Below are 67,408 nucleotides of genomic sequence, written 5' to 3'. Positions count from 1 at the left end.
CCTCCTATATTAAACCATGATTCTCTTTATATTACACCTTACGCTTTCTGACATTAGCTAATCAATTGAGCTGAGGGAAGTGTCCAGTAAACCAGGAATTTAAATTACATTCAATGCTGTCAGACTTGCTTGGCCACGTCATCTACAGTACATGTTGTGTACACATCTAAAAAGGGATGTGTTATCAACAAAGAAGTATTTGCTTGAACAAATAAGTGGGAGCTGTTCTAATATACTGTGAATATGTCACAGCTAATAATGCCTCATTGATTTATTATACAGTTTCATAATCTTTCACTAAATCCATATTCATATGCTATGAATATATGGTCACAATTTATTTTGGATAGTCAGAATTGTTCATCTGTATATGATCTGCAGATGGTCATACCCTCTGTTGATAAGGAACTGCTTGCTAAGGTTAGGTTAGGGAAAGAGCTTAGGGTAAGAGTTAATGTTAGGGTTAGTAGATAGTTGAAATGCCACTGATAGTCCTTCTGTAGATGCTCTTCAGACTATCCAAATAAAGTGTTACTGAATATGTTTATCAGGTAATATAACATTTCATAAGAGCCCACTTCCAGTTAAGTGCTACCAAAGACTACTTGTCAAGCATAGAACCAGATCCAGACTAGCTGATTTACTGTTTTCAATTCATAAATGGAAATCACAGAGGTAAAGTCAATCCAGACCACTGACGATAAACTGTAAAACACCGATTTCCATTCATCTCCATAAAAGATGTTAAACTCATGAGTTCATACATAGTAATGGCCATTCCTCATTCCTGTCTGTCTGTGATAGGAGGTGGTCAACCATTCATACAAGTCAATCTCATCATGTGCCACATCATCCATCTAGACTGAAGGCCTGTTTTGATTCTGAGTCAGCCGAGGCAGGGAAACAATGTTTACCAGACAGGGGAATCTATCTTAAACGCAACCCTGACCCAGACGGAAGAAACACAGGGGCCAGAAACCAAGAAATTGGCTGGATGTTCATGACTTTATGATGAATTGTGATACATTTTAGTGCCAATTGTTGGATTTATCATCAAACTCAACTCAGATTTATCGAAAGGTCAGGCAGTGTGGCAAGCTGAGGTATTGGGACAAAAAGTTAATGAGTTTGAGAGTTGTACACTGAAACCACTGTAATATCCATTAGAAAGTCAATTCATCAAACCTGACTGAATGATTTCACAGAGGGACATCACCCACGTAAAGAGACCTGGGTTGATGTCACTGAAACAATATGTAAATCCAATCACAGCTCTTCTTTAGAGGACTTTCAGTCCGCGGTCGAAGCCGCTCCGGTCAGTCAGGTATGTATGAGGGTATAAACCACTCTGGGATCATCTGGAGCAGTTTGAGTGACATTCCCACATCCTTTCTAAAATTTCTGTCTAGCCTCAATCGTTAACCTTAATATCGACTATTAAGGACTGATGTCCTGTGGCCTTTATGAACAAAACCAGTCCAATGTTCTCTCCTTGGCCAGATAGGAGCTCGAGACGTCTAGCCGTGTAGTTGTGTCTGCATCATACCATTGATGCATCATACCACGCTCCTGTTGTGGTTAATGGCTGTATGGCTCATCAACATCTGCCTTTGTGTGTGTGTGTGTGTGTGCTCGCGGGTGTGCATGTCTGTGTGTGTGCTTGTGTGGGCTTGCATGCGTGAGAGACTGCACGTATCACCAGATGTCTAAGACCTGCTATATTTATTGCTGCTACAAACCTTGACTAGCTTCTTCTCCAATCTCTGACAAAGGCCATAACACACCAGTCTTGGTATACTAGAACAGATCCCAGGTGAGATGTCACCATCTGTGAGTGAGAAGAGCAGAGCACTGAACGGACTTCAAAGAAACAGCAGCATTCTTCTGCCCTTTCGTTTTTCCCCAGGCTAACTCCCGGGCCAGGAGCACCGTCTCTGTGCGGCCAAACCTGAGACGCACACAAACTCCATTTGGTGTTTAGTTTATTACCAACAGCACTGACATCCCAGGCCTGGCTCTTGTTAAATCATTTCAGGGAGATATTTAACGTCTGTAATATAAAAATATGTCTCTCAAAGGATTCAATAACGCAGTTTATTTCCTCTAGTCCATTTCACGTTTCTATTTCTGCTCTGGTCTCTGGCGAAGTATCCGGACAGGCACTGAACCCATTACAGAGCAGGTCAGCTGTAACAGTGGAACTTTACCAAATTCAAGACCAAAGTGACTTCATAGTAGTTTGTCACTATGATGCATTGAGAATGGGATTCAACTCAAATAATACATTATGTATCACATTATGTGGGTTGGAGATTGTTATCATGCAGTACTCAGCCATCGGACCACTTACCTAACCTGTTTGTTCTTCCACCAAGGAAGCCTAACAGTAAAAACCGAAGACATCAATAGATACCAATCAATAGTGTATGTTCTTTAAACATGTTCATCTCAGAGAGTAAACCCTATGACTCTGGTGCAACAGGCATAGGTTTAATGTACTCTACTGCTACCATTATCCACAGCTTACTCATAAGCTCCAGGACATTAAAGACCCAGTATTCCAACAGACACAGAGGCTCTGCAATGAATCAACGTATAGCCCCAACTGTCTGCAACAATCTATCTCAATATGGGGCTATGTAAATAACGTCAGAGTTATGACATTGGTGTGGTAGTTGGTATATTTATGCTGGTCTCCCTGGTTCTGCGTGCCTATTCTCTCCATGGCCCATGCCCCTCACTATGGCTTTGTCTGGGTGGTGTTTATTTAAAAGATGCCACTGTGTTTTGTTTTATGGGCAGTAGACTTGTAAACACTCCCAGGCATCCTCTCAGTGATAATCTGTGAGGACTTTTTTTCCTCCTCTCATGGTGCCAGGGAGCATGGGGGAATGATAGCGGGACGGGGAGGACAGATCAGGGGAAAGGGGTAGAGGTCTTAGCTTGTCTTTATTGCAGGCCCCGCTTACATGTTTGATAAGAGAATATAGCTGACATGATGGAAATGCTTCACATCAAATATTTTGGTACAGTCTTGTTGCTACGACAAAGGTACTGAGTGTGTTTGAGTATTTCAAAGTGCATGCCATATTGTATTGTTTCACAGCATCTTTTTGGCCTGTACCTCAAGTGAAAGGGGCCAGCCCATTCAAATGACAAACCGTTAGCTGCATGAAGGGACGTAGGTTAAAGAAACAAACTCTTACCGCAACCCAACAACCATTGGCTGAAAAATGTGTCTACCATTCATTGCATTCAATGCGTCCAGAAAATGACTGCTTAAAAGGTGAAAGCTAAACAGAATGCTGCAGAGGCAAAACAGAGCTACCCAAGTGTTATTACTAATTTGGCAGCGATGTTGGGTTATGTTTGACTGGAGCATTCCGCAATGGAAAAGCACTCACTATGGAGAACGGGAGCAGGTGCACTTAGTGTGAAGCTGCTGCTGATTTTTTCGATTTTTCCAGATAATTACATATGGGCATATACATATTTTATAATGAGAGCCTGTAACAAGCCTCGATAGGCAAATAGGCCGCCAGGCAGACTGATCATTCCTGGAGAGTGTGTGTGTATCCTACTGTTGGCAACATCATGTATCAGATGTTGTTAAAAATTAGCTCTGTGGGACAAACTAGTGCCTCCAGGTGCACATGAGACAGATGTGATGAATCAGAGTAATGTTTTAATCAAACGGGTGGAGGAGGTGAAACTCAAATCTCCCGTCTGTAATAAGAACCACAATCTAACACACACACACACACACACACACACACACACACACACACACACACACACACACACACACACACACACACACACACACACACACACACACACACACACACACTCGACCACATACACATGCAGGCACCTGGAAGTGAGTCAGGCCAATAAAGACATCTCCAAACTCTCCACGTAACATCTGTTAACATCTGCTGAGTACAATTCCTACTGGTACTGCTCAATGAAAACACCTTGACTCAACAGAAAAGACACGTTACACGCCAAGGAAACCATTTCTCTGACAGCCCTAGTTAGATTTTCTCTGCGCCAAATCAAATCACATTAAGGCACATTTAACATTGGAGGTAAAATTAAATCCAACGGCCTTGCTCACACCACCACACTGTTATAAGTGATGGCACTATGATCTGTAACACCTGGGTAGTGTCTAGAATACCAGCACACATCCATCGTCATTACAGACCAGTGTCACGGGGGATGTTTGGAATGGGTCATCTGGACAAAGGAGAGCAGAGAAGAGTGTGGAGGCTGTGGCTCATTTCTGCCAGGAAGCTTTACAGCTTGAATGAATCTTCTTACTCCGCATCTCTGTGATGGGTACATGAAAACCAGTACGCACATAAGTGCGGACGCGCACACACACACACACACGAGTGACAAATTAGCAGTGGTTTACACAGGCATTAACACCAGGGAACATGTTTGACTGGCCATTAGGAGGGCAAATGCCCTGTTAAAACTGCTACTCTGCACAGGGTCTGCTCTCTCTCTCTTGCTTTCCCTCAATCTGTGAATAATAATGATGGCAGGTATTTCTACCGGTTGAGACAGTGCACCCTTGGGTATCTACGTTTTTGTAAAGCGCTGGTAGAACATTCCAGTGTCATAGCCTAGGGCAAACTGTAGGTCGAACAAACACATGCAAAATTCTATAAATCAATACTGGTAAGGTCAGATACAGCGCATTCGGAAAGTATTCAGACCCCTTGACTTTTTCCACATTTGGTTACGTTACAGCCTTATTCTAAAATGGATGAAATCGTTTTCCCCTGCATCAATGTACACACAATACCCCATGATGACAAAGCAAAAACAGGTTTTTAGAAATTTTAGCAAATGTATTAATTATAAAAAACTATCACATTTACAGAAGTATTCAGACCCTTTACTCAGTACTTTGTTGAAGCACCTTTGGCAACGATTACAGCCTCAAGTCTTCTTGGGTACACCTGTATTTGGGGAGTTTCTCCCATTCTTTTTTTATTTAATCCATTTTAGAATAAAGCTGTAACGTAACAAAATGTGGAAAAAGTCACAACAATGACAGCTGACAGTATTGCATTCTAATATCTTTTTCAGTATGAGGTCTGGGACATAAGCCATGGGATTTTCTTTGCCATATTACTTTTTCAGCAGCTTTTCTCTTTCCATCTCCCTGTTTCTTTTCGTTAAAGTTCCTTGCCACCTCGTCTAGGTGGGCTTTCACCCTTATTCTTCCTGACTTCTTCCTTACTAGCTGCTTTTCTAGCTCTGAGCAGCTCTTTCACTTTGTTCTTTTCCAACATTTCTCTTTCTTTCCTCTCCATTTTCTCCTGCTTTGCCCTGACTATCTGGGCAATTTTAATTTCCATCTGAAAGAGAAAGTCCATATATGTTACACAGTGATCTGAGATATTATTGTTACTACTTCTCTAGCATGCAGACAACTTAATCCATGGAATCTGATAGTGTAACCATTAGGAGGTGGGTTGTGACCTCCCTGAACTGTGACTGATTAAATTGAGTACTGTATCTGCGCCTGCTCTTGCTCTCTGAACCTCAGGACAGTCTGCATCTGGGACAGCTTTACAGTACGTGTGAGCCTCCTTCATCCTCTCCACCATATCTATCTTCTCTATTGCCCATCTGTCTTTCTCCATTTGCATTTTTTTAATTTCACTATTCTTTCTCTCCCACTCCCCCGTAAGCTCCAACCTCTCCTTGTCCATCTGTCATCCCTTCTTTTCTTGTCCATGCAGGTTCAGAATCCTTCTCTTTTCTCATTCCAGAGCCTCTATCGCGCTCTCCTTTTCTCTCAGCTCAATCATCCACACCTCTGCTGCCTGCGTGTTCCTCCTCTTAATCTCCTCCTCCTCCTCCTCATCCTCCTTCATCCATCTTTACCCCCGTTGATCCCAGAGGCTTCATAGGCCAGCCTTGGCCCGTCTCCAAACTTTCCTCCTTCCAGCCTACTAGTGTCTGATTCCACTCCTGGTCTGCTGAGGCCAAAGCTGTTTTCAAACCATTTATTCTGAGGTTCCATCCATTCCTCTCTCTCACCCTTTCCTTCTCCACCATTTCCTTCTCCACCATTTCCTTCTCCACCATTTCCTTCTCCACCATTTCCTTCTCCACCATTTCCTTCTCCACCCTTTCATTCTCAGCTAACAGTATGTTGTTCTCCACTGTCACCTTCCATAACTTGACTTGGACAAGGACATCTTCACCTATGCTAACTTGTCCACCAACGTTTATGTGTCGGCTGCTGCTTGTCCAACACCTTTTTCACCCTTTCATTCTCAGCTAACAGCCTCGTGTTTTCCACGGGCAACTTCCCTATCTTGGCCAAGTGCAGTATCTTCTCCATCGTCACCTTTGTCATCTTGACTTCTATCTTTTCTTTGTCTGCCATTTAAGCTTTCTCTCTGTTTCTCCAACATCTCTCCCTTTCATTCTCAGCTAAAAGCTTGGTACTCTCCACTGTCACCTCTCCTAACTTGGCCAAGTTCAGTATGTTCTGAACCTTCAGCTTTGCCATCTTAAGCTCCGTATTTTTTCTGTCTGACACTTCACTTTGTCTCTGTTTCTCAAACAACTCTCTCTCTAGCTTCCATTGGTAGTGGTGTACCTCAATAGAAGCCTCATTCTCCCTGATCTGTCTAAGCAACTCTTTAATTAGCCTTTCTCTTTCTTGCCCTGGTTCCACCCTCACCTTGTTGACTTTCTCCAACACCTCTCTATCCAGCTTCCATCGATTGTGTTCTACCTTGTGTCATGGACGAATCAGAATTAGTTGGGTAACATAGATAATTAAGATGTTTTATTAGTATAATATGCTTATTTGAGGTACTTGTCATTAGAAAGTGTCCATTGGACTCTGGTGTCTTTTCAGTTGCACGTCTCCCTTAGCTGAGGCTCAGACACTTGTGGCCCAGAGAGGGGAGAGGTCAGACTTGTCGTCATGGGAATGTGTCTTTACCTATGCTTAAACCATGTGAAGGGATGGCGTGATTACTGGGGAACCAATGACTTGTCTCCACAATGTCTGTGAGCAAGTCACACCCTCCTTTTCCTTATTGTGGGGAGGTTTATGGCAGTGTCTGGGACCATGGTCTCTTAGATCTCACACTTATCCTGTGATAATATATGGCCTAGAGGCTCACTCCCTCCAGTGAGCCTGTCCAGGAGTGGGGTCAAGAGGGGGTTTGCTTGAGATGGGAGTATCTAGAGGTGACAATTGATATATGCCATTGGATGAAATAGTTCTGTTCAATACCGTACCAGGGAGGGACAGTTCTAAGGGGACCAGATACTGGGCTATACAATGAACCCTGTTGACATAGCAGTTACTGTCTGATGTGTTTTATGGATATCTGTCATACAAAACGTAACCTTTGTGAACTGTTACTAAGTATCTGTGGTTTGTCAATGTACGTTGAAGGGGCTGTATTGTTGCTATAAAAGATCCCTGTAGCCATTCTGCAATCACCTCATTAAATGATTCATTCGAGAGAATGCATTATTGGGGGTCAAGAACTTTTGCAAAAGTATCTTAAGTATTAAAGATGTAGTTTTAACTCGGACTGGTGTGTTTGTAAATCCTCATTTGGTAATGCGGAAATTAGCCACCACACTTGTTACAAGTCTCAATCTCCTTTCTCATTCTCAGCAGCCCATCCATGTCTTTCTTTCTCTCATTACTGCCTCATCTTGTTGCCTTTCTCCATCTCTTCACTTTCAGTAAATTATTTATCCAGCTCACAGACCCCTCTCTGCATGGAGAAACATGTATTCGTTTTATTTATTTGATTTGTTCCTATCATTTTCTTAAAACTGACCATGCCAGATTTTTGACTTGAGTTACCCTAAGGATAATTGGTATTACCCAGTAAATGCTAGTGAGTTAGGCAATTTTTTTCTGACCAGCGTTGGCCAGATTCAGTCTCACCTCCGCGAATTCCGTCCAATTACAGAGTTAAAAAAGTAGACACTTGAAGTTATAGTTTAGTGAATGGATAGATTTTTTTTTCGTCGGTTCTTCTGGTTCTTGTAACATTCTAGGGTTCTAATATTTAGCCAAGGAATGTAGCCTAATTGTTCCATCATAATGAGATTGGAATTGTGGTTTGTATTCTGGCCAAAAATCTCTGAATTCTAAAGATATTAGAATGATATTTAAAACAATCTTACTGACCTTAAACATAGAATTACACAATTCTAGCTCATGGATGAGGTATCAAATTAATAAATCATTAATTCTCAGGCAAATAAATTAGGTTTATTTCAAATAGATTCAAAATAAAGATGACTTTGTAAGTAATTAAATGTCGCATATTTTTTTTAGAAAAAAAAATAGTCATGTAGGCTATATAGTACGGTATGGTTCGCCACTGGGCTTCTTGAAGGTGGTTAGAGAAAATGAAAGAGGAAAAATATTTTTGCCATATGCAAATTATTTGAAAACCTACCAAAATCACCTCGAAAAGCAGATAGTCTTTGAAACATGTAGCATTTCTAATAAGTTATATGACCTAAAGCAGTACACTTAACAGTCTTGGGGACTGAGAGCGAGAGAGAATGAAAGTCAGAGAGAGAGAGTAGGCAACGTGTGGGCGAGAGAGTGCGAGAGAGAGAGAGAGAGAGAGCGGAAAGTGACACATGCTCTACCCGCTCTTTATCATTAGCTGTCAGACAGATGCTTGCGACAGTCGGAGAGTTAGAGTTTCGGAGGAAGGACAACGGGGACTATAGAACAGACCGATCAAAAGATATGGAGTGGCAGTCGATTTTTGTCGCCAACTGAGAGCCGTCTGGTGAGAGTTGAGCTTGTTTCGTTCCTATACACAGTGTTATTTATTACTCAGATATCGTTTGAACAGCTCTTGCGCAATGGAGCCCTAAATAGTTGCATGTTTTCTTTAAAAAAGAGAACCGTTTTATACTTTGGAGACGTTGGAAACTTTACAGATGAGCAACAAGAGAAATGGAAACAATTTGGGGGAAATCCACTGAATAACAATGATTCAACAATGTCAGCCCATTGGTCACAGACTTCAGTTCAATGTTTAGTTTTGATTTATATTTGGTTGAGTTGTTAACGAACGTGAATTCAACCTGAAATCAACAAAACATGTCACCATGTCATTGGATTTAGGTCAAAAGTTGTGTGAAAAAAAAATGTTTTCCAGGTTGACTCAAGGTCATCAAATTGACATTTTTGCTTGAAATGAGTGGAAAGAACATTGATTCAACCGGTTTTTGCCCAGTGGAACGGGTCTTAACACTTACCATAGCCCTTTCTGCTGTCAAAAAAGGGTGACTTTAAGAGCTTGAGGGGGCACACCACAACACTGACAGCCTGACACACAACACACACACACACACACACACACACACACTGAACCTCGAGACATGCTGTCGAACGAGAGCTGCGAGAACAGCACCCATATCCACACGGACGGGAACCCGGTAGTGAGCACGGTGATGTTCATCCTGGGGGTGATGGGGAACTTCATTGCCCTGGCCATCCTGGGGGTCCACCAGAAGGAGCGGCGCACCAAGTCCTCCGTCTTCTGCATCCTGGTGACGGGACTGGCCCTGACTGACCTGCTGGGAACCTGCTTCCTCAGCCCCTTGGTGTTTGTGTGCTACGCCCGCCAGCGATCCCTGCTGGGGCTCACTGGAGACAAGGGACTCTGTGGCCTCTTCGCCTTTGCCATGACCTTCTTCGGCCTGGCCTCCATGCTCATCCTCTGTGCCATGGCCGTGGAGCGCTGCCTGGCCATCAGCCACCCTTATTTTTACTCCAAGTGCGTCCGACGCAGCTTCGCTAAGGTGGCCCTCCTGCTTATCTACGTCTTCACCTGCGCCTTCTGTGTTTTGCCATTCTTCGGCTACGGCCGCCACAAGCAGTACTGCCCGGGCACGTGGTGCTTCATCAAGATGGAGGCGGCGGGCGAGGGGGCGGACGAAGAGAGGAAGGTTCTGGCGTTCTCGCTGTCCTACGCCTCGGTCATGGCGCTGCTGATTGTGGCGGTGTTTGTGTGCAACGGCTCGGTGATCGTCAGCCTGTGCCGGATGCACCGAAGCCAGATGACACGGCGTGGTTCGGTGGTGAACGGAGGGAGGAAGAGGAAGATGAGTCTGGGCTGGTTCGGACAGGGGGAGGAGGAGATGGACCACCTGATGCTGCTGGCCTCCATGACGGTCATCTTCGTTGTCTGCTCCTTGCCGCTCACTGTGAGTTGACCTCTGACCTCTCTCTCTCTCTGACCCATATCCCTATGTGTTTGTTGTTGTGTGTGTTCGTTTATGAGTGTGCATGTTTGCGTGCATACGTGTGGCCCCAAGCTATGACTGACACACGTTCTGTGACTTATCTGCGACTCAAACTCTGTGTGACTCACTGTATTTACTCACTTTTCCTGTGACCGAGTGACCTCTCTCTTTTGTGTCTCTTCAATTGTCTTATCCTCTCTGTCTGGATCTCTCTGTATGTGATTCTGTCTGATACCTAAGTCATGACCCTGCAGTACACTGTCATACTGTGGCTATTAGACATTCAAAACCACTTCGCTCAGCTCCTGATCTCTCTCTATACACACGTTCTGTGTAAACAATGGCATGCTGTGCCATCTCACTCACTGTTAGATCGCTTCAGTGTCTTGATATTGAAGTGAAATTAAGAACCACAGTGCTTTTGAGGAAGTAACAGATTTGGGAGAAACCTTTGTTCCAAGAAAGAAACTGTTTAAAAAAAATATGCGGGCCTGTCTCTTTTCCTCTACTCCCATGGGGCCGTTCCTTAGGACATATCCAATGCCCAGAGAGGTTTGGTTGCGTGGTTGCATAACCAGACCGTCATTTGGATTGTAAATAAACCCGACCGTTGATGTTTGGCTACTCTAATTGAGAGGGGTGTGCTAAACCTGCCAGCCCTGGAGGACTGGATCTGGCCCCTCCCTTCCCAGAGGGCTGTGGGGCGGGTCTCTGCTTGTGGGTGCTGTTCAGTGGGTTTGACACTGAGCTGGGGAGGCACCCTCCTGTCCCTGTCACTTCTGGCTGTTACCACACACACACACAGACACACACACAGACACACACACAGACACACACACACACACAGACACACACACACACACACACACACACCACACACACACACACACTGTACATATAGACATTTGTTGAAATACTGATAAAGTGAGGGTTGAAACCAAAACAATCTATGTTTTGCTGAAAGTCACTGTTTGAGTGTAAAGATATAAGCCTGCTATCCTTGATTACACACGAAATAAGCTTGCCAGTTTCCTGTGATTTAAGTTCAATCATTGATTTGTGCTACTAAGTACAGTTGAGTAATGACATTCCAGTTGCAAACTAGTTAAAGAGTAACTCCAAGGAATGAGGATAATTGACTGTAATGTCAACTGTTGCCCTTTTTCTTTGAGTCATTCCATACCAATCTTCACCCCGAGGTCTCTCTGCTGCCTGTGGGTAATACTCCATGATGAGACAGAAAGATGACAGAGCGGTTTTTAAGGTACTGTCTTGTTGCAGTCTGTCAGGATCTGTGGTTGATACCTTAGGGAAATATGCCGTCCCGTCCTGACTCCTGAGTCACTTCTTGGACCAGACGGTATCTGTGGGGGTAGAATTTCCTCCAATCTCCAGCAATGATTTGGCATACTTGTTGAAATTCAAATCTAACCAAATACTACTAAATGTGTAGATAGAGTCACTTTGATTCATATGCAGATGGTAAGAAAGATTACCCTGCAGGTTGGGCCTGTGATACCCGCTAAGCCCCCCCCCCCCCCCCCCCCCCCCCCAAAAAAAAAGATATATAAAAGGGAACTCAGTCTGGGTCTCAACTTACTGTTGAGACTTACACGGAACCCAAACCGGCTGCGCACGTGTGCCGTCGTGCGCCATCGTGCATACATTTATTTTATCCCCCTACACCAAACGCGATCACGACACGCAGGTTAAAATATCAAAACAAACTCTGAACCAATGACATTAATTTGGGGACAGGTCGAAAAGCATTAAACATTTATGGCAATTTAGCTTGCACTTGCTAGCTAATTTGTCCTATAAAATCTAGCTTGCTGTTGCTAGATAATTTGGCCTGGGATATAAACATTAGGTTGTTAATTTACCTGAAATGCACAAGGTCCTCTAATCCGACAATTAATCCACACATAAAACGATCAACCGAATAGTTTCTAGTCATCTCTCCTCCTTCCAGGCTTTTTCATTGTTTAACTTATATGGTGATTGGCATCTAAACTTTCATAGTATTACCACGACAACCGGCAACAATTCGTCTTTCAATCACCCACGTGGGTATAACCAATGAGGAGATGGCATGTGGGTACCTGCTTCTATAAACCAATGAGGAGATGGGAGAGGCAGGACTTGCAGCGCGATCTGCGTCAGAAATAAGAATGACTTCCATTTTAGCCCTTGGCAATGCAGACGCTCGTTGACGTGCGTGTGCAGTGTGGGTGCAATAATTGAATAACATAGATTCCTAAATTTATTTTGCAACGAGAGCAGTGTAGTCAGGGTATTAGAATAGTAGAATATTCAAGGTGCAAATTTACTTGTGCATCAGCAGTTTCTCTCTTGTTTCTCTTGACAGTCATTCAATTAGGTGTCAGCTAACAATTTTTAGATTGGTAAGTTAGTCTAACCAGCTATCTAAACTTGTAGTAATCAAGGCCAAATACCGACCAGGCACGCAGGGCACGTTAAGGCCGTTAATCTGGTGAATAATTGAATAGCCTGTTATTAAGGAATCACCCAACTGACTGACTCACACACCACCTCAAACATGCCACACTGCGTGTGTGTGTGTGCTGTGTGAACGTGACTATGAGTGGATTAGAGAGAGGTCATAGAGGAGTGTGTATAGGATGAGATCAGTGCAGTTCAGCACAGTGCATGTCAACGCAGCAGTCTCTCTCTCCTCCCAGCTAAGCCCTGCTGCTTTGCCTACAGACCTGTAGTTAAGACACGGGTTTAGAGTGTAAGACTGCTGGAACATGATGGAAACCTGAGCAAGAGGAGATGCAGGATGGAGGAAAGAAACTACTCTAGTTTCTATAATTCCCTCTTTAATATGGTCAAGTGGCAATGGGATAGAGAGTCTAATTTATGTAATAGACTTACCACTCCTGTCAATACTGAGCACACGTACATACAGTACAGTCCACACACACACACACACACACACACACACACACACACACACACACACACACACACACACACACACACACACACACACACACACACACTGTCCAATTCTTATTAATGGAACGCAAACACGTTGATGTAACACGATACAGCAGAGTACAATGCCAGGCACTGAAGAATAGATGCTTTTTCTCACAGCAGTCTACTTTCAGCACCGCCATAAAGCTCTAGTGAGGCTGGCTGGAACAAGTGAATGTGAGGGAGATGGAAAGAAGTGATAAATGTGGTGCATTGGAGCTGATAAGAGGAGGATGTGTTAGCTTTCAATCTGCCTACTCTGGAAGGAATGGATGGGGTGAGGGAGGGAGAGGGAGGGAGAGGGAGGCAGAGGGAGGGAGAGGGAGATTGAAAACCAGAAAAAGTAGAGAAGAGATGAGTAACCAGCTGGACTGATGCTGATGGATACAGTGTAGGTAGGTCATATTCATGGAGAAGAGATGAGTAACCAGCTGGACTGATGCTGATTGATACAGTGTAGGTAGGTCATATTCATGGAGAAGAGATGAGTAACCAGCTGGACTGATGCTGATTGATACAGTGTAGGTAGGTCATATTCATGGAGAAGAGATGAGTAACCAGCTGGACTGATGCTGATTGATACAGTGTAGGTAGGTCATATTCATGGAGAAGAGATGAGTAACCAGCTGGACTGATGCTGATTGATACAGTGTAGGTAGGTCATATTCATGGAGAAGAGATGAGTAACCAGCTGGACTGATGCTGATGGATACAGTGTAGGTAGGTCATATTCATGGAGAAGAGATGAGTAACCAGCTGGACTGATGCTGATGGATACAGTGTAGGTAGGTCATATTCATGGAGAAGAGATGAGTAACCAGCTGGACTGATGCTGATTGATACAGTGTAGGTAGGTCATATTCATGGAGAAGAGATGAGTAACCAGCTGGACTGATGCTGATGGATACAGTGTAGGTAGGTCATATTCATGGAGAAGAGATGAGTAACCAGCTGGACTGATGCTGATGGATACAGTGTAGGTAGGTCATATTCATGGAGAAGAGATGAGTAACCAGCTGGACTGATGCTGATGGATACAGTGTAGGTAGGTCATATTCATGGAGAAGAGATGAGTAACCAGCTGGACTGATGCTGATGGATACAGTGTAGGTAGGTCATATTCATGGAGAAGAGATGAGTAACCAGCTGGATTGATGCTGATTGATACAGTGTAGGTAGGTCATATTCATGGAGAAGAGATGAGTAACCAGCTGGACTGATGCTGATTGATACAGTGTAGGTAGGTCATATTCATGGAGAAGAGATGAGTAACCAGCTGGACTGATGCTGATGGATACAGTGTAGGTAGGTCATATTCATGGAGAAGAGATGAGTAACCAGCTGGACTGATGCTGATGGATACAGTGTAGGTAGGTCATATTCATGGAGAAGAGATGAGTAACCAGCTGGACTGATGCTGATTGATACAGTGTAGGTAGGTCATATTCATGGAGAAGAGATGAGTAACCAGCTGGACTGATGCTGATTGATACAGTGTAGGTAGGTCATATTCATGGAAAACGCTCCGTGACAACTAACGTGAAGTTTGTAGGAGCATATCAAATTTGGTGGAAAATGAAAGCTAAGAGTCAATTATATATATATATTTTTCTATGAAGGCATATATCAATTCTTTAAACATTTTCCATCCTAAAAATTAGGAATAGGAAAAGTCTTTCTGGTCAACCGGATGGAAAAGGGGTATTTGCCTTCTGTAAGTTTAAGAAATGCTGCCTAGTGTCTTGTCATTCTGTCACCAAAAATATTTAAAGTTTACAGAAGTAGCAATTAAAGCTAGACCTACCGATTAGTTAGTGTTTTAACTGAAACCAATTTGGTTTATGATTTATTAAGTGATTAAAATGTGTCATTCGGTTACCAAATCGGTAACAGAATGACCAGAAAATCTGTAACAAAATGACTGCAACTGAATTGGCTACAATGGGAATTCATAGTAGTCACCAAGTCACAAGGTACAGTACAGTATAAAAAAGTAGAGTATAGGACAGTACAGTACAGTAAAGCACACTAGAGTAGAGTACAGTATTTTTTAGTGTACTGTACTCTACTGAACAATACAGTACTCTACATGGCTGTGCTGGGTTCTGCTGTGCTGTACTCTACTCTACTGTGCTAGTCTGTGATGTCCAAACGTGTCTATGATTATAGTCTAGGTGTCTATGATTGGTACAAATTTGGTCTTGTTTGGGGCTCATTAGAACAATAGCCAATGTGTAGAATAATACCCAAGCATGAGGATATTACATTTTTCTACCTTCGTGTACCTATTCAGGATATCACCATGAAGAGAATGACATTCATAATTATGCATTTCTGTATAGTACAGATCAGGGACCCATGATGTCGTTCTGTTACCATCATTCTGTTATTGCAGAGGTGTTAAACTCATGCCATGGGGGGCCTAGTGTCTGCAGGTTTTTCCTTTCAAGACCTAGACAACCAGGTGAGGGGAGTTCTTTACTAATTAGTGACCTTAATTCATCAATTAAGTACAGTCGTGACCAAAAGTTTTGAGAATGACACAAATATTAATTTCCACAAACTTTGCTGCTTCAGTGTCTTTAGATATTTTTGTCAGATGTTACTATGGAATACTGAAGTATAATTACAAGCATTTCATAAGTGTCAAAGGCTTTTATTGACAATTACATGAAGTTGATACAAAGAGTCAATATTTGCAGTGTTGACCCTTCTTTTTCAAGACCTCTGCAATCTGCCCTGGCATAGTGTCAATTCACTTCTGGGCCACATCCTGACTGATGGCAGCCCATTCTTGCATAATCAATGCTTGGAGTTTGTCAGAATGTGTGGGTTTTTGTTTGTCCACCCGCCTCTTGAGGATTCACCACAAGTTCTCAATGGGATTAAGGTCTGGGGAGTTTCCTTGCCATGGACCCAAAATATCGATGTTTTGTTCCCCTTAGTTATCACTTTTGCCTTATGGCAAGGTGCTCCATCATGGTGGAAAAGGCATTGTTTGTCACCAAACTGTTCCTGGATGGTTGGGAGAAGTTGCTCTCGGAGGATGTGTTGGTACCATTCTTTATTCATGGCTGTGTTCTTAGGCAAAATTGTGAGTGAGCCCACTCCCTTGGCTGAGAAGCAACCCCACACATGAATGGTCTCAGGATGCTTTACTGTTGGCATGACACATGACTGATGGTAGCGCTCACCTTGTCTTCTCCGGACAAGCTTTTTTTCCGGATGCCCCAAGCAATCGGAAAGGGGATTCATCAGAGAAAATGACTTTACCCCAGTCCTCAGCAGTCCAATCCCTGTACCTTTTGCAGAATATCAGTCTGTCCCTGATGTTTTTCCTGGAGAGAAGTGGCTTCTTTGCTGCCCTTCTTGACACCTCCAACAGTCTTCACCTCACTGTGCGTGCAGATGCACTCACACCTGCCTGCTGCCATTCCTGAGCAAGCTCTGTACTGGTGGTGCCCCGATCCCACAGCTGAATCAACTTTAGGAGACGGTCCTGGTGCTTGCAGGACTTTCTTGGGTGCCCTGAAGCCTTCTTCACAACAATTTAACCGCTCTCCTTGAAGTTGTTGAAGATCCAATAAATGGTTGATTTCGGTGCAATCTTACTGGCAGCAATATCCTTGCCTGTGAAGCCCTTTTTGTGCAAAGCAATGATGACGGAACGTGTTTCCTTGCAGGTAACCATGGTTAACAGAGGAAGAACAATGATTCCAAGCACCACCCTCCTTTTGAAGCTTCCAGTCTGTTATTCGAACTCAATCAGCATGACAGAGTGATCTCCAGCCTTGTCCTCGTCAACACTCACACCTGTGTTAATGAGAGAATCACCGACATGATGTCAGCTGGTCCTTTTGTGGCAGGGCTGAAATGCTGTGGAAATGTTTTTTGGGGATTCAGTTCATTTGCATGGAAAAGAGGGACTTTGCAATTAATTGCAATTCATCTGATCACTCTTCATAACATTCTCGAGTATATGCCAATTGCCATCATACAAACTGAGGTAGCAGACTTTGTGAAAATTAATATTTGTGTCATTTTCAAAACTTTTGGCCACGACTGTGCAAGGATGGAGCGGAAACCCGCAGACACTTGGTCCTCCTTGGAATGAGTTTGACAGGTTTTATCGGATGTTAATCCACTTCACTTACTGTAGTTCATTAACCAAAATAGATTTTTTCGAACTCAAGGTGTCATATCATAGCTGACACCCCAGACATCTTTGAATCTTGATTCGGAGTAAATATAGATATTTACAGAATTTTTGGAAAACGTGGTCACATAAAAAACTGAGGGAGATTTTAGTGTCATTCTGTAACCAAAATTTACATCTGTACAGTGCAATTGTGGTTAGAATAAGTCTTGTTCCCCAACACTAAATTTAATCCAGAATGAAAATGTGGTTGTTTAATTAACATTGTAGGCTCAGACCAGTGTTTGATGATGGAGTCTGTAAGTATTTATAATATCTGCTTTGTGGTTTATTGAGGAGGGAATTTTTCAGGTGTGAAAAGGTGAAATGTACAACAATGTGTAACGTAACAGGACTGCAGACATTGCACCAGCTGACAAAGTTCCCTTTTAGTCTTCTTTTCATGTTGCAATCTGGAGTCTACTTCTCAAATCCGACTCAAGGTCAGCAGCTATGTGCAGTATTGTAATTTGTTGGTCACTGCCAGACTGTATTTACCTAGGCCTCTCAGCTCTGTCCATATGGCCTTCAATTCCCTTTCACCCTGCTTTGATTTACATCCTGCATGTGGTTGCATAAAGTGTTTGTGACACGGAGCAGAATAGATTGGTATCGTTAAACGATCGCCCTTGACGCTCTGAGGGCTATTGTGAGTCACTGTGGCTGATCTATCACACCGAGATGTGACTGTGTTTTGGGATAAGGTTGTGTGTGTGTATGTAATACTTCTTGTCTGATGTGTATAAGAGCTGAAGTCCTTTTCTCTGGTGAACATTCAATGGTCTGATGCTTTTATAGATTTGATTGTAAATGTCATTGGTTATTTATAGTGCCTTGCAAAAGTATTCAGACCCCTTTCATTTCTTCTCATTTTGTTGTGTTACAAAGTGGGATTCAAATGGATTTAATTGTCATTTTGGTCAACAAAATACTCATGTTAAAGTGGAATATTATTAATATTTTTTAAAGATTAATATAAAATGAAATAAATAAAATATAGTCGTTGTGTAAGTATTCAGGCCCTTTGTTTAAGCAAGCCTAAGTTAGTTGAGGTGTAAAATTTGGCTTAACAAATCACATAAAAAGCTACATGGACTCACTCTGGGATGGCAGGGTAGCCTAATGGTTAGAGTGTTGGGCTACTAACCGAAAGGTTGCAAGTTCAAATCCCTGAGCTGACAAGGTGCAAATCTGTTGTTCTGCCTCTGAACAAGGCAGTTAACCCACTGTTCCTAGGCTGTTGTTGAAAATAAGAATTTGTTCTTAACTGACTTGCCTAGTTAAATAAAGGAAGAATCAAAAAACTCTGTTTTTTAAATGCTATGTGGATTTTTTAAAAGAAGTACCAAGGATCATTTCATTGATTTTTGAATTTTAAAATACAAAATACAGAGAATGCCAAAAGCTGTCATGAAGGCAAAGGGTGGCTACTTTGAAGAATCTCAAGTATATAATATATTAATTTATATTTATATTTAATATATTATTTCATAGTTTTGATGTCTTCACTATTATTCTACAATGTAGAAAATAGTACAAATAAAGAAACTGGTACCGGGGGACATTCAGACGAGTATTGTGAGGCCTGTGGGCATCCTAGAGCAAAACAACATATTAGTGTGTAGCCCAAAAGGTTCGGACACTACAGACAGAAGTTGGGAGATTGGCTGTACCGACTTCAGATGAATCCCATCTTTCCATAGAGGGGTCATAATAGTTTGTAGGCCAAAACGTTCGGACGCTATGGATGATTTTGTGAGAAGACTGATTTTTAGGGATGTCTCATGGTCTGACAAACACCGTTCTAGCTCTGTCCCCTTTCAATGCAGATGCGGAAGTGCGACATCGGCGGATACGGTGGATTGAGACGCATCCAATGCAAAAAAACATATCTGTAGCTTACAGTGCATTCGGAAAGTATTCAGACCCCTTCCCCTTTTCCACATTTTGTTATGTTACATTGGCAGCAAATACCGCCTTCAGTCTTTTGGGCATGGCGCTACAAGCTTGGTGCACCTGTATTTGGTGAGTTTCTCCCATTCTTCTCTGCAGATCCTCTCAACCTCTGTCAGGTTGGATGGGGAGCGTCGCTGCACAGCTATTTTCAGATCTCTCCAGAGATGTTCGATCAGGTTCAAGTCCCGGCTCTGGCTGGGCCACTCAAGGACATTCAGAGACTTGTCCCGAAGCCACCCCTGTGTTGTCTTGGCTGTGTGCTTCGAGTCGTTGTCCTGTTGAAAGGTGAACCTTCGCCCTCAGTCTGAGGTCCTTAGCGCTCTGGAGCAGGTTTTCATCAAGGATCTCTATACCTTGCTCCGTTCATCTTTCCCTCGAGTCCCTGCCTCTGAAAAGCATCCCCACAGCATGATGCTGCCACCACCATGCTTCACCGTAGGGATGGTGCCAGGTTTCCTCCAGATGTGACACTTGGCATTCAGGCCAAAGAGTTCAATATTGGTTTCATCAGTTCAGAGAATCTTGTTTCTCATGGTCTGTGAGACCTTTAGGTGCCTTTGGCAAACTCCAGGCGGGCTGTCATGTCCCTTTTACTGATGAGTGGCTTCTGTCTGGCCGCTACCATAAAGGTCTGATTGGTGGAGTGCTGTAGAGATGGTTGTCCTTCTGGAATGTTCTCCCATCTCCACAGAGGAACGCTGGAGCTCTGTCAGTGACCATCGGCCCTTCTCCCCCGATTGCTAAGTTTGGCCATGCGGCCAGCTCTAGGAAGAGTCTTGGTGGTTCCAAAATTCTTCCATTTACAAACAATGAAGGCCACTGTGTTCTTGGGAACACAGACATTTTTTTGTACCCTTCCTCAGATCTGAGCCTTGACACAATCCTGTCTCAGAGCTCTGCGGACAATTCCTTCAACCTCATGGCTTGGTTTTTGCTCTGACATGCACTGTCAACTGTGGGATCTTACATAGACAGGTGTGGGCCTTTCCAAATCATGTCCAATCAATTGAATTTACCACAGGTGGACTCCAATCAAGCTGTAGAACCATCTCAAGGATGATCAATGGAAACTGGATTCACCTGAGCTCAATTTCGAGTCTAATAGCAATGGGTCTGAATACTTATGTGAATAAGGTATTTCTGTTTTCTATTTTTAATACATTTGCCATTGACACAAAACATGTAAAACAAAATGTCAGGAAGACCTGGGAGATGCTATTGATGACGATGAATGGATAAAGATATGTTAGAATGCCAATAATCTCAGACATAAATTTATGCAGTTCAAGACCATCCATAGAGGGTAGAATATGCCAGTGAAACTGAATATCGTGCACTCAGAAATTGTATTATTCTGCTGGAGGTGTAAAGCACAAAAGGGGACATATTTTTTCATTTTTTTTATTAAAACTTTATTTAACTAGCCATGTCAGTTAAGAACAAATTCTTATTTACAATGACAGCCTACCTGATGCCATATGTTGTGGTCTTGTGAAGTCTGGCTGAATTCTGGCAAAGAGTATGTCCTTTTATCTCAGCAGATCTATGGGTTCTCCCTTCTCCCTGTTTTTGTTTGCTTTGAAATGTTGATACTGGAGACTGTTATCAGAAGAAACTGTGTAACCAAGCATTTAAAGTGGCTAATAAATGCATTGCCATTCATTGGAAGGTTGGTTATCCTCCCACAATCTATGGAAGAAATGTCAAGTTATGTACAGTATCACTAGATTTGTTTTAAGATTGAGGGTATACTGTGCAACTTTCATAAGGTCTGGAAGCCTTATGTGGAATACTGTACGACAAAAGGAGTCTGTATTGAAAACATGCCCATGTCAGGGGAGATTTAAGCAATCCCTAGCTGCTGGGCTGCTCATTCCTGGCCCTGGGAGTCTGCTGTACTGTTGTCACTCTGAAACACTCTGAAACACCTGAAACCAATAATGAATGTTTCACTAAGATCCTAAAGCTGAGTGGGGTGTGTTGGGTTGGGCGCTGCAGGGCCATGGACCTCTAGGGGCAGGACGGGTGACTCAGCTATATTGTGTGCAAGTAAAAAGAGCTCTACAGTACTATTAGACCTATGATATGAATTATATGGAGGGTGTAATGTTTGTGTGTTAATGTGTAGGTGTATGTTCAACTTTTGTTTTCCAAACCTTTCCCTTGAGACATAAAAATAAACCATGGGTAGGAAGTTATGTAGGGGGCTCGGGTTGGCTGGGCAGTCTGACTGAAATTTGATATAGAGCAGGTATTCCCAAACTGGGGGGTACGCACAATGCCATCGGGGGAACCCCAAATAAAAATGTGATTCACATTTTTAAAAAATATATATATTTAAAAAAATAAATAATAATTCTTCACATTTTCAAACAGTCCATTTATATTTTCCAACGGGGCTATACATTTGGGCGAGTTTTTTTCTCGCCTGAGTAGCCTCGTTTCACTGCCAAATATAAAATGAAACCAAATAACCACACAATGTCAAATACAGGTAGCCTAGTCGAATAATTAACATCCAGTCACATTAACCGTTACTCTCTCGCGGGAATTCCACTAACTGTCCGTATGTAGCCAAACGTAGCTGCTGCTGATGGCGCAAAAGCCATGACAGGGAGACATAGTGGAGTGGTAACGCAAGTGCAAGCAGTTGTTCCCAACGCCACTTGGGTACACTGCAGCATCCACCGAGAGGCTCTTGCTGCCAAGGGAATGTCTGACAGCTTAAAGATGTTTTGGACACTACGGTGAAAATGGTTAACTTTGTTAAAGCAAGGCCAGTGAACTCTCATGTATTTTCTGCGCTATGCAATGATATGGGCAGCGACCATGTAATGCTTTTACAACATACAGAGGTGTGCTGGTTATCAAGGGGCAAAGTATTGACACGTTTTTTTTTTAATTGAGAGACGAGCTTAAAGTTTTCTTTACGGACCATAATTTTCACTTGTCTGACCGCTTGCATGATGACGAGTTTCTCACACGACTGGCCTTTCTGGGTGATGTTTTTTCTCGCCTGAATGATCTGAATCTAGGATTACAGGGACTTTCTGCAACTATATTCAATGTGGGGGACAAAATTGAGGCTATGATTAAGAAGTTGGAGCTCTTAATCACACAGGTCTTTCCATCATTGTATGATTTTTTTGTGTGCAAATGAACTCAAGCTTACGGACAATGTTAAATGTGATATAGCGAAGCACCTGAGTGAGTTGGGTGTGCAATTACAGAGGTACTTTCCTGAAATGAATGACACAAACAACTGGATTCGTTATCCCTTTCATGCCCTGCCTCCAGTCCACTTACCGATATCTGAACAAGAGAGCCTCATCAAAATTGCAACAAGTGGTTCTGTGAAAATGTGAATTTAATCAGAAGCCACTGCCAGATTTCTGGATTGGGCTGCGCTCAGAGTATCCTGCCTTGGCCAAACACTCTGTTAAGACACTGATGCCCTTTGCAACCATGTACCTATGTGAGAGTGGATTCTCGGCCCTCACTAGCATTTAAACTAAATACATGCACAGACTGTGTGTGGAAAATGATTTAAGACTGAGACTGTCTCCAATACAACCCAACATTACAGAGTTATGTGCATCCTTTCAAGCAGACCCTTCTCATTAACCTGTATTGAGTTATTCACAATTTTCGATGAACAAATAAGGTTTTGTATGTAAGATGGTTAAATAAAGAGCAAAATGATTGATTATTATTATTTGTGCCCTGGTCCTATAAGAGCTCTTTGTCACTTCCCACGAGCCGGGTTGTGACAAACTCACACTCATTCTTATGTTTTAATAAATGTATCGTATAGTGTGTGTGTGGCAGGCTTACAATGATGGCAAAAAACAACATTTGAGAGCGCGCTGACCCTGGTGCTAGAGGGGGTACGCAGCTGGAGGTTGAACGTTTGAAGGATTACGGGACTATTAAAAGTTTGGGAACCATTGGTGTAAAGAACAGTGGTAATACATTGAGTATTCAACAAACTTTTGGCTGCCTTTTTGAGTGGGTAGAAATAGGTTCTAATCAACTTATCAACCAAGTATTACCCAATTCTCCACGTTGAAATGACATGGTGAGCCCAGTGGGATACAATCAAGACATCTTCATGTTGTTATTTGTAATTAATTAGGACAAGTGTCTATAATATTTATTTCACTTTGAAAATATGGAGTAGGTTGTGTAGATCGGTAGGAAAAGTGTAATCCTTTTGAGATTTAATTTTAAGGCAGCAAAATGTGATTATTGTGCAAGGGGTGTGTAAACATTCACTAGCGACTGTATCATCTCGAGGTAGTGTGTGTGTGCGTGCTTGTGTGTGTGTGTGTGTGCGTGCATGCATTGCTGCATGCATGTTCACCCTCTAGTTAGTCAAATTGTGATGAGTGTAATTGACCCACATGAAAAAATACTGTCGTGTACTATGGTAGAAATACTATAGTATTCACTGTAGTGTTTTTGTGGACTTTACTGTAGTATTCACTGTAGTGTTTTTGAAAAGTTAAGTCTGCAAATGACATGACTGTAGTGTACTGTAGTATTTACAGTTTACTATAGTATAAATACTTACTGTAGTTTTTTTTGAGAACTGTAGTATGCTGTAGTATTTACTGTATTGTTTCTGAGGAGTGTAGCAAATTCTCCATAACCTGTAGAACTGAGGTCTGCATGGATAGGTCAGAGCTTCTGCTCTTTTCTTTTAGCTAAGATAACCTCTTATCACACTGACTGAGGGATAAGAGGTTAAGAACCATGCAAGTTGATCAAAACAAACCACATTTAATTGTGAAAGATGTGGGACTGCAGCACTGCATGGTCCATTGTTTTGGTCTGTGTGTTATTGCTCAAGGGCACATTAACAGATTTTTCACCTAGTCGGCTTGGCGACCTTTCGGTTACTGGCCCAACGCTGTTAACCACTAGGCTACATGCTTCCCCTGCTGCGTACCTTATCCTGCTGTTGTCACAGTTCCGCATGTCTAGTTTGGAGTCTTCCAGAGAGTAGATGTGCTCTGTGAAAGAGATAACAAACCCACTTCCATGACCTCTCCACCTGTTATTTCCTTACTATATATGGTTAACACACGCCCATTCATCTGACAAGGCCAGACTAATAGCCTGCCTGTAGCGTGCCTTTCACCTCATTGACCCTCACCCCTATCCCTCCCCCGTACGTCCCTTAACCACCCTCTAGGGAACTACCCACATGTAGTGGGTAGGGAGCCTTCCCTGTAGCTCAGTTGGTAGAGCATGGTGTTTGCAACACCAGGGTTGTGGTTTCGATTCCCACGGGGGGCCAGCACAGGAAAAAGAAAATGTATGAAATTGTATGAAATGTATGCATTCACTACTGTAAGTCGCTCTGGATAAGAGCGTCTGCTAAATGACTAAAATGTAAATGTAAAAAACACTATAGAATACTACAGTATTTACTATAGAATTCTATAGTAAACTGCAGTATACTGTAGAATACTAAACTACACTGTAGTATCCATCGATCATGTGTAGTACTTACTATAGCATGTTATAGTATACTATAGAGTACTACAGTAAATACTACAGTGTTATCTGGAGAGAAAAAAACACTAATAAATACTACAGTAATGTCTGCAAAAATACTACACTTTTTTAATTATAGTAAATACTACAGTATTTGATTTGCATATACCCTGCCCATTCCCCTCCACCATAAGTGAGAAACCTACATGCCAAGTGTAGACCATATTGTTTTCCCTACAGGTTATTGAAAATGTGGTATTTAACTATTTCTCCAGTAGGTTTCCTGAAGGAGAAAGCCTCCACAAAAAGACTATAGTGTATACTACGATCTGCAAAAACACTACATTAATTACTGTAGTATAAACTAGTTTTCTTTTACTACAGTATTTATACTATAGTTAACTATAAGTACAGTAAACTATAATCTACAAAGACACTACATTCATTACTACAGTTTTTATACTAGAGTTAACTGTATATTTTTTTATTTTTTTATTTAACCAGGCAAGTCATTTAAGAACAAATTCTTATTTACAATGACGGCCTAGGAACAGTGGGTTAACTGCCTTGTTCAGGGGCAGAACGACAGACTTTTACCTTGTCAGCTCAGGGATTCGATCTAGCAACCTTTCGGTTACTGGCCCAACGCTCTAACCACTAGGCTTCCTGCCGCCCCTAAATATACTACAGTCAATACCACAGTAAAGTCAGCAAAAACACTACAGTGAATACTATAGTATTTATACCATAGTATACTGTAGTATTTTTTTTGTGCGGGTGAAGCATCAGTCAGGGCACTTCAGGTTACTCATCAATACAGAGATCAAAAGAGGGCAGGGTTGAAATTAGGAAAGAGGGATATGGGATCAGTGATTCTACAAGGCATTTCCATAACACTTTAGTGTATAGTAAGCACAAACGTGTTGAAATGTTAACATTGGCACCTAGATACGCAAAACCGCTATCAACATCGGTCCAAACCACTATTTAGGGCCCGGCCAAAAGATGCTTTGGTTGAATGACTCAGGTTCTAGATTGACATTTCGTACTTTGCCTTGCTCAGCAGTATAATATTGACCTGTTTTTCTGCAATTATATGTCTGTGACCTCCGTAACGTTCAAAGGATAATTTGTTAATGGCTTTTGTAATGTCCCAATGAATGTTCCAGTGATTGTACAGCCATTGACCATATGTTGACCAGCCGTTGAGGCTGACGTGCCTTGGTCATGGGTGCCAGCCTGAGAAATGTCCTTCTCTTTCAGTCTGGAAATTCCAATGTAATCACATGAACTAAGCAGATCCCGACTGTGGGATCTGTCACGCCTGCTCCCGCTCCCCGTCCCTGGCGCTCGAGGGCACCAAGCTACCCGTCTTTACACGCACCTGGCACCATCATTACGCGCAGCAGTGCTCGTTGGATTCACCTGGACTCCTTCACGTGGCTGATTGCCCCTGTATATCTGTCTGTTCCTCGGTGGTGTTCCCTGTGTCCGCGTTAATTCTTGTTACGTGTTCCTGTCCAGACGCTGTTCCTGTTCCGTTTCATGTCCGTCAGCTATTAAAACTTCACTCCCTGTACCTGCTTCTCGTCTCCTGCGTCGATCCTTTCAGAATCTGAGTGGGAAAGAAGACAAAATCTCAGAGTGACGCTGAGGCTACTTTAAGCAGAGATTAGCTTGTAAGGTAAGGAGAGCTGTTTGCTGTTCTCTGGTAATGTAATACCAACTGGCCTGAGAAAGGCATTCATCGCTCAATAATAGCTAGTGTTGCATGTGTGGGGAGAAGTCATCCAATCATCGATCCATATGAAAGTTCAGCCCTTACTGGATGGAGAGAATCCTGTAAAGGGGAGAGTGAGTGAAACACTTAGACAAGCCAGAGCCTCCATTTAGTCCCAGGTGCTCTAGGCAGGGTTTAAAGAAATCGAGAACCCCGTTGTCAGGCTCATCCAGGTCTCTGGTGGAAAGGTCACCACTGTGTTGTGATAAAAAGCCAGCCTTTGTGACCTGAACAAAAAGAATTCCATCTCTGAAGGAATTAGGACTCACACACACCAGTGCAGCAGGGTCTCTGTGTATGTCTCCACCCTCTAGATCTAGTAGTAATTGCTGTGTCCAAAGGCTCCCAGGCACAGCTTTAAATGCTGTTATGTTATGTCTCAGTGAAACACAATGTTCTGTTTAGTCTAAATAACTAACTGCTAACAGACAACTGGTTCAGAAGGGGTTTGGCAGTACCCAGACTCAGCCACCACAGATGGGGTGACGTTTGGTGCGTCACACTTTCCACCTGCCCCTGTACCCACACGTCCAATGTGTGGCACAGAGAGGGATTAACGTAAACGTATCACAGGAGCAGGAAGGATATATCCTGCAGCATAAATGTCCACCCACCCAGACTTTGTCGTTGGCATAAAGAGAATGATTGACAGTGGTGAGCTGGTGTAGATAGATCTCGAGCAGATATGGCACAGAGAGAGAAAGAGAGGGAAACTGAGGTTTGGGGAGGGAGAAGAAGAGCCAGAGGGAGAGAGAGAGAGACTATTATTGCTATTGAGAAAGGCCGCTGTAGGCAGACCTGGCTCTCAAGAGAAGACAGGCTATGTGCACACTGCCCACAAAATGAGGTGGAAACTGAGCTGCACTTCCTAACCTCCTGCCAAATGGATGACAATATTAGAGAGCTATTTCCCTCAGATTACACAGATCCACAAAAAATGTGTTAACAAACCCAATTTTGATAAACGTCACCACGAGCCTTCCTCTCATAATAGCTGGCAGCATGATGCCACCCTGTTCGTCCTATTGACCTCTGGTAGCTTCTTCACTAAGAGGTGGAGCAATCGGCTGAAGTCCTGCATGCTGATCAATGGATGGCTCGGGACTCGTTTGCTCATTTATTTACTAACAGGAGGTCCTTACCATCTGGTGGTTTGTTTGGGGTATCGATTGATTTGTTGGTCTGGTGGACGATGGAGTGGTAGATACATTGCTGTTTTTACAGAGGTTGTAGTGGGCAGTAATATTTGATATGCGAATATACAGTATATTGTATTTACATTACATGTGACTCGTAATAAAACGAAGCAGTTAGCCTATTAAAATGCTTATCTAACTCCATAAAGATAATTAGCAATACGCAAGAGACTATGGTTGTGTTACAGTAATACGCAATAAATAAATGTCTGAGAATGGAATTCTAAATACAAGCGTATTTAATGACTTTGTAAAATGAATGGACTCACATACAAGGCATAAAGCTTGAGTTACAAAGCATTACAAGGCGTTATTCCAAACATAGTCAGCGAGAGAGAGAGAGAAATCATAGCCTGAAAGGCCATGGGGTGGAGAGAGAAAGAAAGGAGAGCATCAACACAGCAGTTCAGGACCAAAAAAGAGCTAGAACAATGAATCTAAGACCCTTAAGTGTCTGAGTTTTCTGGATTCAAAATCGGAGTTGTTGTGCAATAGTATTGGTTTAAAGTTAACCTCCGATCAGCTGTCAGATCTACGTGACGTGAACTCTCCTTCTCAGAGGTGAGACAATGGGAGATCAACACAGAGAATGCTGAATTCCTAAGAGGAACTTCTTGCATACAGTTCATAAGAGTCGGGCTGCGCTATAAGGTTAAGCATAGAGAGAGGAGTGATGCACTGACATTAACCTTTACAGACCTCATTTCAAAATGTACATTCACGAAAAATAATTCCCAATGTAGTTGGTCCATTTCTTTTCCATTAGCCTTTACCTTGTAAAGGAAGAAGGATTAAGCCTCTCTCTCTCTCCTCTCTCCTCTCTCTCTCTCTCTCTCTCTCTCTCTCTCTCTCTCTCTCTCTCTCTCTCTCTCTCTATCTTCCTCCTCCTCCTCCTCCTCCAAAGCCTCTGTTTCCCTCTCGTTTCAATTCAATTCAAGGGCTTTATTGGCGTGGGAAACATATGTTAACATTGCCAAACCAAGTGAAGTAGATAAACAAATGTGAAATAAACATTTACAGTAAACATTACTCACCCAAAAGTATACAAACAGTGTTGTAACGATGTGCAAAAAGTACAAAAGGGACAATAAATAAACATGGGTTGTATTTACAATGGTGTTTGTTCTTCACTGGTTGCCCTTTTCTTGTGGCAACAGGTCACAAATCTTGCTGCTGTGATGGCACACTGCCTTAAGTTTGGGTCAGTCATAGGGGTCAGGTATTCTGCCACTGTGTACTCTCTGTTTAGGGCCAAAGAGCATTCTAGTTTGCTTTGTATTTTTGTTAATTACTTGACAGATTAGAAATAATATTTTTGTTTTCTCATGATTTGGTTGGGTCTAATTGTGTTGCTGTCCTGGGGCTCTGTTTGTGTTTGTGAACAGAGCCCCAGGACCAGCTTGCTTAGGGGACTCTTCTCCAGGTTCATTTCACTGTAGGTGATGGCTTTGTTATGGACGGTTTGGGAATTGATTCCTTTTAGGTGGTTGTAGAATTTAACGTCTCTTTTCTGGATTTTGATCATTAGCGGGTATAGGCCTATTTCTCTCTCACTCCCTGTAACGCGGTTCGTATAAAGGGGACCAAGGCGCAGCGTGTATAGTGCTCATATTCACTTTTATTATGAAGACACTAGAACAAAACGACCGACAACAGTTCCGTCAGGTGAACATACACTAAACAGAAAACAACTACCCACAAAACCCAGAAAGAAAAACCCCTACTTAAATATGATCTCTAATTAAAGGCAACGAGGTTCAGCTGCCTCCAATTAGAGATCAAACCAAACAATCCCAACATAGAAATAGAAAAACTAGAACATAAACATAGAAATATAAAACATAGAAAACCCCAAAACACCCCCTGTCACGCCCTGACCAACTCTACTATAGAAAATGACATCTTACTAGGGTCAGGACGTGACACTCCCTCTGAGCCATATCTGTTCAGGATCTGCCTACACCTTCTCACCACTGGCAATCATTATCTTGATGCCAATGACAATGGGAGGGTGGGTGGATATTTGTTTCCCATTACCCTCTACCTTTGTGTGTGTGTGTGTGTGTGTGTGTGTGTGTGTGTGTGTGTGTGTGTGTGTGTGTGTGTGTGTACACACAGTCAGGTCCCAAATGATTGGCACCCTTGATAAAAGACTGCATAAAATGTATAATACAAATATTGAGCAATATTGTATGCACATGTTTTTTTTGTACTAATACATTTGCACAGATAAAGAGATTTTGATTAACAAGTCATACAAAAAAACATGTAAAAAAGATAGCTGTCGAAATGTTTGCCACCCCTGTTTTCAATAGTCTGGCAGCCTCCCCTTGTAAGGATAAGACCTATTGGAAAACACATTGGGAGGGATCTTAGACCAGAGTTCTCAAACTTTTTGTGACCGGTGATGCCTATTGTGATAGTACATTCATCAGCGACCCCCTCATAATCAGAACACCACTCGAGTGAGATCAAAATAGCATACAAGGAGTTTTACTATTACTTTGGCAGTACATGGCCGGAACAAACCAAGTCTCGGGACCTAGGAAGAAAATGTTGTTTGCGATTTTCAAGCTAATTTCCTGCAATTCTACATATTTTGTCATGGGGCAAAGAGACTTTTTGTTGTTGCAGCTTTAAAGCTAATATCCTGCATTTCTACACATTTTGCCATGAGCAGAGAGAAAACAAATTTGTTTTAAAGCTTAAATTACAGTGCATTCATGTAAAAAAAATATATATATATTTTAAGGGAATTCAAGAAGTATTGAATTCAAAAATGTATAATTTGCTGTGTACTGTGGATACCAATATCCCAGTGAACCTCCAAGGCCATTGTTGCCCAGGGTTAAGAACATACAGTACAGTGAAGGAGATACAGTGCCTTCAGAAAGTATTCATACCCCTTGCATTTTTTCCACATTTTGTTGTGTTACGGCCTGAATTTAAAATGGGTTAAATTGAGATGTGTTGTTTCTGGCTACATACAATACTCCATAATGTCAAAGTGGAATTATGTTATTTGAAATTTTAACTAATTTAAAATGAAATTCTGAAATGTCTTGAGTCAATAAGTATTCAACCCCTTTGTTATTGCAAGTCTAAATAAGTTGAGGAGTAGAAGTGTGCTTAACAAGTCACATAATGAGTTGCATGGACAAATTACTTTGCCAAATTTTTTAGTATTACCACAGAGTTTATAAACACAGAGGCACAACATCGTGAGACATCCGGAAACACTTCTCTAAACAGACCAAACAGACCAGGCCTGGGTTTGGGGTTTGAGAAGTCAATGAGAGAAGTGAACATTTCTTCCTCAGTTGTTCATTATCTCAAACACAACCTACATTCAAGCCAATGTCTTAAGTGGTTGAACATGTTATTACTCTAACCTGGTGATAGTGACAATCTGACACGTTTTCCTTTTCGTCAAAAACAACTTTATATCAAAGGAGTGCCTTTTGATTTGACAGCCTGCACATGTGCAGTTCAACTCTACACTCTTAGAACAAAAGGTGCTATCTAGAACCAAAAAAGGGTTATTCGGCTGTCCCCATAGGATAACCCTTTGAATAACCCCTTTTGGTTCCAGGTAGAACCCTTTCTGTTCCAGGTAGAACCCTTTTGGGTTCCATATAGAACCCTCTCCACAGAGGGTTCAACCTAGAACCCAAAATATTTCTACCTGGAACCAAAAAGCGTTCTACCTGGAAACCAAAAAAGGTTATCCAATGGGGATGGCCGAAGAACCCTTTTGGAACCCTTTTTTCTAAGAGTGTAGATGACTGTTAAACCCAATGACATGTTGCTACTCATGAGCTTAGCTAGCCAACGTGGCCTACAAGTGTGATCAGGGATTTCTATTGGAGAAGCAGTTTTATCTTCAATACCAAAGTTCAAACTGTACTTTGGTATTACTTTATTGCCTTGTTGCAAACAGGATGCATGGAATATTTTGATTGTGTACAGTCTTCCTTCTTTTCATTCTGTCAGTTAGGTTTGTATTGTGGAGTAACTACAATGTTGTTGATCCATCCTCAAATTTCTCCTATCACAGCCATTAAACTCTGTAACTGTTTTAAAGTCACCATTGGCCTTATGTTGAAATCCATGAGCTTCCTTTCCAGCAACTGAGTTAGGAAGGACGCTTGTATTTCTGTAGTGACTGGGTGTATTGATACTAGCTACTCAAGCTAAAGCTCTTCAGAGACCCGTCCCTGCTGTGTGTGATGCAAGACCAGCTCAGTGTTGCAGGCTGGTGTATTTGTATTTGTTATGGATCCCCATTAGCTGCTGCCTTGGCATCAGCTACTCTTTCTGGGGTCCAGCAAAATTAAGGCAGTTATACAATTTTAAAAACATTACAATACATTCATTACAGAATTCACAACACACTTAAGTGTGTGCCCTCAGGCCCATACTCCACTACCACATATCTACAACGCAAAATCCATATGTACGTGTGTATATAGTGCGTATGTTATCGTGTGTGTGCATGTGTCTGTGTCTATGTTTGTGTTACTTCACAGTCCCCGCTGTTCCATAAGGTGTATTTTTACCTGCTTTTTAAATCTGATTCTACTGCTTGCATCAGTTACCTGATGTGGAATAGAGTTCCATGTAGTCATGGCTCTATGTAGTACTGTGTGCCTCCCATAGTCTGTTCTGGACTTGGGGGCTGTGAAGGGACCTCTGGTGGCATGTCTTGTGTGGTATGTATGGGTGTCCGAGCTGTGTGCTAGTATTTTAAACAGACAGCCTGGTACCTTCAGTTTGTCAACACCTCTGACTTCCTCATTACTTGTTTTTGTAAATCTCTCTTCCAGATTGACATGCATGTCATCAATGCTAGCTCTCCATGTACTTTTAAGGGCCAGCTGTGCTGCCCTGTTTGTGGCACCTGACCACATGACTGAACAGTAGTCCAGGTGTGACAAAACCAGGGCCTGTAAGACCTGCCTTGTTGATAGTATTTTAAAAAAGGCAGAGCTGCACTTTATTATGGACAGACTTCTCTCCATCTTAGCGACTGTTGTATCAATATGTTTTGACCATGACAGTTTACAATCCAGGGTTACTCCAAGCAGTTTAGTCACCTCAACTTGCTCAATTTCCACATTATTCATTACGAGATGTAGTTGAGGTTTAGGGTTTGGTGAATGATTTGTCCCAAATACAATGCTTTTAGTTTAGGAAATATTAAGGACTAACTTATTCCTTCCTTACCATTTCGAAACTAACTGCCGCTCTTTGTTAAGTGCTCCAGTTATTTCAGTCGCTGTAGTAGCTGACGTGTATAGTGTTGAGTCATCCGCATACATAGACATACTGGCCTTACTCAAAGTGGGTGTTGTTAGTAAAGATTGAAAAAAGCAAGGGGCCTAAACAGCTACCCTGGGGAATTCTTGCTTCTACGTGGATTATGTTTGAAAGGCTTCCATTAAAGAACACCCTCTGTGTTCTGTTAGACAAGTAACTCTTTATCCACATTATAGCAGGGGGTGTAAAGCCATAACACACACGTTTTTCCAGCAGCAGAATATGATCGAAAATGTCAAAAGCTGCACTGAAGTCTAACAAGACAGCCCCCACAATCATTTTAATAGCAATTTCTCTCAGCCAATCAGTAATCTGTGTAAGTGCCATGCTTGTTGAGTGTCCTTCCCTATATGCGTGCTGAAAGTCTGAAAGTCTGTTGTCAATTTGTTTACTGTGAAATAGCATTGTATCTGGTCAAACACAATTTTTTCCAGAAGTTTACTAAGGGTTGGTAACAGGCTGATTGGTCGGCTATTTGAGCCAGTAAGGGGGGCTTTACTATTTTTGGGTAGCGGAATGTCTTAAGCTTCCCTCCAGGCCTGAGGGCACACACTTTCTAGTAGGCTTAAATTAAAGATGTGGCAAATAGGAGTGCCAATATTGTTCGCTATTATCCTTAGTAATTTTCCATTCAGATTGTCAGACCCCGGTGGCTTGTCATTGTTGATAGACAACAATATTTTTTTCACCTCTTCCACACTGACTTTACGGAATTTAAAAGTACAATTCTTGTCTTTCATAATTTGGTCAGATATACATGGATGTGTAGTGTCAGCGTTTGTTGCTGGCATGTCATCCCTAAGTTTGTTTATCTTGCCAATGAAAAAGTCATTAAAGTAGTTGGCAATATCAGTGGGCTTTGTGATGACTGAGCCATCTGATTCAATGAATGATGGAGCCGAGTTGGCTTTTTTCCCCAAAATTTTATTTAAGTTGCCCCAAAGCATTTTACAATCATTCTTTATATAATTGTATCTTTGTTTCATAGTATAGTTTATTTTTATTTAGTTTAGTCACATGATTTATTAATTTGCAGTACGTTTGCCAATCAGTTGGGCTGCCAGACGTATTTGCCATACCTTTTGCCTCATCCCTTTCAACCATAACATTTTTAAATTCCTCATCAATCCAAGGGGATTTAACTGTTTTTACAGTCATTTTTTTAATGAGTGCATGCTTATTAGTAACTGGAATAAACACTTTCATAAATGTGTCAAGTGCAGGGTCTGGTTGCTCCTCATTACACAACACGGACCAGCCAATATTCTTTACATCATCATTCATATGAATCACTACAAAACCTATTATATGAGCTTTTATACACTATATTAGTCCTAGCCTTTGGAACTTTGGTTTTCCTAGATATGGCTATTATATTGTGATCACTACATCCTTTAGATACTGCTTTAAAGCAAATTTCTGCAGCATTAGTAAAGATGTGATCAATACATGTTGATGATTTCATTAGACCACCAAGTGCTAACAGTGCTGTTTGTAACTACCCTGATAGGTTGACTGATAACCTGATCCAGGTTGTAGGCACTGGTTACAGTTTGACATTTTTTATTGAGTGGGCAGCTTCTTATACTTCTCTGTTAATATCACATACATTATCAAGCATTTCACACATATTATCCAGATACTGACTGTTAGCACTTGGTGGTCCATAGCAGCTTCCCACCAGAATGGGCTTTAGGTGAGGCAGATGAACCTGTAGCCATATTACTTCAACAGTATTTAACATTAGATCATCTCTAAGCTTTACAGGAATGTGGTTCTTTATATAGACCACAACACCGCCCCTGTTAGCATTTCAGTCTTTTCTGTAAATGTTATAACCATGTATTACTACCACTGTATCATCAAAGGTATTATCTAAGTGAGTTTCAGAGATAGTCAAAATATACATGTCATCTGTTACAAGGTGTGGTAAGTGAAGTGTGGCTGTAATGGGTGAGATTAGGGGAGATGTTATGACAGATGGGGAGTTTCATTGCTCTTAATCTGACTATGCTGCTCAAATTTATTCTCCTTTGGCTCATATACATTTTTCCAGAGCCTTTTGTTCATCCGTCAAAACCGAGGTTGTTGGCACGGTCTTGTCTGCACCTTGAAGCACCACAACTTTGAGGATTTGTCCCTGTGTTTACCCTTACTGGTGCTTGACTCTAATAAGACAGCAGATTCCTGGTTCAAACTATTGTATGCAGAGGAGGGTGCAGCAGGACAGTAGACGGTTGATTTTGTCAGAGTGAGGGACAAAGACTGTGAGAGGGTTTAGAAGAGATATGGCATACAGAGAGCGAGCGAGAAAAGATTGCAGGAGAAAGTCAAGTTAGAGGGAATCAGAGGTTAGAGGGAGAGAGCGCAAGATGGTAACAGTTCATTAGTAGCACATCTGGTTTGTGTAGAGTCCACCGTGGCAGCTACTGGTACAAAGTGATGACCTCACAGTCTCATCCAGGACGCAGTCATCAATCAGATCTGACACTGAATACCGTCACCCGTTTCCCCCGACTCTGACAAAAAAAAGCATGAGCATCTGTTTGGCCACCACCAAAGGCTTCTATTTGATGCTGCACTTTGTTGTGGCTGTAGACTTGTGCAACCATTTTAACTTTTGTGGGAACTCAACTCATCACAGGTGGGAGGAAATTTTGACAGCGTTCAAAACTAAGATTCACATTGGTGCAAACAAGAACAGTCAGTGTTTACAGTAATTAGTAAATAAGTTTGTTTTATTCACTGCTTTAGCACACTCTGCCAACCCGGATGTCCTAGCTGTGTCTGAATCTTGGCTTAGGAAGTCCACCAAAAACTGTGAAATCTTCATCCCTAACTACAACGTTTTCAGACAAGATAGAACGACCAAAGGGGGCGGTGTTGCAATCTACTGCAGAGATAGCTTGCAGAGTTCTGTCCTGCTATCCAGGTCTGTACCCAAACAATTTGAACTTCTACTTTTAAAAATCCACCTCTCCAAAAACAAGTCTCTCACCGTTGCCGCCTGCTATAGACCCCCCTCGGCCCCTAGCTGTGCTCTGGACACCATATGTGAACTGATTGCCCCCCATCTATCTTCAGAGCTCGTGCTACTAGGCGACCTAAACTGGGACATGCTTAACACCCCAGCCATTCTACAATCCAAGCTTGATGCCCTCAATCTCACACAAATTATTAATGAACCCACCAGGTACAACCCCAAAGCCGCAAACACTGGCACCCTCATAGATATCATCCTAACCAATGTGCCCTCTAATTACACCTCTGCTGTTTTCAACCAAGATCTCAGCGATCACTGCCTCATTGCCTGCACCCGTAATGGGTCAGCGGTCAAACGACCTCCACTCATCACTGTCAAACGCTCCCTGAAACATTTCAACGAGCAAGCCTTTCTAATCGACCTGGCCCTGGTATCCTGGAAGGATATTGACCTCATCCCGTCTGTAGAGGATGCCTGGTTATTTTTTAAAAATGCCTTCCTCTCCATCTTAAATAAGCATGCCCCTTTCAAGAAATTTAGAACCAGGAACAGATATAGCCCTTGGTTCTCCCCAGACCTGACTGCCCTTAACCAACACAAAAATATCCTGTGGCGTTCTGCATTAGCATCGAACTGCCCCCACGATATGCAACTTTTTAGGGAAGTTAGAAACCAATACACACAGGCAGTTAGAAACGCCAAGGCTAGCTTTTTCAAACAGAAATTTGCTTCGTGCAACTCCAACTCTAAAAAGTTCTGGGACATTGTAAAGTCCATGGAGAATAAGAACACCTCCTCCCAACTGCCCACTGCACTGAGGATAGGAAACTCTGTCACCACCGATAAGCCCACTATAATTGAGAATTTCAATAAGCATTTTTCTACGGCTGGCCATGCTTTCCACCTAACTACCCCTACTGCATTCAACAGCACTGCACCCCCCACAGCTACTCGCCCAAGCCTCCCCCATTTCTCCTTCTCCCAAATCCATTCAGCTGATGTTCTGAAAGAGCTGCAAAATCTGGACCCCTACAAATCAGCTGGGCTTGACAATCTGGACCCTTTCTTTCTAAAATTATCTGCCGAAATTATTGCAACCCCTATTACTAGCCTGTTCAACCTCTCTTTCGTGTCGTCTGAGATTCCCATAGATTGGAAAGCAGCTGCTGTCATCCCCCTCTTCACAGGAGGTGACACTCTTGACCCAAATTGCTACAGACCTATATCCATCCTACCCTGCCTTTCTAAGGTCTTCGAAAGCCAAGTCAACAAACAGATTACCGACTATTTTGAATCCCACCGCACCCTCTCCGCTATGCAATCTGGTTTCAGAGCTGGTCATGGGTGCACCTCAGCCACGCTCAAGGTCCTAAACGACATCGTAACCGCCATCGATAAGAAACATTACTGTGCTGCCGTATTCATTGACCTGGCCAAAGCTTTTGACTCTGTTAATCACCACATCCTCATCGGCAGACTTAGTAGCCTTGGTTTCTCAAACGATTGCGTCGCCTGGTTCATCAACTACTTCTCTGACAGAGTTCAGTGTGTCAAATCGGAGGGCCTACTGTCTGGACCTCTGGCAGTCTCTATGGGGGTACCACAGGGTTCAATTCTTGGGCCAACTCTTTTCTCTGTATACATAAATGATGTCGCTCTTGCTGCTGGTGAATCTCTGATCCACCTCTACGCAGACGACACCATTCTGTATACTTCTGGCCCTTCTTTGGACACTGTGTTAACAACCCTCCAGACGAGCTTCAATGCCATTCAACTCTCCTTCCGTGGTCTCCAACTGCTCCTAAACACAAGTAAAACTAAATGCATGCTCTTCAACCGATCGCTGCCTGCACCTGCCCGCCCATCCAGCATAACTTCTCTGGACGGTTCTAACTTAGAATTTGTGGACAACTACAAATACCTAGGTGTCTGGTTAGACTGTAAACTCTCCTTCCAGACTCACATCAATCATCTCCAATCCAAAGTGAAATCTAGAATTGGCTTCCTATTTCGCAACAAAGCATCCTTCACTCATGCTGCCAAACATACCCTCGTAAAACTGACCATCCTACCAATCCTCGACTTCGGCGATGTCATTTACAAAATAGCCTCCAATACCCTACTCAACAAGCTGGATGCAGTCTATCACAGTGCCATCCGTTTTGTCACCAAAGCCCCATATACAACCCACCACTGCGACCTGTATGCTCTCGTTGGCTGGCCTTCACTTCATAATCGTCGCCAAACACATTGGCTCCAGGTCATCTACAAGACCCTGCTAGGTAAAGTCCCCCCTTATCTCCGCTCACTGGTCACCATAGCAGCACCCACCTGTAGCACGCTCTCCAGCAGGTATATCTCTCTGGTCACCCCTAAAGCCAACTCCTCCTTTGGTCGTCTCTCCTTCCAGTTCTCAGCTGCCAATGACTGGAACGAACTACAAAAATCTCTAAAACTGGAAACACTTATCTCCCTCAGTAGCTTTAAGCACCAGCTGTCAGAGCAGCTCACAGATCTCTGCACCTGTACATAGCCCATCTTTAATTTAGATCGTTGACATCTAGTGGAAGCAGTAGGAGTTGCGAACTGAATCCTTTCTCACTGTGGTATCTATAAAACAATGACACTAAATAGTACAGTCACAAAATTCTCATTTTTTTTTTTTATCTATTTTTCACAGGTTTTTGCCTGCAATATGAGTTTTGTTATACTTACAGACACCATTCAAACTGTTTTAGAAAATTCAGAGTGTTTTCTATCCAAATCTGGTAATAATATGCATATCCTAGCTTCTGAGTTGGTGTAGGTGGCAGTTAAAAATTGGCACATATTTTTTCCAAAATTCTCAATACTGCCCCCGTAGCCCGTAGAGGTTAACAGGTTGTTAAAATAACTAAATTGAGAAGATATCGTTAGGTTGTGTTTGATTAAACCAAAGAATGTACTCATTATAGTTCACGGTAAACATATATTATGAACCAATGGTTGTGTGGTGAAAGATGTCTACAAACAAAACTAACGCACAATGAAAGGTTTTGAGTGTAAGACTGGCTGCTATATTTGAAAAATATAAAAAAAATTACCTCATAAATGTATCCATTTGACATCAGTTTATGTTGGAAGGTAAAACAAATCATATATGGATGTGGCTGTAAATTCTAATCCTCATTTTCCATCAGCCAGGGTGCTTCAATTGGACGAAGTGGAACAAGTCACTCTGTGTGCTACCATTTGGAATTATAATGTAGTGTACAATGCACTGCTGAAATACCTGGGTTGTATATAAGTATATATTCCACTCATTATCTGAATTTCCTAGATACACTGTAAGCTGATGCATTTCGAGCAGAGGGACAGGCGATAATGTATCAGCTGACAAGTCACATAAGAAAAGGTGAACTTGTACTATGTTGCATTGGGCAGAAATGGCTTACAACACTGTACTATATTTTTACACTAGACAACTGCTTTACAATAGCAGTATTTCGGTTGATTTCGCACACATACATTGCATTCGGAAAGTATTCAGACTCCTTGACTTTTCCCATATTTTGTGATGTTTCAGCCTTATTCTAAAATTGATACATTTTTCATTTTTCTCATCAATTTACCCACAATACCCCATAATGACAAAGCAAAAACAGGTTTAAAAAATGCAACTGAAATGTGACATTTACATAAGCATTCAGACCCTTTACTCAGTACTTTGTTGAAACACCTAGGGCAGCAATTACAGCCTGGAGTCTTTCTGGGTATGAGGCTACAAGCTTGGCACACCAGTATTTGGCGAGTTTCTCCCATTCTTCTCTGCAGATCCTCTCAAGCTCCGTCAGGTTGGATGGGGAGCATTGCTTCACAGATATTTTCAGGTCTCTCCAGAGATGTTCAATTGGGTTCAAGCCCGGGCTCTGGCTGGGCCACTGAAGGACATTCAGAGACTTGTCCTGAAACCACTCCTGCATTGTCTTGGCTGTGTGCTTAGGGTAGTTGTCCTGTTGGAAGGTGAACCTTTGCCCCAGTCTGAGCTCTGTCAGAGTGACCATCGGATTCTTGGTCACCTTCTTGTGCAAGGCCCTTCTCCCCCGATTGCTCAATTTGGCCGGGCGGCCAGCTCTGGGAAGCATCTTGGTCGTTCCAAACTTCTTCCATTTAAGAATGATGGAGGCTACTCTGTTTTTGGGGACCTTCAATGCTGCAGAAATGTTTTTGTACCCTCCCCCAGAGCTGTGCCTTGACACAATCCTGTCATGGAGCTCTACAGACAATTTATTTGACCTCATGGCTTGGTTTTCGCTCTGACATGCACTGTCAACTGTGGGACCTTATATAGACAGGTGTGTGCCTTTACAAATCATATCCAATCAATTTAATTTACCACAGATGAACTCTAATCAAGTTGTAGAAACAGCTCAGGGATGATCAATGGAAACAGGATGTACCTGAGCTCAATTTCAAGTCTCATAGCAAAGGGTCTGAATACTTATGTGAATAAGGTATTTTCTGATTTTTATTTTTAATACATTTGCAACATTTCTAAAAACCTGTTTAGCTTTTTCATTATGGGGTATTGTGTGTAGATTGATGAGGGAACAAAAATAATGTAATCCATTTTAGAACAAGGCTAAGGTAACATAATATGGGAAAAATCAAAGGTCTGAATACCTTCCGACTGCACTGTATGTACTGTGTAAGGATAATGAAACTGTAAGACTGACATATTTCTGAACATGCCATTGGATCAAACTTTTTTTTTATTGCATGGGAAATTATAGTCAAATACTGTATAGAAAAGTATATTTACCATCTACGGTTCTTTCTATTCAGCAATTCAAAAATAACAGTTTTGAAATGTGTATCTTGTATTTTTTTTACATTAATATAATGGAAGTTAAAATGACTAAATCGAGAGCCTATCATTATCTGATTTATTGGTGTCTAAAGAAAAGTTGCTCATGGTATTTCACAGAAAACTTTGATTTTGTATGAATGACTGATGGGTGAGAGCTGTGTGAAACCCTAATGAAAGCACAATCAAAGGTTCTGAACATAAGATTGGGACCATTACAAGTGCTATTAGTTAAGAGTTTTGAAAATATATCACTTACATCTGAAAAAATGTGCCAAAGTGATACAAGAAAAACTGCAAGAAAGCAGAGTTAAAATGGATAATACTGTATGTAACGACTAAATCAGAATGAATGTATCCCTTATTACAACCGATTTGGTTTCTATTACAAATATTGATTAAGCAGCTGAAGAACACAGTTGTTCAACATGGTTGTGTCAATATTGAAGGCCGTTCATATACGTTGTTGGGGCAGTCGGTAGTAAAGAAAAGCCCTATGACAGGATTTACAGGTGTAGGTGTAGAACAATAGGCCACTTGTACGAGGTGTTGGTTCACCCTCCTTATCCCAGGACATGATCGAATGAAGTCTGCCAATACACACATTGAAGTGAAATACTGCACACACACATTAGACAAACCCTATATCTAACCCAGGAGTCATGTGACTAAATCACCTGAACTACTGCTATAAAGCAGCATGCAATAATGTCTGATATGGACAACTTCTGGGTTTTGAGTTGACTGCACTACAGACCTTGTTGCGGTTAGCTTTTTTTAAACTGTGAGTTATTGCAAGCTTTTCTCTGTTAGGAAATAATCCAAGTTTTTCTGAATTATTGGCGAAAGTGTGGGAAGTTTTGTGGATTCCTTGGATTGCCTTACACCCTTATAAAGGGAAATGGGAATTCCAACTGTCAGAGTCATAATGATTCACCATGTGAAGAGTTTATTTCCAAAACACAGTTTTCAAAAAAAATGTCACATTTATTTATTTTTTTCATCAGAAATGTTTGCTAATGGGTACCTTCATGTGTGGAAAAATATTACTGTTAATATTACAGATTTTTTTAATATATATTTTAGATATGTATGAAAATGTAGTTTTTTTTGCGTAATGCCATACATCCATATTGTTTACCTGGAATGTAATGTGCGTATCTTGTATATTTGACTGTGATATGAGGTAGTCTCTGTCACGTCCTGACCAGTAAAAAGGGTCATTGGCTATAGTAGAATGGTCAGGGCGTGGCAGGGGATTGTTTTCTGTGTTTTGGGGTTTTTTGGTTCTAGAGGAATTTGTTCTAGTTTTCTATTTCTATGTTTCGTTTTCCATGTTTGGCCGAGTATGGTTTCCAATCAGAGGCAGGTGTCTTTCGTTGTCTCTGATTGGAAGCCATCCTTAGGCAGCCTCTTTTCCTTTGGGTTTTGTGGGTGGTTGCTTTCTGTTTAGTTTGTTAGCATACCTGACAGAACTGTTTGGCTGTCGTTTGTTTTCTTTGTGAAGTGCTTTCATTAAAAGTAAAAGATGAGCACTCAACACGCTGCGCCTTAGTCTCTTCAATATGACGCCTGTGACAGTCTCACCTAGCTATCTTAAGATAAATGCACTTACTGTAAGTCGCTCCGGATAAAAGCATCTGCTAAATGACTAAAATGTCAAATGTAAATGTAATATTGATGTCACAAATGTATAACTTGTCAATTTCTTTATAAAAAATGTAGTTATTTGTTACATTTGACTGTGTAAAACCAAGCAGTACTACTTATTTCTCTGTGAGTGAGGCGGATATATATAGCATTTTGCAAAAAAACATGACTATTTGTCTCTCTGAAAGGGAAAGATTTTAAACAAATGAATGTCTGTCATTGAACAACCCCATGCCATGATTAGATTGTGAAAAATGAACAAATCTCTCTCATCATTTCTTTAAACAATAGAAGCTAATTTACCAACATTTCAGAAAATGGATATATAGTGTTTTTGAATGAAACTTTTCATATCCTATTGGAATATTGAGTAAAATCCCTCCATCAGTTACACTTACACCCTAGTAAAACAACAGTCAAGCAGCCTTAATGATTCACCATGATGTGTCCTATTGGAATATTAAATGAAATTCCCCAGATACAAATACTATGTCATTTCTGAGTTCAGTGTCAGGTTTTAAGTTTCCCTGCATTTAGTAAATAAGCATACCGTTAAAATATAGGTAGACCCAATCCATTAATCCTACATCGTAAAACCAGCAGGCAACACTGTGCCCTTTGTTTTCATCTCTTACATTGTACATTCAGATTTATTTACGGGCTGTTTAGGGAGCGCTTTTATTAAAATCTCTGTTGATTTAAATATCTCTCTGATCATTCTAGAAGTCTTGGGTTCATGTGGAGAACACATGTTCCGCCCGCAGAACGCTCAGAGCTAGAGAATGCGGACAGCGGGGACTGCACCGTTCTAATAATTGAAACCATGCATCCAGGAACCCATAGCGGAATCTGTGGCTTTGTGTTTTAGCGACCACTGACCCATAGTTAGGGTTACTGCTACACTCCAGCTAAAAGCCCTCTCACCCCCTTACATATCCCATTACAGGCCTTGCCAAAACTGCTACTATGTGCCCCCTGCCCCTAAAGGAGCCAAGGGAGCATCATTCTGTTCCCCTGAAATTCAACTTAATTATGAGATACTCATTTTAACGTTGCTTAATACATAGCAATAAACAAATATATAGCGATAAACAATCAAGCATAGTTGCTCTAACATTTTTATTTATTTATTTTATTTCACCTTTATTTAATCAGGTAGGCAAGTTGAGAACAAGTTCTCATTTACAATTGCGACCTGGCCAAGATAAAGCAAAGCAGTTCGACAACATACAACAACACAGAGTTACACATGGAATAAACAAACATACAGTCAATAATACAGTACAAAAATAAGTCTATATACAATGTGAGCAAATGAGGTGAGATAAGGGAGGTAAAGGCAAAAAAGGCCATGGTGGCAAAGTAAATACAATATAGCAAGTAAAACACTGGAATGGTAGATTTGTAGTAGAGGAAAGTGCAAAGTAGAAATAAATAATGGGGTGCAAAGGAGCAAAATAAATAAAATAAATAAATACAGTAGGGGAAGAGGTAGTTGTTTGGGCTAAATTATAGAAGGGCTATGTACAGGTGCAGTAATCTGTGAGCTGCTCTGACAGCTGGTGCTTAAAGCTAGTGAGGGAGATAAGTGTTTCTTGTTTCAGAGATTTTTGTAGTTCGTTCGAGTCATTGGCAGCAAAGAACTGGAAGGAGAGACGGCCAAAGGAGGAATTGGCTTTGGGGGTGACCAGAGAGATATACCTGCTGGAGCGCGTGCTACAGGTGGGTGCTGCTATGGTGACCAGTGAGCGGAGATAAGGGGGGACTTTACCTAGCAGGGTCTTGTTGATGACCTGGAGCCAGTGGGTTTGGCGACGATTATGAAGCGAAGGCCAGCCAACGAGAGCGTACAGGTCGCAGTGGTGGGTAGTATATGGGGCTTTGGTGACAAAACGGATGGCACTGTGATAGACTGCATCCAGTTTGTTGAGTAGGGTATTGGAGGCTATTTTGTAAATGACATCGCCGAGGTCGAGGATCGGTAGGATGGTTAGTTTTACGAGGGTATGTTTGGCAGCATGAGTGAAGGATGCTTTGTTGCGAAATAGGAAGCCAATTCTAGATTTAACTTTGGATTGGAGATGTTTGATGTGAGTCTGGAAGGAGAGTTTACAGTCTAACCAGACACCTAGGTATTTGTAGTTGTCCACATATTCTAAGTCAGAACCGTCCAGAGTAGTGATGCTGGACAGGCGAGCAGGTGCAGGCAGCGATTGGTTGAAGAGCATGCATTTAGTTTTACTTGTATTTAGGAGCAGTTGGAGGCCACGGAAGGAGAGTTGTATGGCATTGAAGCTCGTGTGGAGGGTTGTTAACACAGTGTCCAAAGAAGGGTCAGAAGTATACAGAATGGTGTCGTCTGCATAGAGGTGGATCAGAGACTCACCAGCAGCAAGAGCGACATCATTGATGTATACAGAGAAAAGAGTTGGCCCAAGAATTGAACCCTGTGGCACCCCCAACATGGGACTGTTGGTTTCAACCTAAATCCCTTCAGGGATGTGTGTGGCTGCGGCTGTATTGTATTGAAAGGGAAGATTTAGTGACACCATCAGTAATATAGAGGTCCAGAGGGTAATGGGTGGGCATTGCAGAGGACATGTCCCTGAAGTGGGAATTGAGAGAGTTCGTTGGAGTTGTCAACAATTCCTTTCATAGCCATCCACACAGGGCATACACTGGATGACTCAACGTTGAATTGACGTCTGTGCCCAGTGGGATGTCATCTATGTGACAGATGGAGACTGTGATCAGGTTTTGTTCATGTGTGTTAATCAGTAACTCTGTTTGGATGACACTTCATGTCCCTGATCAATCACCTCAGGTGTCCGCTGTGTCAAAGCAAATCACATTTTTTATTGGTCACATACACATGGTTAGCAGATGTTATTGTGAGTGTAGCGAAATGCTTATAAAAAAAAAATATATATATTTTTTTAACACAGAAAAAACAAAATACTGCACAGTTTCCTAAGGACTTGAAGCAAAGCTGTCATCTCTATCGGCGCCATCTTGCACTTATAGGTCATATTTCCTAGAAGTGTGCGCACGCACGCGCGCGCGTGTGTGTGTGTGTGTGCGTGCGTGCGTGCGTGCGAAGGAGGAAAGTTATAGGTCTGTGTGTTTTTGTGTCAGTGTGTGACAGTGAGTGTGTGTATCATTCTGGTCCACACTCACACTCATCGGTCGTCATTATATGGCGTGTGTGTGTGAGTTCACCTGATACGCCCCTGTACTCCAGCATAGCACCTGCGTGCTGCCAGCTCCACCCAGCCGACAAGCCTTGCATGAGGCAATCAAGAAGGGCTCATAGGAGCAGGAGCCTGTTGATCCTGTTTCTGTAATGTGAGGCAACTTTTGACTGGTACTGTACAGTTCAAGTACACCCCCTGGACAGGACGCTAGTCTATCACATGGCCTTACCCCCCAATCTGTCTCTTTAAAGTAACTGTCCAGGGTTTCCATATTTCTATGACATATAAGTGAAATAGTTTTCCTTCCACAAAATGGTAGTTAAAACAATTTTACTGCAGTTGTCACGCAGTGTTTTTTTGGTAGTCTTAAACAAATCTACTTTGAAACAAAAGTATACACCTTAAAAAAAGGCTTAAAAAAAGAAGACACCTGTACCAGGCAAGATAAAGAGTTGAAATGTATTACACTTTGAGTTTGCATCCCAATAATACATTTATGTACATCACAGAAGACTGACATATATATATATATATATATATATTTTTTTTTTACTTTTGACATAGAAACACCAGATTTTTTTGAAATAATGTTTATTAATTATGACAAATATTAATAACATTCCGCCCATGAGGCCACTGGAGTTCGATTTGGTAATTTGACAGCAGGACTATGTATGTTAAAAAGCTTAAAAAGCAGCTTTTCTGTGTTGGATGGTGTGGGCTTACCCCAACAACAGAATGAGGTGGGCGTATACCGGTCATTAATAATATTCAAGTGAGTAGACCGCTGATTGGCCAGCTTATCCTCCTCAGAAGTTTGACATCATGAGGAAATAGCAAGCTTTTTTGAAATGGTCTGTTTGAGATACAAGTTTGAGGCGGGGTTTTTGAAGTGGTTTTTTTTCTCTACAAATTATGCTTTGGCAACATACAAGTATAGGACAGGTCAACAACATTATTTGAGAATAAGTTAACAGAAGATAAACATTGTGCCAATAAAGTAATGAGTTTAATTAGTTCCATCCGGATTAAAGAAACTGCCCACTGGGCAGACACTGGTTGAATCAACGTTGTTTCTATGTCTTCTCAATTACATGACTGTCAACTAACAGTGGAATATTTGTTGAATTGACATCTGTGCCAAGTGGGTGGAAGCATTCCTCACTTTACCGGATGAAATTCTGACTTGTCTTTCTTTGAATATAGACTACACATACTGTATAAGACATTAGTCAACTTTCAGATATGTGTATCCTCTTAGTGTTGATAAGACAGTGAGGACATGGAGTAGTAGAGGTAACTGGATATGACCATGAAACCAAAGCCCAGAGACAATACAGTATATCCCTGAAGTAGAAGCAGTCTACCACATATGGTTCTTTTTCATGCTCTCTCCCTAGTCAACGCGCCCTGCCAAATTATTCGAGTCGATCATGTATTCTGCATACCACAACAAATGGCCTGCCAAGCCCTGAAGCCTTGTTCTGTCTGTCTCTCTCACTCTTCCTTTCCCTCTTCATATGTTTTTTTGTTTGTTAACTCTTGTAGTTGTCTCTAATTTGAGCGAACATGTGAAACAGCTGTAAAGTTTACTCACCAATTAGTTGTAGGGAAAACTCTCTGTTTCTCCACGACCAGCCCAATACCAACAACTCTAGCACATGTTTCGGAGCAGCCCTGTCGCTGAGGCTGTCAGTGGGTGGCTGTTGCAGTTGCTATACCGAAGAGGCCTAAAGATAACCCTGGTTCGTGTTCAGTAGGGAGAAAACGTTTGGAAACTGTGTGAAACGGGGACATGCTACCAAAAACTACTCAAATAAGAAACAACCATTTTCATTTTCTGTTGCAGAACATTTCAAAACATTTTTGCTATGGTGCGTCCTACTTAACACGCCCCTGTATTACCCCTGGTTTGTAGTAGTGTGTTGAGGTGGTGTGCAGGAAGAAGTTTGGTGTGTTCTGGAAGCCATTAGTCACAGAGAATCCTAACGAGAGTCTACATGTCAGGGCTTGTGAAGTGGCTACAGTGACAGATCGTGCTGTCTCTGTGATGTAACATTAACCCATCACATGCTACCTGCCTCTCTCACATGCCAACAGTTGTAATAGTTAAAGACATGCAAAGACATGTACCTGCTAGGTAATCACAGTAATCACAGACTGGCAGTCAGTACACCCTGTGGTGTAGATTTCTCTCTTTAGACAGAGGAAGGGACTCTGGAGAAAGGTCTAGTGTTCCTCTGTGACCCCACAAATATTCTGCTATTTCTGCTATTTCCTGCCAGGTTTCTTCTGGTCTAATTTGGGCACAAAACTGGAGAAAGCATTTTCAATCACAAAACAAATATGAGCGTTTTTATTGGGCAAGCTTCCTCCGTGTGTTCCATTTTTATTTTCTCCCGTTTTCCCCTCTGCTGGTGTGTCCTGGTCACCCCTGTTCTGTTCTTGTCCCTTCCGTTCTCTGTCTGTTGGTCCTTAGTCCCACCATGTATAGCTGGAGAAGATGGGCTATATGATCTCTGCCCCATTTCCCTCATCCTCTGTAACTCAGCCGCACTTCCTTCCTTCTGAATGTGATTTGTGCCTCCTCGTTCTCCAATTATCGTCGTCCTGTGAGTGAAGGGATCTCTCAGGAAAACGATAGACAGCAGTTCTTAGGAAGTTGCTCTGATCATTAGATCTGAAAAAAAGCCCTGAGAAGATCCAACGGTAAACGCCTACCCAGCCTATTGCTGAAACCTTCTATTGACATTGCCACATGGCTATGTGTGCTTACAGCCTATCCAGTCGTCTTCTTTCGCCGCCTGAAAGTGAGGACCACAGCACAGTGACACAGTGGCTACAGTTTCACTTCCTCTTTAATGTGGCCTCTATTAGCAGGTTCTGGGCTGGCTGGTACACAGCAAATGCAGCACTTTTCAGTCTCTATTTGTCTGTTTTATGGGTCAGACAGTCTTTGTGCTGTATATCGAGCCACACGCTGCTTCACGTGAACAGTCTTTTTTTTTTTTACAACACCTGCCCTCAGTTCCCCTTAGTGGTAACGAAAGAGGCCTTGGAACCGGAACAGAAACTCTCTGGCTTTCTGAAGGGGAGAGTGCAAGCAGACCGAGGTGCAAGTGGGAGAAAGTGGGAGTGAAAGGAGAGGAGAGAGGGTTGAGCTTGTGAGGGAAGATCATGATAATGGCAACAATGAAAAACAGCAGATGATAAGAGAGGATGGAGAGACTTGTGAGGAGGGGAGAGATGGGGAATGAAACAGAGTGAGAGAGGGGGATTAGGGGAGAAGAAAGAGAGAGGGAACTTAAAGAAGAGGACCACAATTAGAGGGGTTCGTCTGAGTGGGTGGAAAGATGTCAAAGCCAAGCTGCCACAACACTCCTAACTCACTGAGTGTGATCTCACGTCTGTGTGCGTGTGTAAGTGTGAGAGCAGATGCGTGCATACATGTTCTCAGGGCTAGAAAAACAAGACTTAAGTAGATGTTTTTAAAACATTGTGGTGGGAGAAAACATGGATGTGTATAAAGTCAGTGAAAGTGTCATATTTCCTGGCAAACATCTGTCCTTTGTTACTTCAGTAGGCATCTGTTAGAAAGACTGCGTAACAATGATTAACATACAAGGATAATTATCAGATAATTATCAACAATACGCAGATAGTTGCCAAGAAAAGCACAGGATGACAATGGAGCTCGATTGCTGGGGTGAGTCATCACCATTTGAGGAGGAGCTGAAGGAGAACGCTCTCCCTCCCTCTCCCTCAATCTGCCCCCCTCTCTCTCTCTCTCTTTCTGAAGTTGCCCTCTGACAGAGGAGATATCGACCTTGTGTTAGTTCTGGTCTGCGATGCCCAGTATCTCTTATCGCTGCCAGGCTCGGTATGAGTTATGAACAGACCACAGGCACTGATGGGCTGTTTCTACTGGCGCCTGCCTGATCAACATTGTGCTTGCCTCTAGAACTGATGCCCCCTCCTCAGAGCATAATACTCTTTCCAGTAAGGGTACATTAGAGGCTTTATACAACCGCTTGAACAGGTCACCCATGTATCGTGTAGTTGGATACTTAGATAAAAGCTTTGTTTCCTTGCCGGTGCATACACAGCAGGTCCAGTCCCCACCTGGGGATTGAACCTTCCGGGTAAATAACTCTCCTATTGTTACCAGTCAATACACAGAAGCCTGCTGAGCACGTGTACAGTCTTAATGGCTGCATTGAAGTCTCTCTGTAGCCTTTTTTTGGCCTTTCTTAACACTCGCGCACACACACACACACACACACACACACACACACACACACACACACACACACACACACACACACACACACACACACACACAATGATTCCCCAGACAGATGACAAACGGATTGTGTAGACTGGAAGATATTGACAGACCGAGTGATTCCACAGATAGAATTCCCACGCGCATGCAGACGGCACACGCACATTGTCTGAGAGCTAGACATTCAGAAGTTTTTTCTCCATAATGGTTTGGCTGTGGGGAATAAGGTTAAAAAGGGTGTTGATCATACAAAGTCCAGCTACCTTCCACACACACACACACACACACACACACACACACACACACACACACACACACACACACACACACACACACACACACACACACACACACACACACAATCGGGCTTCCTAGAGTAAAATATAGAAAGACCTCCATGGACCACCATAGATTAACGTTCACTGTATAGGAATGTCTCCCCTGGATGAGTCCAAGTCTCATAGTATACTATAGTATACTATGGTATAAATACTTTAGTATTCACTGTAGTGTTTTTGCTGACTTTACTGTGGTATTCACATTTACTGTAGTATATTTAGGGGCGGCAGGAAGCCTAGTGATTAGAGCGTTGGGCCAGTAACCGAAAGGTTGCTAGATCGAATCCCCGAGCTGACAAGGTAAAAATCTGTCGTTCTGCCCCTGAACAAGGCAGTTAACCCACTGTTCCTAGGCCGTCATTGTAAATAAGAATTTGTTCTTAACTGACTTGCCTAGTTAAATAAAGGTTAAATAAATAAAATTCAGCCTGTGTTCAGAGGGTGGACTGTAATAACAGGCTGAGGGAAGGAGGAGGAAAGTGAGAGAGTCACAAAGACAATGTGGTGACTGATGGGTCTAACGAGTGAGGAAAGATGGGTATTGAACCTGGTTTTCTGGTTGTGTTAGTGCTGTGTTCGCCCACTGAGCTTTGGACAGTGATGCCCTAGTGCCATGTCTTGGTCAATAACCTCTCCTACAAAACACAGGAACGTTACTTTGTGTGCTCGTTCTCACGAACAACTGAAGTCATTATTGGACTGCGAACTAACACCGTATCATCAAGACTCTGTTCACAGAAAGATGTATGAAAACAGGAAGTGGTTGTTTTCATGTAGAGTTTGCATGTCATACAAAAAGTAAGAATGATGCGGTCTCTCTCTCTCTCTCTCTCTCTCCTTTCTCTCTGGGATCCACTGCTTTGCTGTCTCTGAGGTGTGCAGATGCAGAACTTTATCCTCCCATTGAAACAGGATCTGAGGGGAAGGGGAGTAACAGTCCTTCAGGAGCCAAGATGGAGACTAATAGGCCGCTATGGACGTCCATTATGGGGCCTATTTCCTGATAGCAAAGGCCATCACCAGCACCAAATGGGCTATAATGTATTCATGCCTCCCTGATCTGCCCCCACACAGACAGACTGTACCCAGGTAGATACAACCTTAGGTGTCTGTGGGGTTGTGTGTGTGTGTTTGCGTGCGTGCGCGTGTTTCATTATTTTTGTATATGCCTTTTCCTACTGATGGATCATCCCCCCCAGACTGCCCTGCTGCTGCAGCCTGTCACAGAGCCTTATAAACCACACATATTCATCAGTATGGAGCATGTTTAACCAGCGGCCGATGCCTCTCATCTATCCTGCGTTCTAAACCCACACTCCATGGCAGCGCCTGTGATTTGTGTCTCTTTTAAAGGATACCAGGTCTGCCCAGAGAGCCATATGTGGCAGGGTGGCAAGGAGAAGGTGGTAGCTGAAGCAGTGTTGTTTGTGAGATGCTTTGGCAACGCGTAACAACAAACAGCATATAAAGCTTTTTTTCACGGTACACATTCAAATCACATTTCCTACGTTTTCTTTTCTTTTTGATGTTTCTTTTGTTGTATATTCTTCTTTGTGCGTTTCCTAGGTTTGTGCCTTGAATATATAATTGCTTGGTCTCATAACGCAGGGCTCCTTTAAAAAAAGAGACCTCAATGGGACTCCCCTCCCTAAATAAAGGTTACAACTAAATCCAAATACGAGTTGACAATCACTAGGTGTGTGTCAGTATGTCTGATGTGTGACATCCGACCCAGACACTATAAAACCGTTTTTTTTATTATGTATTCATCTATCACTGTTAAACAGGCTCCTAGTTTGTAACCATCATTCTTGGAGGTCTTGTAATACCAACAATGGACAGGCTGTAATATATTAGTCTGGCTGTCACCAGCTCTCGAAGTCACGGCTCACTGAGTAGTCACCAGGGTCGTGTGTCTGCCCGGGTAGTAATATATGGCATTTAGCAGACACTTTTATCCTAAGTTACTTACAGTCCTGCGTGCATATATATATATATATTTTTTTACATGCGGGTGGTCCCGGGAATCAAACCTACTATCCTGGCCTAGCACTGTGCCATGCTCTACCAACTGAGCCTCTTAACTTCTCTACTGTCTTGGGAGCTGTGTGTCTGACCCTTAACCTTACTGCCGCTGTTCAGACTCAGAGAACAGCCCATATAACACACACCTCCTCTAACTCAGCCTGGGGCTACAGTAATGGCAGTAATGGTAGATTTACTTCACTATCCCTCAGCGTGCTCCATTGGATGACACATATTTCACCCCTACAGTAGGCCACCCTTTCACTGTGAATGAATAAATGACAGTGCAGCCCAGCACCAAGCCATGGGACCAACAATTGAATCAGGGAAAACATGCTGCATTTATAATTGATCCTCCACTCCCATGAATGTAATGAATTACACTAGCTGTGGTCCCATGTAGCCATCGTTAGTCCTTAAATTAGGAAGCTTTCCTGCATGGTGAGGTTTGACAGCTTTGAAGAGGAAATAAGGGTCCTCGTGAGAGGGAAGATAGGCTATGCGCTCTCTCTCTCTGTGTGTGTGTGTGTGTGTGTGTGTGTGTGTGTGTGTGTGTGTGTGTGTGTGTGTGTGTGTGTGTGTGTGTGTGTGTGTGTGTGTGTGTGTGTGTGTGTGTGTGTGTGTGTGTGTGTGTGTGTGTGTGTGTGTGTGTGTGTGTGCGCGCCTGTGTGTGTGCGCATTGGTTCTTCTATCCTTGTTGGGACCTAAAATCCCCAACAGTCCCCACAAGGATAGTAAAAGACAAAGGCTATTTTAAGCCTAGGTGTTAGGTCTACAATTCGGTTTAGGGTAAATGGTGAGTGGTTAGGTTTAGGGTCTGGGTTAGGGTATGGGTAAGTGGTTAAGTTTAGGGTCTGGGTTAGGTTATGGGTTAGTGGTTAGGTTTAGGGTCTGGGTGAGGGTGAGGGTATGGGTTAGTGGTGTCGTGTCTTTGGCATCATTAAAACTGAAGACATGTTTATCGAATAACTCTCTGTAATTATTATTACGCGATTAAACTGATTAATCGTGTACCTGTAATTAACTAGAAGGTCGGGGCACCAAGGAAAATATTCAGATTACAAAGTTATAATTTTCCTAATATAACTTTCAGATATCATAATATCTGATCTCTGAGTCTTCTGATTTAATGACGTATTCTTTACCTCACGTCAATCTCATTCCAAATGTCGTAAATTGTTGGTTATCTGCACAAACCCAGTCTTCACTCTGAGTTATCCATACATCAATTGTCTTAAAATAATTTATTTAATAAACTAAATAATTCACAGAAAGGCATACAAACAGTAGGTATCATTACAAAGAAATGGTAGAGGAATGTGCCCTAGTGGGCTAAACTGGCATGGCGGCTTGTTAACCTCTCTAGGGTATGTGGGACGAACTCGTCCCACCTACGTAACAGCCACTGAAATCCAGTGGCGCGATTTTTGAATCGTTAGAAATACCATTACTTCAATTTCTCAAACATATGACTATTTTACAGCTATTTAAAGACAAGAATCTCGTTAATCTAACCCCACTGTCCGATTTCAAAAAGGCTTTACAACGAAAGCAAAACATTAGATTATGTCAGCAGAGTGCCCAGCCAGAAAAAATCAGACACCCATTTTTCAAGCTAGCATATCATGTCACATAAACCCAAACCACAGCTAAATGCAGCACTAACCTTTGATGATCTTCATCAGATGACACACCTAGGACATTGTGTTATACAATACATGCATGTCTGTTCAATCAAGTTCATATTTATATCAAAAACCAGCTTTTTACATTAGCATGTGACGTTCAGAAAAAGCATAACCCCCGCAAACTTCCGGGGAATTTACTAACAGTTTGCTAAATTACTCACGATAAACGTTCAGAAAAAGCATAACAATTATTTTAAGAATTATAGATACATTACTCCTCTATGCACTCGATATGTCCGATTTTAAAATAGCTTTTCGGATGAAGCACATTTTGCAATAATCTAAGTACATAGCCCGGCATTACAGGGCTAGCTATTTAGATACCCACCCAGGTCAGCCTCCACCAAAATCACATTTCCTATAAGAAAAATGTTCTTACCTTGCTTGTTCTTCATCAGAATACACTGCCAGGACTTCTACTTCAATAACAAATGTTGGTTTGGTCCCAAATAATCCATCGTTATATCCAAACAGCGACGTTTTGTACGTGAGTTCTAGACACTATCAGAATGCTTCTTCACGGTCCCGCGCATGGCGCATTGGCGTGTCAAAAATGTCTAAATATTCCATTACCGTACTTCGAAGCATGTCAACCGCTGTTTAAAACCAATTTTTATGCCATTTATCTCGTAGATAAGTGATAATATTCCGACCGGGAGTATGCATTGAGCCTAAACAGCCGAATAAAATTTCTCCTCAGGAGCGACTCGTGCACGCGCCTCATTCAAAGGTCCTCTGACCAGCCACTTACAAAAGGTGATAATGTGTTTCAGCCTGAGGCTCCCTCGTAAACCTTCAGTTATTTCCCGGGCTCTGAGAGCCTATTGGAGCCCTGGGAATTGTCACGTTACAGCTAAGATCCTTACTTTTCAATAAAAAGATGCAAGACGCACGACTCCTTGTCAGACAGGGTACTTCCTGCTTGAAACCTTGTCAGGTTTTTGCCTGCCATAGGAGTTCTGTTATACTCACAGACACCATTCAAACAGTTTTAGAAAATTCAGAGTGTTTTCTATCCAAACCTGAACAATAATATGCATATTCTAGCTTCTGAGTTGGTTTAGGAGGCAGTTAAAAATGGGAACATATTTTTTCCAAAATTCTCAATGCTGCCCCCTAGCCCGTAGAGGTTAAACAAAAGGGGGGTGGGGGCAGCGGAGAAGACACAACAGAGTTGATAAATATTAACAATTGAAATGCTAATCCTTTGCACATGAACGCTCACTCATTCGGGAACAATTGCAATCAATATATATATATATTTACGCTCAGTGTGTCGTTGGGATCTTTGTTGAAAAGTTATTTCTGTTGGAGAGTTTTCTGCGCTCTCTCTCTCTCGTGGTTAGGATGGATAGTTGAGAGTGACATTCATTCATCTCGTAATAGAATGGATGTTTCGTCGGTCTTCGCGTTCAATGATACCGAATTCCTAGCTGCAGACTAGTAATTAATATCAAAGACTTGTTCTTATTCTGTATCGATAGTCTAATAGTTTAACCACGTGGTATGGTTAACCTCTTACATCTACACGTTCCGCTAGCGGAACGTCTGCTCCAATATCCAATGATGGGCGGGGCGCGAAATTCAAACTCCTCTAAATCCGAAAACTTACACTTTTCAAACATATGACTATTTTACAGCTATTTAAAGACAAGACTCTCCTTTATCTAACCAAACTGTCCGATTTCAAAAAGGCTTTACAGCGAAAGCAAAACATTAGATTATGTCAGCAGAGTACCCAGCCAGGAATAATCACACAGCCATTTTTCAAGCTAGCATATCATGTCACATAAACCCAAACCATATCTAAATGCAGCACTAACCTTTGATGATCTTCATCAGATGACACACCTAGGACATTGTGTTATACAATACATGCATGTCTGTTCAATCAAGTTCATATTTATATCAAAAACCAGCTTTTTACATTAGCATGTGACGTTCAGAACTAGCATTCCCACCGAACACTTCCGGTGATTTTACTAAATTACTCACGATAAACGTTCACAAAAAGCATAACAATTATTTTAAGAATTATAGATACAGAACTCCTCTATGCACTCGATATGTCCGATTTTAAAATAGCTTTTCGGATGAAGCACATTTTGCAATAATCTAAGTACATAGCCCGGCGTTACAGGGCTAGCTATTTAGACACCCTGCAAGTTTAGCCTTCACCAAAATCACATTTCCTATAAGAAAAATGTTCTTACCTTGCTTGTTCTTCATCAGAATACACTGCCAGGACTTCTACTTCAATAACAAATGTAGGTTTGGTCCCAAATAATCCATCGTTATATCCAAACAGCGACGTTTTGTTCGTGCGTTCTAGACACTATCCCAACGCTAAATCTCGGCCACGAGCATGACGCAAAATATGACAAAAAATTTCTAAATATTCCATTACCGTACTTCGAAGCATGTCAACCGCTGTTTAAAACCAATATTTATGCAATTTATCTCGTAGAGAAGCGATAATATTCCGACCGGGAATCTGCCTGTCTGTAAACTGAGGAAAAAACCGAAAGCCGGGGGCGGGGCGTGTCACGCGCCTAAGGCTTAGTCCATTGACTGACCACTCAGCTTTTGCTCTCGTGTGCTTCAGCCAGGGCTTTGAATTACGTCATTCCTGTTTTTCCCGGGCTATGAGAGGCCATTGTTGACGTGCGAAGTGTCACGTAAGAGCAGAGATCCTTTGTAAACGACAGAGATAATAAAGAAGGGCAAGAAATGTTCAGACAGGGTACTTCCTGAACAGAAGCATCTCAGGTTTTTGCCTGCCATAGGAGTTCTGTTATACTCACAGACACCATTCAAACAGTTTCAGAAACTTTGGAGTGTTTTCTCTCCAAAGCTAATAATTATATGCATATTCCAGTTTCTGGGCAGGACTAATAATCAGATTAAATCGGGTACGTTTTTTATCCAGCCGTGAAATTACTGCCCCCTAGATGTAAGAGGTTAAAGTTCAGAAGAGGGATGCATGGTCAAACCTATTAGCCAACTCGTAATGGAGTGGAGGCCTGGTCTTAGGGAAAGAAACCCTGGGTGGGGGTTTATATACTGAACGTAGAAAAGGCTGTCACATGACACCAGGTCCTGTCTGTGTCCCTGGGGGCGTGCCGATGACTTAGTTAAGACTCCAAAGGGAATTGGAGTTTCCTTCATTAACAGTCCAAAATCACATTGCACAATATCACAAACAGTTCTATCCTTATTCATTAATTTTATGCAGCCATTTATATGTAAGTTTCATAGCTGAGGCTAGTATATAAACATTATTATGGTAATATGGCCGTATTGTCTCTCATGAGTTTCACAAAATTGTACCAAACGGACCAGTTCGTAGCTGGATTCTTCACCGATCTTTTATACCTTCTCCAGAACATAAATGTAGTTCGGTTCTCCAATTCTGTGAGGTGGAAGAATCCTTTGTTCTCTATACTGTGGCCATGAGGAGAGAATTTTCTCATTGGAATTTACGACCGCTCTCACTGAGCCTGGTGTCAGAAGTATAGAGGTCGGGGGATGGTGCATAGAAAAGGCCAGGTGCAGAGGGAGGGGTGTCAACTGTGCTCGCTATACCCAAAGAGGGCAACGTCATGACAGTGGTTAGGGCATGGGTTAGTGGTTAGGTTTAAGGTCTGGGTTAGGGTATGGGTTAGTGTTAGGTTTAGGACTAAGGGTTAGGGAAAATAGGATTTTGAATGGAAATACATTTTTGGTCCCCACAAGGATAGAAAAACATAACGTGTGTGTGTGTGTGTGACGAGTGACTCATCATTTTGTGCAATTTGGGGAGTCACTTCCCTCCAAAAGGCATTACTTCATTTCTACAGAAACATCAGTTCATTTTGTATTGTGTCTGTAGTTGTGGCAATATGGCAATGCAAATACAGTGTCTGCACAATGTTCTCTGCCTTTTGATCATCTCCAATGTCTGTTAGTGCATTACAGGACATCGTGTCTGTTTTGGCTAGTTAGCCCATGGTGGAGAGGAGAGAGCGCAGTGCTGTTCCTGCTCCCTCCTGGATGTGGATTTGGCACAGCTCAGGCCTGTAATGGTCCCTGGGTCGCTCCCATTCCGTCTTTTGGGTTATTACTTTTCACTCCCAGGCCTTAGCAACAGGGAAACATTTGACACTGTGACACAACAACACTCCACCAGGCCACGTAATCAATTATGAGACTGTTTGTTGAATATATCACAGGAAATAAGGGGATTGGAATGGGGCGGCTGAGATGCTTTTTAGCCAGCTGCTCTCTGTGGGCAGGATCTCTCTCTCTCTCTCTGTCTATTTGTCTCTCTCTGTCTGTCTGTCTGTCTGTCTGTCTGTCTGTTTGTCTCTCTCTGTCTGTCTGTCTGTTTGTCTCTCTCTGTCTGTCTGTTTGTCTCTCTCTGTCTGTCTGTTTGTCTCTCTCTGTCTGTCTGTTTGTCTCTCTCTGTCTGTCTGTTTGTCTCTCTGTCTGTCTGTCTGGCTCATTCCGTCCTGTCATATATACTGGCATATATACTGGCCTTTTTATACAGAGTCTTGTCCTTACTCCTCCCTCGCTCTTGTTGCCTCCCCCTTATTACTCTCTCCCCCACCCCCAGCACTCTATTTTTCTGTATCTCTCCCTACACATAAAATGTATTTAACATTTTATGTTGACCAATAAGAGTAACTACTGGGGATCCTAATAAACTGAACTCTTTCTTATTTAACTCTCCTCAGATTGCCGGTTTCGCCAATGCCATCGAGCCGGTGGGTGACGACCAGGAGAACCTGCTGGCGTTCCGTTTCCAGGCCCTCAACCCCATCGTTGACCCCTGGGTGTTCATCATCTTCCGCAAGTCTGTGTTCCGCCACCTCCGCCTGCTACTGCGCTGCCGCTTCACGGGGGGAGCGGTGAAGAACACGGCCCACTGCACCTTCTCCTTACCCCCTGACGACCACAGGGAGTCTCCCAAGCCCTCGCCCTCCGTCTCCCTGCAGCCCAAGCTATACTCCAGCCGGCCCCTCTGATGTGAGGGGTGGGACCCGGTGCATGAAAGAGGATGGGAGTTATGTATGTATGTGGGAGAGCAGACAATGGGGGAAGGGGTTCTGGATAGAGGATTTGGAGAATTCACTATGTTGACCACCAGTTCTTACAGGTACCTTATCCGCTGTTGACTAGAATGCATATGCGTATACTGATGCATGAGCTACATATTTCATACATGGCCGTGCCGTATAAAAAGACTGCAAAGGAGTGGATAAAGTGATTGATTGTGCCTTTAAACTCACTGAAAACTTAACTCAAAGCAACTGAAATGGACAGAAACTCCTGCTTGGTACTGAATGTATGCAGGAGAGGACCACTAAGAGGGATTTATTATGGACAACCAGCCCTGGAAGGGCAAAGGTCAGGTCAAAGAGCTCTCTGTCGACGTACAGTACATACAGTGCCTTCAGAAAGTATTCATACTCCCTTGGCTTATTCCACATTTTGTTGTGTTACAGCCTGAATGCAAAATGTGTTAAATCGATTTTTATTCTCACCCATCTACCCACAATACCCCATAATGACAAAGTGAAAACATGTTTTTAGAAATGTTTGCAAATGTATTGAAAATGAAATACAGAAATATTATATTTACATAAGTATTCACAACCCTGAGTCAATACATGTTAGAATCACCTTTGGCAGTGATTACAGCTGTCAGTCTTTCTGGGTAAATCTCTAAGAGTGTGCACATTATTATTAAGGAGATTATTCAAACTCTGTCAAGCTGGTTGTTGATCATAGCTAGACAGCCATTTTCAAGTCTTGACATATATATTCAAGACGATTTTAAGTCAACTGTAACTAGGCCACTCGGGATCATTCAATGTCATCTTGGTAAGCTACTCCAGTGTACATTTGGCCTTGTGTTTTAGGTTATTGTCCTGCTGAAAGGTTAATTTGTCTCCCAGTGTCTGTTGGAAAGCAGACTGAACAAGGTTTTCCTCTAGGATTTTGCCTGTGCTTAGCTCTATTCCGTTTATTTCTATCCTAAAAACTCCCTAGTCCTTGCCAGTGACAAGCATACCCATAACATGATGCAGACACCATGCTTGAAAATATGAAGAGTGATACTCAGTGATGTGTTGTGTTGAATTTGCCCCAAACATAACACGTTGTATTCAGGACACAAAGTTAATTTCTTTGCCATATTTTTTGCAGTTTTACTTTGGTTCCTTATTGCTAACAGGATGCATATTTTGGAATATTTTTATTCCGTACAGGCTTCCTTCTTTTCACTCTGTCATTAAGGTTAGTATTGTGGAGTAACTACAATGTTGTTGATCCATCCTCAGTTTTCTCCTATCACAGCCATTAAACTCTGTAACTGTTTTAAAGTCAGCATTAGCCTCATGGTGAAATCCCTGATCGGTTTCCTTCCTCTCCGTCAACTGAGTTAGGAAGGACGCCTGTATCTTTGTAGTGACTGGGTGTATTGATACACCATCCGAAGTGTAATAAATAACTTCACCATGCTCAAAGGGATATTTAATGTCTGCTTTTTTACCCATCTACCAATAGGTGCCCTTCTTTGTGAGACATTGGAAAACCCTTGTCTTTGTGGTTGAATCTGTGTTTGAAATTCACTGCTCGACTAAGGGACCTTACAATTATCTGTATATGTGTGGTAAAAATAATGTTAAACACTATTATTGCACACAGAGTGAGTCCATGCAACTTATTATGTGACTTGTTAAGCACATGTTTACTCCTGAATGTATTTAGACTTGCCATATAACAAAGCGGTTCAAAACTTACTGACTCAAGACATTTCAGCTTTTAATTTGTAAAGTTTTCAAAAATCATCATCCATTTTAAATTCAGGCTGAAACACCACAAAATGTGGAAAAAGTCAAGGGGTGTGAATAGTTTCTGAAGGCGCTGTATACAACCACCCGGTGAAACCCGGGGGAAAAAATTGCACTAGGTCTTCTGTCCAGGTATCACTGGACACCATTTCCAAACTGGGCGAGAATGTTCCTGTTAAAAGATCTACTAATCATTCCGTTAGCTTACCAAAGATGGTATGGTCATGTCCACTCTTACTACCTTATGGAATTTAGATTTCCTCACTTCCTGAATTATTTCACATCTTGTAAATGTACAACACGATACATCAAAAACAGACAATATGCCCTTGTGTATGCCCACGGCAATCAGGTCATTAACTTCAAATGACATTAACAACAGTGTAGTAAATCAACATGCAGGAATGAGTAAGATGTGATTTGTTATGCTGTGTTTTATTGACAGCCTCTTTGCCCTCTTAACTCTTAGCATTTAAAATGGCTGTCTGATCTGTCACATAATTGAAGTGTGGGATGCAGCTTATGCTCTGTTTCGCTGCACTGATCCGTGTAGTCGAAAACAGAATGTAGGCCTGCGAGGTCATGTATGAGGTCACAGCAGGTCACATTCATACAGCATGATGGCCTCTTCTGTATGCATGTCCCCTGGATCTATGGTCAAGTTTTAATGAAGGCCAATCTCTTTATCTTCTTTAAGGCTGAATGGATCATGGATCCTATGCATGTGCACGTGACATGTCTTAAATCCATGTCACAATTTCCAGACCTTTGCATCCAACACTTTGTCAATACGCTGTTGTAGGTAATCAAAGCTAGGGTGTATTATGGGCTCATTGAGAGAGACCTGTGTCTATGGAGCGATTCTGTTGTACAATATATTGTATGAACATTCCTTAGTGCACTCACGCAAGATGGTACCTCTCTTTCTTATCTAGCTAATTCATTTGACCTATATTGTCACAGCAAAAATAATCCTGCAGCAACAGGATTTGAACGTTTAGTCCATAATGTTGCTTGTGCAAGTGAAAAGTGCAAGTGAAAAGTGCAATAATGTTAATATAACCATGTGTCAGTGTGGGGTTTTCAGTGAATTTATGCAAATCACAAAGCTCATCTGCATTTAATGTGGTGCAGTGATCAAACTAAGATCCTACATCTGTATGAGTTTGTTTGAATGTAGTCAAAGTTAGAACCGCTGCTGTGTCGGTTGTTCTGTCGGTGAAAAAGCTCACCAAACGATGTTTGAAGTTGTTGCTTTTTTTTGTCCTCTTTCTCTTCCGTCACTATGGCTGTGGTCACACAGGCAGCTCAATTCTGTTATTTCCACATCAGATATTTTTCAGAGCTAATCTGATTACTAAAAAAAAGACCAGAATTGGTCTGCCTGTGTAAACTCAGATTCTGAAAGTGATTGCGTGAAGAGTGCTGGGTTTATGTTTGCTGGTGATAAGTGCTTTTTGTGTACGTTTCTGTGTTCTCTCAGTTGTGTTGTATGTGTGGTGTTGTGTTTGTGTATGTGAGTGTGTTGTGTTTTGTGTTGTGTTGTGGTGGTTTTGTTTCCGGAGCTATGATGTGACTCGTGCCCAGTGTGTGTTCCAGTGTGGTTTCTTGCACTAGAGAATATACGGTATCAGATATGTTCTTCAGTATTTGGATCAATTGTAACAAATGTTTAAGTGAATACATGTTACAGACGTGTTATGTATAGGTTGCTGTACATGTTCCTATGTAAAAATATTCAAATGCCAAATAAAGATTGAAAGTATATGGTGTGAGTACCTTTCCACATGTACAGTTGAAGTCAAAAGTTTACATACACCTTAGCCAAATACATTTAAACTCAGTTTTTCATTATTTCTGACATTTAATCTAAGTAAAGATTCCCTGTTTTAGGTCAGTTAGGATCACCACATTATTTTAAGAATGTGAAATGTCAGAATAATATTAGAGAGAATGATTTATTTCAGCTTTGTATGCCATTTAGCAGACATGTTAATCCAAATCGACTTACATTATAGGTGGTCCCAGGCATTGAAACCACTGTCTTGGCATTGCAAGCACCATGCTTTACCAACTGGGCTACAGAGGATCAGAAGGACGGAATGATGGTTTGCTCTAGTTTTGGAACAGCAGCCTGGTCTGTTGTACAGAGAGGAAGCCCATCACTCTGGTTATCTGTGATTCACCAGAGGTTTGACAGTGATGAATCTTTATCTGAAGCAGAGCACTAATGAACAGCAGTCCTGGCCCTCACTGAGGTTGTAATTAAAAGTGTTCATTGATTAACCAGATGGAAATAGAATGGATGAACAGAACATGGAATGATGAACTGAGATGAACCAGACTGATACGTACAGTTGAAGTCAGAAGTTTACATACACCTTAGCCAAGTACATTTAAACTCCGTTTTTCACAATTCCTGACATTTAATCCCAATAACAATTCCCTGTCTTAGGCCAGTTAGGATCTCCACTTTATTTTAAGAATGTGAAATGTCAGAATAATATTAGAGAGAATGATTTATTTCAGCTTTTATTTCTTTCATCACATTCCCAGTGGGTCAGAAGTTTACATACACTCAATTTGTATTTGGTAGCATTGCCTTTAAATTGTTTAACTTGGGTCAAACGTTTCGGGTAGCCATCCACAAGCTTCCCACAATAAGTTGGGTGAATTTTGGTCCATTCCTCCTGACAGAGCTGGTGTAACTGAGTCAGGTTTGTAGGCCTCCTTGCTCGCACGCCCTTTTTCAGTTCTGCCCACACATTTTCTATAGGATAGAGGTCAGGGCTTTGTGATGGCCACTCCAATACCTTGACTTTGTTGTCCTTAAGCCATTTTGCCACAGCTTTGGAAGGATGCTTGGGGTCATTGTCCATTTGGAAGACCCATTTGCGACCAAGCTTTAACTTCCTGACTGATGTCTTGAGATGTTGCATCAATATATCCACATCATTTTCCATCCTCATGATGCCATCTATTTTGTGAAGTGCGCCAGCCCCTCCTGCAGCAAAGCACCCCCACAACATGATGCTGTCACCCCCATGCTTCAAGGTTGCGATGGTGTTCTTCGGCTTGCAAGCGGCTTCTTCCTTGCTGAGCGGCCTTTCAGGTTATGTCGATATAGGACTCGTTTTATTGTGGATATAGATAGTTTTGAACCTGTTTCCTCCAGCATCTTCACAAGGTCCTTTGCTGTTGTTCTGGGATTGATTTGTACCTTTTCGCATCAAAGTACATTTATCTCTAGGAGACAGAACGCGTTTCCTTCCTGAGCGGTATGACAGCTGCGTGGTCCCATGGTGTTTATACTTGCGTACTATTGTTTGTACAGATGAACGTGGTACCTTCAGGCGTTTGGAAATTGCTCCCAAGGATGAACCAGATTTGTGGAGGTCTACAATCTTTTTTCTGAGGTCCTGGCTGATTTCTTTTGATTTTCCCATGATGTCAAGCCGAGGCACTGAGTTTGAAGGTAGCCCTTGACAAACATCTACAGGTACACCTCCAATTGACACAAATGATGTCAATTAGCCTATCAGAAGCTTCTAAAGCCATGATACCATTTTATGGAATTTTCCAAGCTGTTTAAAGGCACAGTCAACTTAGTGTATGTAAACTTCTGACCCACTGGAATTGTAATACAGTGAATTATAAGTGAAATAATCTGTCTGTAAAGAATTGTTTGAAAAATTACTTGTGTAACATGCACAAAGTAGATGTCCTAACCGACTTGCCAAAACTATAGTTTGTTAACAAGAAATAAGTGTATGTAAACTTTCGACTTCAACTGTATGTCTTAATCTGTGATGATGGGCAAGTTTTTTACTGTGTGCCCATACAGTATATTTTCCATGTTTAATTTATGTATGTCTTGTAGAATTCACAAAGCTTAAAGACATTGCCTATGTGTTTACAGATGAAGGAAAACAGAACAAGACACGATTAACAGGAATTTGGTTTAGTTGGGGTTTTGACAACACAACTGCTTGGACCTTGCCAGTCAGTCACACACAAAAAAAATGGCCTCTGGGGACAATGACATTAACATTTACGATTCTTAGAAATATAGAGAAATGAACGTCATTGGCAAGAGAAATGCCATTTCTATGGTTTACAGTAACTATAAATATGCAGTCATAAAGTATTCATAAAACTTCACTTCCCCATATGCCATCTCAAAAGATCATATCAGAAGCAGGCGGAGCATGTAGTTGCAGTATAACAACCATGCAGTATATACCCTACTAAAAATGAATGGTCATTGAAAGACCTAACTGACAGTATAGAGTTGGCACAGACCACAGCATTCCTCACCAAAGGGACTATCATCTGAATGAGGACAGGAAACCATAACCAACAGACTCTGCCACCACAAAGCCTACTCCTTTACCAAAGTCTTAGCAAAAAAAAATCTAGTAGGAAGTAGAGCAGCTTTACTGACACATTAAACTGATGTAGATGCTTCATTTCCCAGCAGTGTTTGTGTGTGTGCGTAAGAGAGAGAGAGAGAGAGAGAGAGAGCTACTTACAAGCCAAAAACACTTTATGCTCATTCATAATAAAGCAACAAATTCCCTATATCATATTCCCCGGTAATGTGATTCCACTAAGTGGTTGAGGATGGTCCTTCAATTGCAAGATGATTTTTCATGGTCAAACGATAGCTAGGTTTATTTACCACTAAGAGCCAACACAGAAACAGGCAAAGCCCTCTGCCTGTGTTCATGGTCTTTCATCATCACCATTATCACGAAGACTTTGTCGAGCAAACGCTCCTTGAGTAATGTGAGTGTTATTTGTACAGGCTATTGACAGAAATGCTTTTTCATGTAACCACTCTGGTTTAGTAGTGTGTTGTGTGCTCAAGACTGTAGAACCAGCAGGCCTGTCCTTTGAGACAATAGCATTCCAGATACACATTTGGCGCAGGTCCCTACAGATGATTAGATCTTGCGATATTTTCAAAATGCATCGTTCCTCCCTTCATTGGCGACATCACTGATGTATCACAAAACTTTTGTTCTTGACTGAATAAGTCAATGATTAATAATGTACAGTGCATTCGGGAAAAAGTATTCAGACCCCTTTACTTTTTCAAGATTTTGATACGTTACAGCCTTATTCTAAAATGAAAAAAATAATGTTTTCCCTTCATCAATCTACACACAATACCCGGTAATGACAAAGCAAAAACAGGTAAAAAAAAAAAATAATAACTGAAATTTCACATTTACATAAGTATTCAGTATTCTTCTTGGGCATGACGCTACAAGCATGGCACACCTGTATTTGGAGACTTTCTCCCATTCTTCTCTGCAGATCCTCTCAACCTCTGTCAGGTTAGATGGGGAGCATCGCTGCACAGCTATTTTCAGGTCTCTCCAGAAATGTTCAATCTGGTTCAGGTCCGGGCTCTGGCTGGGCCACTCAAGGACATTCAGAGACTTGTCCCGAAGCCACTCCTGCGTTGTCTTGGCTGTGTGCTTCGGGTTGTTGTCCTGTTGGAAGGTGAACCTTTGCCCCAGTCTGAGGTCCTGAGCACTCTGGAGCAGGTTTTCATCAAGGATCTATCTGTACTTTGCTCTGTTCATCTTTCCCTCGATCCTGACTAGTCTACCAGTCCCTGCTGCTAAAACACATCCCCACAGCATGCCTCACCGTAAGGATGGTGCCAGGTTTCCTCCAGACGTTACGCTTGGCATTCAGGCCAAAGAGTTCAATCTCAGTTTCATCAGACCAGATAATCTTGTTTCTCATGGTCTGAGAGTCCTTTAGGTTTCTTTTGGCAAACCCTAAGCAGGCTGTCGTGTGCCTTTTACTGAGGAGTGGCTTCCATCTGTCCACTCTACCACAAAGGCCTGATTGGTGGAGTGCTGCAGAGATGGTTGTCCTTCTGGAAGGTTCTCCCATCTCCACAGAGGAACTCTGGAGTTCTGTCAGAGTGACCATCAGATTCTTTGTCATCTCCCTGACCAAGGCCTTTTTTAATTTATTTGTATTTTTTATTTAACCTTTATTTCACTAGGCAAGTCAGTTAAGAACAAATTCTTATTTACAATGATGGCCTACCCTTCTCCCCTGATTGCTCAGTTTAGCCGGGCGTCCAGCTCTAGGAAGAATCTTGTTGGTTCCAAACTTCTTCCATTTAAGAATGATGGAGGCCACTGTGTTCTTGGGGACCTTCATTGCTGCACACGTTTTTTGTACCCTTCCCCAGATCGGTGCCTCGACACAATCCTGTCTCGGAGCTCTACGGACAAATACTTCGACCTCAAGGCTTGGTTTTTACTCTGACATGCAATGTCAACTGTGGGACCTTATA

General features: G+C 42.0%; 1 protein-coding gene and 1 long non-coding RNA gene across 2 annotated transcripts; both read left to right on the top strand.

The window, feature by feature from the left end:
* The first annotated feature begins 8,672 nt into the window (after positions 1-8,672).
* On the top strand, positions 8,673-59,839 carry LOC115205946 (prostacyclin receptor). The gene is made up of 2 exons (XM_029772396.1): positions 8,673-10,245; positions 58,963-59,839. Exons 1-2 carry the CDS (start codon positions 9,418-9,420, stop codon positions 59,251-59,253), a joined length of 1,119 nt encoding a protein of 372 aa, XP_029628256.1. The 5' UTR covers positions 8,673-9,417; the 3' UTR covers positions 59,254-59,839.
* Positions 13,309-15,280, top strand: LOC115205947 (uncharacterized). Its single transcript, XR_003880713.1, has 2 exons — positions 13,309-14,722; positions 14,788-15,280. It is a non-coding gene; the product is annotated as an uncharacterized LOC115205947 (long non-coding RNA).
* Positions 59,840-67,408: the final 7,569 nt, after the last annotated feature.

The sequence above is a fragment of the Salmo trutta genome, chromosome 13, assembly GCF_901001165.1.
Source record: "Salmo trutta chromosome 13, fSalTru1.1, whole genome shotgun sequence".
NCBI lineage: Eukaryota > Metazoa > Chordata > Actinopteri > Salmoniformes > Salmonidae > Salmo > Salmo trutta.
The sequence above is the reverse complement of the archived record's forward strand: the minus strand, read 5'-3'. Positions and strand labels throughout refer to the sequence as shown.

Coding starts and splice junctions, on each gene's coding strand:
- LOC115205946 (XM_029772396.1), top strand. CDS start 9,418: ATGCTGTCGAACGAGAGCTGCGAGAACAGCACCCATATCCACACGGAC. Junction 10,246..58,962: donor TCTGCTCCTTGCCGCTCACT/GTGAGTTGACCT, acceptor AACTCTCCTCAG/ATTGCCGGTTTCGCCAATGC.